Raw genomic sequence first — 72089 nt, 5'->3', positions numbered from 1 at the left:
TAGACTACCGAGACTAAGTGTCGGGGTTCGGAGATTACATGCTAAGTCAGTGTCCTCCACTCCGTTCAGGTTGTAGCACTTTAGCACACTTCTGCTTGGGTTGTTGGGGGCCCCAGCCACCTTTCAGAGATCCATGGACCGTGTCCTGCGTCCACATGGAGCATACGCTGTGGCCTACTTGATGACATAGTCATTCACAGCGACACCTGGGAGGGTCATATGCTGAATGTGGGCACAGTGCTTGAGTCCTCGAGGCGTGCGGGGCTCACCGCCAACCCAAAGAAGTGTGCCGTTGGATGGAGGGAGGTATAGTATCTGGGGTACCACTTGGGTGAAGGCCTGGTCCAACGCTTGATAAAACTGCTGTGGTCACTAACACGCTGGCAACTATAACTGTCTTTACCCGACTTTTCGGAGCTAACAATCCCCTTGTCTGATTTAACTTGAAAGGGTGCTCCAGTTCCTGTCCAGTGGTCTGAGAAGTGCCAAAATATATTTGCGAAGGTAATGTAGCTCTCTGTAGGAATCCAGTGTTGATTAGCCCTAACTTCTCTCTCCCTTTCTATATGCAGACCGACACATTGGAGAGAGAACTGGGCGTGGTCTTGTCCCAGGAGGCCTGGCCTGGAGGGCGCCTGGCCGGTGAAAGGGGCTGGTCAGCAGATCAGGATCTAAAGAAAAGTCATTCCTCCTGTGCCCAGACTGATTATAATTATTGTCTCTGTATGTCGGCCCTGTGATAGACTGGTGACCTGTTCAGGGTGTACCCCGCTTCTCGCCCAATGACAGCTGGGATTGGCTCCAGCCCCCCCGCGACCCCACGAGGATAAGCGGTATAGATAATGGATGAATGGATGGATGGAATTTATCCTTGTGGCCAGCAAGCCTTTCTGTTATTTCTTCAATTAAATCTGATGCCATTTTGCAACCCAGTGCTGGAAAGACTAGGTCTCCCTCTCAAACCCATTCTGGTGGGCAGAGACTCCCACAATGACTTATTCTGTATATACTGTACAGGTACTCTTCACTTAATGACCGAGTTCCGTTCCTACAACCAGATCGTTAAGCGAATTGGTTGATAAGCGAGTACCAGTGTTATTTCACAATAAGGGGGCGTGATGATTGCGAAGGCCAGTGTAGTGAGTACTGACAGACGAGAAGAAACAAGTAACGAGAAACGAGACTGAGAGTGAGAACGGTGATGCGGGATGAGATGCTTGACGCTGAGATGCAGCGTACAATACCGACTGGCCGGAGAGCCGGTCGTAAGTCCAAACAGTCGTTAAACAGGTGCAAATGAGGAATACCTGTAAATATGTGTGTGTGTGTGTGTGTGTGTGTGTGTGTGTGTGTGTGTGTCTGTTTGTGTGTGCGTGTGTGTGTGTGTCTGTGTGTGTGTGTGTCTTTTTCAATTCTTCAATGACGATTAAACGCATAGGCACTCACTCCTCTCTATCACAGCTACTGAAGTCAACTTGAAAGATGAATGCTGATGCAACAAGGCAGTCACACACACACACACACACACACACACACACACACACGCACACACACACACACACACACGCACACACGCACAGGGAATGATGAATAGAAGAGATAAGGCATTCTGTGAAGCAGTCAGGTTTGACCTCCTGCTCCGCTGAGAAATGCTAACACCTCCCTTGTAAACAAGCATTCCTCTATTTATACCCCAAGGGGGAAAAAACCCTCTCTCTCTCTCTCTCTCTCTCTCCTTCCATCTCTCCATCTCTCTGAACCTATGAAGCTACACCTGCTTTAACTGAGTTAAGAGATGAAGGTATTGACAAAGAAGCGCAGGAGACTCAAACATCTGGGATGTATGATATACTCTATATATGATCAGCCACAACATTTAAACCACCTGTCTTATATTGTTTAGGTCCCCCTCGTGCAACCAAAACAGCTCTGACCCGTCAAGGCATGGACTCCACAAAACCTCTGATGGTGTCCTGTGGTATCTGGTACCAAGACGTTTGCAGCAGATCCTTTATGTCCTCTATGTTGCAAGGTGGGACCCCATGGATTGGGCTTGTTGTTCTGGCACATCCCACAGATGCTTGATCAGATTGAGATCTGGGCAATTTGGAGGCCAAGTCAACTCCTTGAACTATTTGCCCTGTTCCTTAATCCATTCCATCATTGTTGCAGTGTGGCAGGGCACATTATCCTGCTGAAAGAGGCCACTGCACTCAGGTAATACCGTTACCATGAAGAGGTGTAGTTGTTCTGTAACAATGTTTATGTAGGTGGTAGGCATCAAAGTAATATCCTCATGTTTCCCAGCAGAACATCCCCCAGAGCATCACACTGCATCCACTGGCTTTTCTTCTTCCAATAGTGCATTTTGGTGCTATCGCTTACCCAGGTAAACAACGCACACACACCCGGCCATCCACATGATGCAAAAGAAAACGTAATTATTCAGACCAGGCCACCATCTTCCACTGCTCCATGGTTGAGTTTTGATGCTCAAGTGCCCATTTCAGGCACTTTCATCTGTGGACAGGGGTCAGCATGGACACTCTGACTGGTCTGCGGCTACACAGCCCTATACACAGCAAGCTGCAATGCACTGTGTGTTCTGACACCTGTCTATCATAGCCAGCATTACATTTTTCAGCAATTTGTGCTCCAGTAGCTCTTCTGTGGAATCATAACAGACAGGCTAGCCTTCGCTCCCCACCTGCATCAATGAGCCTTGGGCGCCCATGACCCAGTCATCGGTTCACCGGTTGACCTTCCTTGGACCACTTTTGGTAGGTACCAACCACTGCATATCGGGAACACCCCACAACACCTTTCGTTTTGGAGATGCTCTCACCCAGTCATCTAGCCATCAGAATTTGGCCCTTGTGAAATTCACTCAGATCCTTATGCTTGCCCATTGTTCCTGCTTCCAACACATCAACGTCAAGAACTGACTTTACCGTTGCTGCCTAATATATCTCATCGCTTGAAAAGTGACACTGTGATGAGATGATCAATGTAATTCACTTCAACTGTCAGTAGTTGTAATGTTGTGGCTGAACAGTGTGTGTGTGTGTGTGTGTGTGTGTGTGTGTGTGTGTGTGAGTGTGTGTGTGTGTGTGTGATACAGACAAACTGTTCAAGGAGAGAGAGAGAGAGAGAGAAGGAGAGAGAGAGAGTGAGAGAGAGAGAGAGAGAGAGTGATGTGCCACTGCTTATTCAGGAGATCAGGGTCGAGGCAATTTGACAAATAGCAGACACTTTAAGAACAGACGTGTGGTACAGGACCGTCCGTCCAGGATTTACTCACTCCAGGTGTTGTTGCCCAGATGGATTCTGGGATATCGCAATGGGGGGGTCGATTCAGTTGGCTAAAGGCCAATTCATGGTCGCATGTCAAAACACTGGTATCTCCACTCCATTCGTAGTAGTGATTACTGCTGTCACTAACGTTTGCCTCTGGAAAAAAAAATAGTGTGTAAAAGAAAAAAACGGCCCCTAGGGCTGTGATAAGCCCACTTGCCTTGGGCCCAGTACAGATTTCCGCCACAAAATTTCCTTGTATGTGCAATGGAATTTGAATAATTCATGCTTCCATTGGATCATATGGATATTGATATTGATTCTACTTCCATGTGCTTATCGCATACCTTATTCTTGGGGCCCTAGCAGCCTTCTCTGAGCTGAACCGTATATACAGCAGCATGATGTCCTTTTTCCACAGTGTTCCTTGTCCGTAGGCTGCCTTGGTTAAGCTATGAAACTCTCTAAAGGAGCCTCAATAAATACTCACCACACCTCACCACAAATAATTCTGAATTTTCATGACAATTTGGCAACAAGGTTGGCATGCTATCTCCAGCTCTAGTGAATCCTAGCGTTTTCAGATAGATTAACCGTCTATGGGGGTTCAGATCGGACACAAATCGCTGTATCTTCAAGTTCCATCAAAGAATAAACCCTGCCTACTTTTCTGGCGTTGTACTGCAGTCAGAATCATGGAAAGCTCACTGCAGAGGAAATACGGGTGTAGTGTCATGGAACCTCCAGTACTTTAGGACCAGGGGTGTTAATCTCATTGTAGTCAATTTTTTGTTTTGTTTGTTTGGTTTATCCAAATCATCCAATTATAATTACAGAATGCGATCTTTTGAATAAACATAATGATTTATGTATTTATTTCGATTTTTTTTCTTTTTCCCCAGATCATCCAATTATAAGAACTGAATGTGAACTGAATGCACTAATTCTGAAATAGGCTGTGGTATTCAAGCGATGATTGATTGATATTAATGGGTCCAAAGTGTGGCAAGAAAAATTTCCCACACCATTACACCACCGCCACCAGCCTGGGCTGTTGACACAAGGCAGTTTGGGTCCATGGATTCATGCTGTTGCCACCAAATTCTGACTCTTCCATCTGTGTACCTCAGGAGATATCGAGATTCATCAGACCAGGCTACATTTGCCCAGTTTTGGTGAGTCTGTGCCCAGTGCAGCCTCAGCTTTCTGTTCATGGCTGACAGGAGTGGAACCAGACGTGGTCTTCTGCTTTTGTAGCTTATCCGCCCCAAGGTTCAACGTGTTTTGCATTCTGAGATGTTTTTCTGTTCACCGCAACTATACAGAATGGTTTACCGGAGTTACCGTTGTATTTCTGTCAGCTCGACCAGTCTGGCCATTCTCAGTTGACCTCTCTCATCAAGAAGGTGTTTCGGTCCGCAGAGCTGCCGCTCACTGGATGTTTTCTGTTTTTCGCACAATTCTGAGTAAACTCTAGAGCATGGGTCTCAGATTTTTGTGGCCCCCTACCTGACATCAAAGTTTAGTGTTAGTGCGGCCCGCGAGTTTTACTCACGCGCACCATTTTGCCAAGTCGTTGCGCGAGTCGTCGCCCTGGGCGTTTTATATATTTTTTATCACTTATGGGCTACCGTAGCTCAGGCTCGTGACAGCTTCCGGTGGTGTTTGTTGACAAGTTAGCCAATGCAAATCAGCAACGTTAGTCCCTTGGTTGAAACGTGATTCTGGAGTGACACCAAGTGGAAGGAAAATATATGCTGTCACCCAGTGTAAGGTACAGAGGACTTAGAGGACTGATTACTCAACAAGAGTAATCAGTGACCTAAAAAAGACAGCAGAGTGTTGCAATAGGAAAGGGAAAATAATTACATGAATAGCAAATAGCATGAGATGGGCAGCAAGAACAAAAGCCAAATGGTGGTTAGAACCTGAATATTATAAAGAAGAAGTTCTAGATTATTATTACAAGAGAAATAAAGAGAAGGAAAAAGACAAAAAAGATATAAAACATGAGACAATGCACTTGATTTTAAGAATTAAGACAGGTGGAGTAACATGGACATATCTGTGTGAAAAGCTCTTCTCCACCATGAACTTTAATGAGTCAGGGTACAGGTCCAAACTTACTGATGAGCATCTTCAAGCCATACTGAGGGTTTCAATTGCTTCCTCCCTCAAGCCAAATGTGGCTCAGCTGTGTAAGAGGAAGTGCTGCCGGGTCTCTGGCAGCAAGGAGTTGGTAAGAGAAGCCTATGTTCTGAAGAACCGTTCATGTTCGGAACCGTTATTAATAAAGATTGAGAAGATTGGATCAGTTGTACTTTTTTTTGGAATACTTGATGCGGCCCAGCCTCACCCAGACTCTACCTCCAGCAGCCCCCGGGTACTGTAAGTTGAGTTTGAGACCCCTGCTCTAGAGACTGTTGTGTGTGAAAATCCCAGGAGATCAGCAGTTTCAGAAATACTCAAACCGGCCCATCTGGCACCAACAATCATGCCACAGTGGAAAACACTGAGATCAAATTATTTTCCCCCCATTCTGATGGTTGATGTGAACATTAACTGAAGCTGCTGACCCCTATCTGTATGATTTCACGGTTGCCACAGGATTGGCTGATTAGATGATTGCATAAATAAGTAGGTGTACAGGTGTTCCTAATAAACTGCACAGTGAGTGTATGTATATGTGCTTTTTTTTGTGGGGGGGGTTCCAAATCTCTGTCTAATTCACTGTGTGAATTATTTTTCAAATGTGAAAATTTTAATGGAAAAAAATTGTGTATGTGTGTGTGTGTGTGTGTGTGTATGTGTGTATATATATATATATATATATATATATATATATATATGTGTGTGTGTGTGTGTGTGTGTGTGTGTGTGTGTGTGTGTGTATTTACACCTAGTATTAATAACGGAATGTGAATATTTAAATGAAATAATGGTTTATTTCAATTTTTTTTCTTTTCACCGAAACAATGGCACAGGACCATAGCTTTGACAGCCTTGATTCAAACATCATTGGCTTTCTGCAAACACACAAAAAGGGTAAAAGCAAAGACATTCTGTCTCGTCTTTGTTTTCCTTTCTCTCCAACTGTTCCCCCGTTGCACTATTTCTCTCTGAGCTGAAGCTCATCGTCTTATAGCCTCAGAGCCGCTGGGGCACAATGCAGCTCACGAGTCGTTGTCACGGTGATGTTCAACATCTTTCCGGTTTAATGTAAAGAAGCGCCAATCAATCCAAATTATTGATTTATTTCCTTTATTTTATTTTCTATTCTTTTTTGTTTTTTATTTTCTATTCTTTTTTGTTTTTTATTTTTTGTTTAGGTTTTGTTCAGGCCATTAGAACGTCCTCCCCTCCACTGAATTGGTTCACATATCACCGGTAGACTGACATCCATTTCAGTCTCACATTTTATGCTTTTTGTTCAATGTACTGACAGGACAGGATGTTCCATGACTGTTTTTTTTTCTGAAATTTATTTCACAGTATACTGCTTACTTCAGAGAACAGAATACTCCTACGTATACTCCTAATAATCATGATCAGGGGTGGAAAAAGTGCTAAAAATCCTTATTTTAGTGAGAGTACCAATATTGCACAAGATCATTTTCAAGTCAACAAAGAGTATAAATTAAACTTAAAATTAAGCTTCAAAAAAATACTCAAGTAATTACTTAGTGTGTCACTTTTTAAGGCTGAGTATTTGGGCGAAAAGCATCTTTATTTAGTTGTCATCGGCTCTAACCAATTTGTAAAGAAACCTTATAAAAAATTTTTTTGAGGTTTGCTTTGAGACTTTACGGATTAACGTTAAAATACTTAGCAAAGTACATCAGAAATATGTGAAATATCCTCCATTTATCGATAATTTAGTAACAACCTACATTGTGACATTTTGACCGTTTTGGACCTTTTGTATTTAAGTCCCAAGAATGTTTTTGAGATTCTTTAGATTCAATTTACAGTCAATCAAAAGTGGAGAAAGCAAGTAAAACTCCACACACCATTGCCACCTCATAGCTACCGGTGAAAGTGAGGTGTAGTATATGGACTTCTATATCAAGGTAAGGATACAATTATTTGTTGGACATGTACTCAAGTAAAAGTGTAAGTACTGAATTGTATTTTGACTCAGGGGAATAGCCACCCAAACACATTAATGATAGTTGTTCTAACTAGTTACTTTTCCAAGACATATGCATATACTTTTAGAGCTATATGCATAACACACTTGTATTTTTCAAAAAGCAGAAAATCACTTATTTTACATGTAGTTCTTGGTATTACATCTTCGCTTAGGGGATGTTCTCCGACTGAATTCAGAGGGTATTGATTCAATTAAAGGGATGGGGTTCCACTAGTGTCTCCGCTGCACCTGTGTACTCTACCAAACCGAATCTGCATACCATAGGAAAACAAACCTCCCTGAAGACTGCCAGCACAACACTCTGCCAATTAAAACCACATTAGCCTAATCGCCCGCTAAAGCTAGCCACCGATTCCTGCTTACCTCAGACGTTTTCCCAAGCTGGTCCCTCAGAGGATAAGGGAGCATAAGCAACGTACGCTTGTGGTGTTTTATATTCACTTTTGGTTTCTTCCTTTCAGACTTTGGTCTCCTATTCCTAGTGAAACATATTTTGATTAGTTGCCTTACTTGCCTAGTGCTGTTTAGGGTCGCTGGTACAATTTCAGCCAGAGCTGTCAGGGAACAACACACACAATGTATTTACACCTGCGTTTCATGTCGCGATGAGAAGTTTGGCTCGTTCAAAATTCAAAGATTTGGCTCCCTACGAGCGAACAAGTGAATGAGTGAAAAATATTTGTTTAATTTTCTCTTTGTTCATTTGATTCAGTCATGTAACAAGTCAGAATAAATGCCTTGACCTTTTTCACATTAATTTATTCCTCATTTTCATCCAGTTCATCCTTATTTTCTGTTTGTGAGTTGAAGTTTCGAGAGTCGAGTCTAAGTGAATACCTGGTGTCTTGCTACAGAAAAAACTCTTTTGCTAGAATGACTCTCGTCTCCTGAGTTATTTAAACAATTTGTACACTATGAGCGAATTGTTCACAAGACTTGCATCACTAGTTTGGTGGGTCCCACACCGTCATGGGATAGCAGAATATCCCTTATTGAATAACACTTATTGAACCCTCCTTAACATCCATCTCCAATTACACTTATACTACCCTTTATGCATGTTCGAGAGAATATGTGGAAAATTCTATGTTGTAATCCCTGATCAGCCACAACATCAAAACAACTGACAGGTGAAGTGAATAACATTGATGATCTCGTTCCAATGGCACCTGTCAAGGGGTGGGATATATTAGGCAACAAGTGAACAGTCAGTTCTTGAAGTTGATGTGTTTGAAGCAGGAAAAATGGACAAGTGTCAGGATCTGAGCGACTTTATCAAGGGACAAATTGTGATGGCTAGACGACTGGGTCAGAGCATCTTCAAAACGACAGGTCTTTTGGGGTGTTCCTAGTATGCAGTGGTTAGTACCTGGGTGAACAGGGGGACAGGGTCATGGCCGCTGATGGGCTCATTGATGTGCATGGGGAGCAAGGCCAGCCCGTCTGGTCCGATCCCACAGAAGAGCTACTAGAGCACAAATTCCTGAAAAATGTAATGCTGGCTATGATAGAAAGGTGTCAGAACACACAGAGCATCGCAGCTTGGTGGGCATGGGGCTGCCGCAGACCAGTCAGAGTGCCCATGCTGTCCCCTGTCCACCCCGCCTACAATGGGCACATGAGCATCAGAACTGGACGATGGAGCAATGGAAGAAGATGATGAATGAATGATGTGATGAATAACGTTTTACTATTCTAGGGTTCTGAAGCTTCAGAATCTGTGGGCCGTGCTGGAACAACAAGCCCGATGGGGCTCCGGGCTTTTGGAGGCATGGGGGGGAGCTACACAATATTATTGGTTATTAGTGGAAATTTTAATGTTGTGGCTGTGTTTTGTCAGAGCAGGCAATAGGCTTTTATATTATTAAAATGCACCAGTGAGAGCAATAACACACACTGATCACAAAATGTGTGCACAGGCTCACATAATAATATGATAGTCTTGATTAAATGTGGTCACTCAATGTACATTTGAGCAAGAGAGATCAGTGGACACATAGACGGTTAATGGACAGGTGGCAATGTGTCGTAACATCTGGATGTCATAATTACGCTGTTGTAATATATTACGTGTGGGGAAATCAAACAAAGGACTCCATGTTTTCTGGAGCTCCCCGACTAGCACTCTTTCATTCACCATTTGTAAAAGAAAATCCTAGCAGTCTTTTTCCACCTGTCTCCTCCACCTCAAAGCGATTCTGCACACCTTAACAAAAGAATCTCACTCAGCCAATTAAAAGCACATTAGCCTAATCAACCGCTGAAACTGCTCATCCGTTATTGCTCACTTTGTACATTTTATTGCCCCGTTCCGTGTGCCGGAGGAGAACCGCTCCGCCTTGCTGCCAATCAGCCCCGCAAGTCATTAGCATGCTCGTGTTAGTGCACTCGCATTAGCGCGTATTGAGCCATGTGGAAACGTGTGGACAAATCTGGTTGCGTGTGCCAATAACTGTGGGTTAGTACAGGTGGGATACAGTGGTTGGACAAAATAACTGTAAATCCAGTAACTGAATAGCTAAAATCATACTGTACATTTAACTGCAACGGTGATTCATATTACAATTATTAGCATTTAGCAGTATATGTCAGCTGTAAAATAGACACATAGCGTTTGGATATTTGAGTTTTCAAAGCAACAAGCATACAAGGAAGCCAACTTTCCAAATGGGCCAAATGGCTGGTGCCTGAATTGCGGATGCATTGGTCACAAAAACTGTACAATCACTTCATGTGTCCAGGGAAACACTCTCAATAATCCTGACAGCATACATATAGTAAGTGTATTGCAAGCTCAGCTCCAGCAAAAGACATCACCCCGTGCGTAAATGCTATAAGAGTACAGCATCGATATGACCAGAGAACTGAATCAGCACTGTTGTGGCTAAGTCGCAACAATAACTACCTGCTATGAGCTTCAGAAAGCTGAAATTTTACAAAGACACCTAGCCTGATGTAAGGTGCGGAAAATCTGGATCCCTGAGCAGTTGAAAAAAGGATAGTTAGATAGGGATCCATAAAAGTATAGGCAACCAACTTGTTGAGGTTAGGTTGTTGGGTCTCATATGAGGGCCAAGGACCACGAGTCAATTTTTAAAATTTGAATTCAAGAGTGATTTAAGGATGCAGTCATCTGTCTACAATGTCCTCCCCATCACTTGAGCTGAACCTTTGAACCATTATGGAAAGTTATATATTTGGTTTATGGAAAGTTGGGGGTTGAAGACTGTGAAGTAGATGTCTACCTCCTGCATCACTCAAAGAACTTTCGGCTTATCTTCTGGAAGAATTAGGAAATACCCCACTATAGACAGTTCAGCATGAGCCTAATCAGTTTATTTATTTTTTAATTTTTTTTTGCACTATACTTCATAACTTTACTCAATATGTAAGTGATTAACTTCAAACTTCAACAAATATAGACTGCAACCCATCCATTTATGTTACGACCTCATATACTGTATCAAGGGGTTGCTTCGGAGATAGCAATAATAGGTATTCTGGGTTCTTTTTGTACCCCATTTCCCATCTGGTAATCACCTCACATCTGACATAATATTCTACTGCTGCAGTTATTTAAATTCCTCAACATGCTTTCGAATCCCTCGATTGTTTGATGTGTGGGTACCGGTTGAACTTTTGATTTGAAGTAACAATATCAAAGGTTTCATATAAACAGGATGGTTCTTTTGATCTGTTGCGAAAAGGCTGAACAGTAACGGAAAAGAAAACATCAATAAAGAGGAAAAAAGTGTATTCAGGAAGTAATGTGACAGGGTACACTGAGACCTGAAGTAACTTAATTGCTGAAATAAGTGATACTCCCATAACAAACACCCCACAGCCTATATTGTGCTACGGAATAGTTTTTGACACATGGTACGTTATTTCCTGCTTCGTATTTTAGTCAGTTCATTCATTCACCCACTGTAAATAATTAATAATCATTATTTCATGTCATCAATCATTTATTTTATGTTATATTTTGCATATGCGGTTGCATATGCTGCTTGCATGTTACACACATAATGCAAATATAGTAAATACTGTTAATTACTGTTTAATTACTGTTCAATTACAGATCCCCTAGAGCAGGGGTGGGCAAACTACGGCCCGCTGGCCATATCCGGCCCGCAGCGTTGTTTAATCCGGCCCGCGAGACATTTACATGAACAACAATCCTCTAATATATTTAAATTTGTAGTATTCATTTCACTGTTGTTTTCCTGTAATTCATAATTGTACCACCAGATGGTGCATTGCTGGGCCTTCTCTGATGTTTATACAGTGTATGTATGTATATATATATATATATATATATATATATATATATATATATATATATATATATATATATATATATATATATATACATGTATATCCAAATCCAGTGTCCATAAAGCATCCTTCCAAAGTTCCCTAAAATATGCATCGTAACGTTGTAGTCTCAAAGTGAGAAGGAGGCAGAACAAATGTAAAGAATTTTTTTTTACACTTGAATGGGCATGCCAGATTAGATAACCATACGTCGGTGCCATTTAGACAAAAGCTTGAAATGTTATGTTATTTTTCCAAAAATAGACGGTGGCGTCTGTGATATTGATATATCTTTGCGTCGACCGCTCTGCAAACCCAAACTAAAGGGTTGCTAAACAATCATCATATTCATCAGTGCAGATGGGAATACATTAGCAGTTATGTTATAGTTAAGATGAAGGAATGTTTCAGAGGAGTTGTTTGGGGTACTCCTCGAGACGGACTGTTTTTTACCCAGAAATATTTGGTGGCAGGCTTCACTTTCAAAGCAATACAGATGACAATCACAGACTATTTAACCTCAAAACAAAGGGAGAAATGCCTACATTGCCACACATTACTCCATGAGCAAAGGATGGATAGCCTTTGGAAAATGGATGGTTTTGATCCGGTGCAGGGAAGGGGGATATTGAGGGATACTCCAACAAATTGAGTTTTGGACCCTCTTAAATGTGGCAACCTCTTAAACTAAAAGTCACAGAGAGATGAGATTATGATGAGATTCATAAAATATAAGGAAATTTGTCTGGTCCATGAAGTCCAACCAACTATCCATTATTTGGTATGCTATCACAAAAGGCCTCCAGCCAAAAGTGTATCCACACCATGGATTTTTCTTGAAGACTGTTGATCAAGACGCCATTGACAATTTCTTGAACTCCTCTCCAGTCCATATAAAGGAATAACATATCATTATATTTATAGAGGGCTGAAGACTTGGAGGAACCGCTTTAATCAATTGTATCATGTAATTAAAGTTGATTGATTGTAATGATTGCAAAAGACCATGAAATTAGTACGACCCTACGATTTGAAAGTTCATAAACTCCATATGAAGGTTAATGTTAATGGCTAACCCTATTACGTATACCACTACTAAGTCACTGTTTTGTGAAGTGGTCGATTTAAATATTACAACAACCATTTCCTTTATGTCTCCAATCTCTTGAAGCAAAGCAATGCGAGAGTGGCGGTGATGCCTTAGATTATCTACAATGGCTAAATCAATTGGGCTGAAGGTGGAAAGGAAAAAGCTAGCCTAGCAACAAGGGAAACCCAAGACTTTAATCCGCTTACGAAGCTAAAACTGTGTAAGATGAAATGGATCAAATTGACCTTGTTCCACTGAGCACCACCCCCCATTGGCTACATGACCAGGTACGACCACGGGCGTACGTCATCAAAGTCACTTACGATCCCTTAATGGCCGATGCCATTTTATCAACGTTCACTCTCTGGAGCCGGGGAGTCAAATCTGTTCTTCTGTTCTTCTATTCCAACCTTAAAGTTAATCGCTCATTCATCCAGCTTTGGAACACTTGTGTACAGGTGTTTAATGGGCCGTGAAAATGTTTTTTGTTGCATTCTATGGTTAGTATTGACACTATTAGCGGCGGTGCATTTTCTCTGACTTTTGCTTAAAGATTTTCTGCCAATAAGCCAGGCTGTTGTGTTTCCATTAGGAGCTTTTCAGGAACTTTTTGGTAATTCACAACTCCAGTCGAACTAACTTTTCTGCCCTTCTATTTAAAATTCAATACATTTTCGCTTTAGGTTATTTGGGAGATTTTTCTTGCACATCGTAAGTGTTAAAGGTTAAGGGAAGTGCCTTCATTCTATCATTTGAATGTGAGCCACTGTGGTCATTTCAGATAATTTCCTTTGCATCTTCTGGTGTTTTTTGATTATTATGCATTTTTTGCTGAGAAAGTCTACCTCCCGATCCCCAGGATTCAAATTTTCTCCATCAACCCCTAAGTGCCGAACATTCATTACATTTTTGGGAATTAAGGTCAGATCATATAATTCTTTTTTTCTGTTAAGCTGCATTTTTTGGGATATGAGGTAAAATGTTGACTTATGAATATCCATGCAGGAAGTTCCAGAATCCTAGGATATGAAATAAAAAAATAATAATAATAATAATAATTAATTCAATAAAATACCAGACGCACAAGTCCATACGTAAACTGAAACACAAAGGCAGAATCATAATCTAGAAAACCTGATCTCTACTGATGTCCCTGCATTGCTTTGGTAATTTTCTATACTAAATAACACCTGCCTCAGGTGGGGAACATGGCATCAGGGTTCAGAGAGCCTTTATATCTCAATAAAAAAATAGGTTAAAATATAGATTCCAGTTTCTGAGTACAATACTGCATCCAAATTCAGTTTCATACTCAACTTCATTCACTGACACGATGGCAACAGATGAGTGAATACGCAAAGTAAACATACAAAAAAACACAAATAAGGTGGAATTGCCTCTCAGGGAGACCCCTGTAAACATATCCGCTGAAGTACACACAGGAGTACACATCACAGGGGCTTGTGGGTAAAGGCCAGACGTGGAGGTATCAACAAAAAGGGATCTCATGTGAATGTTCTCAGATATAGAACCATCGCAGCTTCAATTCATCAACTTATTTCCTCTTATTCTTATCTTTATTTTCCAATTCTCTGAGGTTTACGTTTTACATTTTCAATACAAATAAGAAACTCAGGAAACAAAATAAATAGAAATCTCTCTTTACGAGTTTATATTATACTGTGGTGTGGGGATGGTGTGGTTTGAGCAGCCACACCTGACCTGGATCTAGGTCATTGGGATCAGAGTGGTTGTATACCTGTTGTTTGTTGGTTGGTCTAACGAGCAACAGGTAAAAGTCCCATCCGCCACATACACTCAGGAGAGGAGCCTGTGTCATGACATGTCTATCTGCTGTGGGCTAATTCCAACTGACCAACTCTCCACAATAAACTGGTGTCTACAACCCCGTGTTCTGTGTCTCTGTGCGGGAAGTCCCTGAACACGCCACTTGGGTGGTGCCTGGTAGGAGAAACTACCACACTGGCACCTGAACAGGGACTATTAGGCACAGAGAAGGGATACAGAATGGCCGTCTGAAGATGCCCTGGAACCACCAGCGTGTCAACGGGCAGCCCCAGCACCAACCATCTCCTGACTGGCAGCAGCAGTACCCAGGGTGTCCTGGAGCTAGATCCTCTGCCTAGCAGCCACCGCCGGGGCCATCCAGCAGCCCAACAGCCAGGCCAACCCTCCAAGCAGCCCTTGCAAAGGGCAAATGGCAAACTACACATTCTCCCACACATCCAGACCATCTGGCCGTGGTGGTGGGACTGGCCTGCTTATTTCCAACACATGGAAATTTAATCCACTGCTGCCTGAGACATGAACATCCACTTGGACAGCACGAGCTCGGCTGACTTCCTGTCTTTGGTTTGCTCATTTGACCTAAGACAGGTCCCGACTCCACCGACTCACAAGGCTGGCAAAGAGCTTGATCTCATTCTTGCTCGGAGCTGCACCACGGACAACCTAAGGGTCACCCCTCTTCATCTCTCAGACCACTTCTTCATCCACCTCAATGTCCAGCTACCAAAACAACCCCCCACCTCCCCACCCATGGTTACTATCTGCCGCAATCTCCGCAACCTGTCTCCCACCCACTTCTCCTCTGTGCTCTCCTCTTCTCTTCCGCCTCATGGCACTTTCTCCTCTCTGCAGGTTAATGATGCCACTGATTCTCTCTGCTCCACCTTGAGCTCATGTCTGGATAGCCTGGTCCACTATCCACCAGACCTGCTCGATCAACCCAGTCGCACCCTTGGCTGACTGACACCCTCCGGACAACGCGCACTGACCTCAGAGCAGCCGAGAGGAAATTGCACAAATCCAAAACAATTGAAGATCTTGCAAGCTACCAGACACTGCTATCCTCCTTCTCTTCCAGCATCACTGCTGCCAAGAAGGCCTTCTTCAACGATAGGATCAACGGTGCCACAGACACACGTAAGTTATTGGCAACCTTTAAGTCTCTGCTTTACCCTCCACCACCTCCCCCAGCTACTAAGATTCAAGATTCAAGATTTTTTATTTGTCACATACATATACATACTTCCATACATATATGCAGTGAAATGTAATGCAACGCACCCGGTGATAGCACACAATATGTCCTAGGAAAAAATAAAAAATAAAATAAAATAAAAAGTAGAAAATTCCTTCCTAATAGACAGACTAACTGACTCCTAAAACGTAATACAGTAACCTCACTGCTGACTGCCTTGCCTCCTTTTTTACTAACAAAGTGGCAGCCATCAGCAGCCAATTCACTAAACAACTTACTCACAACCTGTCTTCTCCAGCCCTAGGCTCATTGTTCCCCGGTTTCAACCCCCTCGCTGAAAGTGAGGTATCTAATCTACTAACATGTAGCCGTCCTACTACCTGTCCGCTTGATCCGATCCCATCTAACCTCCTTCAAGCCATATCACCGACTATCATCCCGGCAATCACAAATATGATTAATTCTTCCCTAACTTCCGGCACTTTCCCCTCCGCTTTCAAAGTGGCTCGGGTCGCACCACTGCTCAAAAAACCCTCACTCGATCCCAATCAAGTAGAAAACTATCGGCCGGTCTCTCTCCTCCCATTCCTTTCCAAAACCATAGAGAGGGCGGTCTCTAGACAGGTTACAGAGTACCTGTCAAGAAACAACCTTCTCGATACACTTTAATCTGGCATCAAAAGTGGTCACTCCACCGAAACAGCCCTGTTGTCTGTGACACAGGCCTTAAAAACTGCTAGAGCTGCTGCCAAATCCTCGGTGCTCATTCTGCTAGACTTATCAGCTGCTTTTGACACTGTCAATCATTGCATACTCCTGTCCATACTCTCAAGCGTGGGCATAACGGGAAGTGCAGTTTCCTGGTTCGAATCTTAGCTTACTGGGCGCTCGTTCAGTGTGACATGGCAAGGCCAGCTGTCTGTGCCGCACAACCTCACCACAGGGGTGCCCCAAGGCTCGGTGCTAGGACCCCTCCTCTTTGCCATATACACCACCTCACTTGGCCCGATCATCCGCTCACATGGCTTTTCATATCACTGCTATGCGGATGATACTCAACTCTATCTGTCCTTCCCGCCCGACTACCCCACTGTCTCGACGCGGATCTCGGATTGTCTCGCTGACATATCCACATGGATGAAGGATTATCATCTTCAACTAAATCTGGCAAAAACGGAACTGCTGGTCTTCCCGGCCAAACAAGGTATTTATCACAACATTGATATTAAAATCGACTCTCTATCTCTTGTTCCTACCAAGGCTGCAAGGAATCTAGGTGTCATTATTGATGACCAACTGACATTCCCGGACCATGCTGCCGCCATCTCCCGGTCCTGCCACTTCGCACTATTCAACATCCGAAAAGTCAGGCCGTACCTGACCCAATATGCCACTCAACTGCTGGTACAAACCTTGGTGATGTCCCGTCTCGACTACTGCAACGCTCTCTTAACAGGCTTGCCGGCCTGTGCGGTGAAGCCACTGCAGATGATACAGAATGCGACGGCGCGACTGGTGTTCAACCAGCCAAAGAGGGCACATGTCACTCCGCTGCTCATCGAGCTCCACTGGTTACCTGTAGCCGCTCGCATCAAGTTCAAGTCTCTTATGCTGGCCTACAGAGTGATTGCTGGGAATGCTCCCACCTACTTAAATGCTCTTGTAAGACCACATGTTGTCCTCCTGGTGCGGCGCTCGTCAAATGAGCGTCGCCTGGCTCTGCCGGCCGTACAACCACGGCAATCCAGGCTATTCTCATTTGTAGTTCCATGTTGGTGGAACGAGCTGCCAAAAATGACCAGAGCAGGGACCTCCCTTTCTGTCTTTAAGAAGCACTTGAAGACCCAGCTCTTCAGTGAGTACCTCCTCTCCTAACCTACAATTACTTAGCACTACCTAGCAGTATTTATTGTTACACTTATGTCTCTGTCGCAATGTAGCTTGAATGTTTTTCTCCCTTGTAAATCGCTATGGATAAAAGCGTCTGCTAAATGACCAAATGTAAATGTAAATGTAAATGTAAATGTAAAGGCCAAGTCCAGCCACGCCTTCACCATCCAGTACAGCAGCACGTGGGCAGTCTGTCGTCACCCTGGGGGAAGGAGGCCAGTCGACTGTGCTGCTCCGACGTACCAGGTCCCCTGTATATGTATGACAAATAACCTCTTGGATCTTGAAAGGGGACCAGTTCATTTTTGTTTTTTTTTACATTTGTTGGTTTATGGTACGAAAACCCTGTTTCAGATTCCGGTGTTTTATTATTTTAAGGTATAGGAACCCTCCGTCAGAGTCGGTCGTTTTCAGGTATAGAAACCCTGTTTCTGAGTCTGTTTTAGGCTTTTTTTTTCATTTTTGTTCTCTGCTTGGAGGTTGGGGGGGGGGGGGGGGGGGGCTTCATCCAGGTATTTTCCCTGGCCTCAGTTTGGTGTCGGGGGTATTTGGTGTAGGGATGGGGTGGTTTGAGCAGCCACACCTGACCTGGGTCTAGGTAATTGGGATGAGAGTGGCTGAATACCTGTTGCTCGTTGGTTGGTCTAACAGCAACAGGTAAAAAGCCCCATCCCCACACACACTCAGGAGAGGAGGCTGTGTCGTGACACATGTCTATCTGCTCGGGGGTAATTCCAGTGATCAGTGGCTCCGCTGTGCTGCTCCGTTTGCACAATGCCTAGAACTGGAGCTGGGGGTCCATGTGGTGTTTCTTTTTTTTTTTTTTTTAGCACCTGCCCCTTTCAATGTTTCTGTACTGGACCATAGTGGGGGGGGGGTTCAGAACAGGATAAACTGCACTTACACCGTTTCAATGCTCAATTTTTCCTGACGGATAAAAAATAAATAAAAAAAGAATTATGTCAATCACAACCAATGGAGTCGATCGCCAATAGACGATTTAATCGTGAATATGCCCAAGCCTACGCAGCAGCTATGCTCCGTGTATGAAGATCTGCTCGAAGGTAAATAACTGCCACATGATAGAGACGTCCTCAACACGTGACACACCCACGACAATTACCTCCTCACACATTTTTGTGTGATTGAGCGGTCTCAGTTAGAAATTACCCAGTCTTTATACTCCGGTTCTGGCTGGGAAAAGTCTGGGATCAAATGATGCAAGGGTCAAATGATGCAGACATTTGCCTTCACACATACAGCTTATCCATGTAATATCCAAATAATTTCAGGATTACAATGCATGTGAAAAAGCAGCTGAAGTTATCAAAAAACGAGTCCTTAGAGAAGAAATGTAATAGCTAATATACATTTTATTTTTGTTAAGTTTAAAGTTTAATCTTTTAAGCACACATGAGCACTATGCCTTCTCCAGAGCTATCACGCTGGCAACAAACGCATTTTGTCAATTAGTATACTTCAGTTTATTAATTGACAGGTGTCCAGGAGTGTGTGTGTGTGTGTGTGTGTGTGTGTGTGTGTGTGTGTGTGTGTGTGTGTGTGTGTGTGTGCGTGCGCATCTTGAGTGTATGTTAATGTGTATACACAGGATGCGTGGAGTGTTTGCACCGCCCTAGAGGATTTGTACAGAATGTGTCAAACTGCTGAAAAATCATCTCAAAATACTTGTGGCTTTTAAAGCAATACATGTTACATGAATGCTTCACAAATGTTAACATAGATCACGATACGGGAAGAAAGGGGATGAGTGTTTTGTTTAAAATTGCTGTTTTATTTGCATTTAAATGCAATTAAGGATTGCACTTCTAAATTAATTTCAACATCATTGAAATTAAAATTTACTCTCAATTTTGAGTAACATATGCTGTAACATCACCATCATTTCATTTATTTCAGCAAACCTAAGGTAACCTAAAACTTGAGGACCCAAGTAATTGGGATGAAATAATTATATTTAAAATAATGTATAAATATGTTGTGTCATTACAAGTTTCAAAAAAAACTGGTGGATGTGAATGCATATGATGCTCCTAATTTTCTGTTAATTGCCTTAGCATTTTGTAGTCCAAAATGTTATCTGTCAAATGAAAATCAATAAAAGTCTGTTGTTCAACCATGTTTCCATGAAAACCAACCAAGACAATTCCCAATACCATATGTTGAAAAACCCGAACCAACCTCTAAGTTTGGCCAGCTTGACATCCAATGACCAGAAGCTAACCAGAGGAACTCCTGGAAAGGAAACAAAACATAATTACAACATTTATTGCCACCTGGCAGAGCAGAACTGTATAAAAAAGGATTGTTTGAATCAGCAAATATAATAGCTTGCTCTGTTTTCGAATCATCAACACACCTCCCCTTTATGGGTCAACATGGACAAGGCTGCTTTGCTATGGTAACTGACTGCACAATTTCCCTTTACAATGACATCAATTCAGTTCAGTGCAGAATTTCGCAAAATTAAATGCTAAAACCAAAGTGACACAGGATTCAATAAGTCAAAAAGCAGCATCCCATTTTTAATGTAAGCTGGAAATGCAGGTGTGTATCTGGTATCTCCCCAATGAAACCAAAGACAAGGAAGAAACGCAAAAGATAGAAACCCCTAATTTGTACTTATTTACCGACTAATAAAAATAATTAATGTATGTAATAAAAAAAGGTTTCAAGACAAGCCAAATAAAAACAAAACAAAACACGGTTGGGACAAAGAAGATATTGGGAGGGGTATCCTGAAAATTCTCTATCTCTTCTATTTCTTGAGGACGCAGCATCTGGACTAAAGTCTCCATGACGCTGATTCGAACACAATTTTTTTCAATTAACTCAATGTGTTTCAATATTCAAGGGAGAACTAGGCCAAAGACATTAGCAGAGCTTAATGATAGGGTAAAAACAAGCAAAAGAAACCAAGAAACTCATGTGGAAGGATATGGCAAGCCAGCTATCAAACCAGCCTGGGCAGACATTTGACCCATTTAGAGTAGCCATGAATTGGGCCACACTTATGGGAGTGGAAAGTGGAAGGCGGAGTAGTGAAGTTTTTTTAATGAAATGGAGGAGCTGCTTGAGGGTTACCATGACATTGATTTTCCAGTCCTGTGAACACCAGATGGGCCAGAGAGCTGCAGACCAGGCCCGTTTTAATCTGGAGATCCGGATGGAAATTGGTCCTACCTTTAGGCATAGGAGTGAAACCGTTTCAGCAACTTTCTTAACCTAGGAAACTACTCCTATCTCAATCTGGATTTGGGGGTTGAGGTCTGTCCTTACTTGTGAGGAGTTCCCAGCAGATGTTGATCGTGTTAAGGGACTGACAAGTGTGTATGTTGCGGGTAGGGGAAATGTGTTTGGAAGGGCTCGACAACAATTAACTAATAAAAAGCTATCATTTGGATAGAGATGGAATAATTTTTGTGAGATCTTGGACAATCTACAACAGTATCCTATGCCCTTTATGGCAGAAACAAAGGTTCCATTACAGTCAAGAAATAGTAGAATAATAACAATCACATTTTGATTGCCCTTGCAGGGCTGACAATACTATGAAGGCTCATTCATTTCTCCACAACTCAATGTGAAGTAATTCAAAACCAAATGCATATATGCAAAACCAAATGCAAATTTCTTGGAATTGTAGGCGTCGTAGATGGCACGTGTATTAAGATTATTGCCCCAAGCGAGAGACAGGGATGCATAAGTGAATCCTCCAACAAGGTTCTTGATGTTGGGGCTAAATGACCCAGGTTAATGCAATTTTGGGGAGCATAATTAACAAAATTGCCAAATGGGGATAACTTCACCCTCCTGGCGAACTATTAGACAAATTCTCCTGGGGGGATTCTGAGCAATTACATTCACCCGAGCACTTCTATGTAGGTGAAACAACAAAAAGCGATGATAAAGTTTTTTGGTAGTTGGTACTGCGCATATATATATAAAAAATGTAATCCCAATCTCACTAAGATTGAGATTACTGAGAGATTTTTTTCTCTCACAATTCCCATTTAAATTGTCAAAACTCCCAAAGCAGCAGAAAGTAAATTTCAGAAAAATAATATATTGAATAAGGAAAACAGACTTTTTTCCATCGCAGGTTTGCTGCATTTCATGGAGGATGAAGTGATATTAAATGTGTTCATATTTACATACAGCCACAATATGTGTGGGTTTTCTATTGCATAATCTCTTATTTGCATTCATTGATGCAATATATATGAATACCTCAGTATAAAGACTTAAAAAAAATAAGGGAGGAGCGATAATGTAATGTAATAATGGCCAGACTGTTGTATTATGAGTAGCTATATGAATGCTTCAAGGGTTTCTTTTAAGATCGCAAATGTCTCCCAGCCAGTGTGCAGGGTGTGGAACAGAGTAAAGCTTTTGCCACCTGCCAGACCACGTACAGAAAAAAAAATGCTCCTCCAAGACGCCACCCCCTGGCCAAGCTGCCTGTCATGTCCCTTCCCATCCACCGTACTCCCCCGTAGGCCGCCGGCACTGTGCTCCCAACCATTCACAAACCTTTAGTTAGTTCATACTACGGAGTACATGTGGTATGAGTCTGCGGAACAGAAAATACAAGCCTGTTTTCCCAATAATTTTCACCTGTTCCTACTCCTAGAACCTGGGTTTGTTACTGACCGAGCATTCAAATCAAATAAAACCTTATTTTTAGAGCACCTTTCAGGCAAGTAAATGCAATTTAAAGTGATTTACAAAATGTATTGAGGCACAAGGACTCGCAGGTAAAAATTCAAATAATTTATGGGGTTTGTTTACCCAAAGTAAAATTCATTAAATGAGGGTAAGAAGAGTCATTGTTCAGGCAACCTCGGTACTTCCCACCCTCCGGGAGGGAGCCTCACGCCCATTTTTTTCTCCTCCTCCCCCATGATTCACTTCTTCGCCGTTCCACTGTTCCCTCCCAGATCCACTCTAGTTTAAGCTCCAAGGCATATGGTGCTGTCATCGCATCTAGACGTATTACTCTAGGGATGATTGTTCTACACGATAGAATTAAGAATGGATGGAATGGCTGCATGCTGTTGTAAGGAAGAAAAAAAACACTAAAGCAGAATTGGGAGAGCAGTGAGCAAACATTGGAAGGTGTTCCACTTTTGAGCTACCCAAGGATATTTTGCCTAGCCCAACCGATAAATGTTAAAACCTTTGTCTCAGGTATCTATAACACAATTGGAGCATCTAGTTGAGTTAAATTTGTACAGTCAGACCTACAGGACAATCTGTTTGAAACAGGGTTAGGGCTCGCAGCCACAGATAATATGAAAATACACACTCCTTTCATTTCCCTTGACCTAGGCACTGGCTCCAGAACTAAGTTGGGTCCTGGGTCTGCTAGACCATGGGGTGTCCACTGCTCCTAATGGGTTAAATGCTGAGGACAAATTCTGGTTCATACTCTAATTTTACTTGGCCAATGAAGAGATTATTCTGGGAGACTCGACTTCAAGGAAGAATGGCCTTTTCAGGATATACAGAGGAAAAATAGGGGTACAGTGGGCAAATAATCCATGGAAAAAAAAGCAATGAAGAGAGAGTTCACTGAGAAATTAAAACTATCAATGAGACTCTAGGAATGGTAGTAGGTATATGAAACCACATAGACCCCTGCATCTGCTGGTGACCCACAGTAAAATGTATTAGTTCAAGGAGAGATGTATTAAAATGGGCCGCAGGAAGATAACAGGTCAATAGGTAGGAAAGCCCTTAACAGAAAGAGCTGACGCCCCAGGGGTCCAAAGGAATGGAAGTCAGCAAGCCAATCCATTGATGTGGATTGTCCAAGACTGGATCGGAAAGACACAGAAGCCAGAAATCCTGAGTGCGACCACTAGGGATGAGTTGCAGGCCTAAAGGGAAGAAAAAGATTTGTGCACGCTTCCCAAGACAGTTGGAAGAGAATTGAAACAGAAAACCACTCACACAGACAAAGTGAGAGTCCTTATGGCTTTCGGGAAGAAATTCCATCTCAGTCTCTCTGTCCTCATTGCGTGACTGCGGCGGTGCTTGCCCGACCGCAGCAGCTGGAACTGTGGAGAGATTGAGGTGGAACTATTGTGCAGCCAAGGGGGAACACAATAGGTGACGGACCATTCATGGAAGGTACGAGAGTATAACCGGACCTCGGGGGGTTGAGTTGTTTGGGAATAAAGCTACCAAAAGGATACACGCCGTTTCGTCAATATTAGATAAGCTACAGTATCTACAGAACCTGTGAAGCTTATTACATGGTGTCAGAGTGCTCAGTCCCGTCTCCAGTGAGTGTCGGTGGCGACGTTTGGTGAGAGTAAACACGGACGTTTGCATAATAAGTCCCGGTCGGAAAAGGCTAAGCTAAAGGAGCTAAACTAGCTGTTAGAAACAGTAGTAGCAGAACTAAAAGCTAATAGCTACCCAAGTTGGGGAAACAGTTTGAGACGCAGTGCTGGTGTAGAGAGCAAAGCATCGCGTGTGATCCTGCTTTGAAGATTTTTGATTTTACTTTTTTTGAAAAAAACAAAAAAAACAAAAAAAAAAAAAAAAAAAAAAAAAAAAACGAAGATAATGGATTCCCAGCTCTCCATAAGCCCACCAGAGAATTTTGACTTCTCAGACTTTCCCAGCTGGCCCAACTGGATCCGCGGGCTTGAAAGATTCAGAATTGCTGCAGGATTGGACAAAAAGGATGAAGACTATCAAGTAAATTCCTTAGTCTACACCATGGGTGATAAAGCTGATGACATTCTGGGCACATTGGGCTTAAGTGATGCAGACCAAAAGATATACGGCAGTGTAAAAGAAGCCTTTGATAAATACTTTGTTTGCAAACATAATGTGATTTATGAACGATGCAGATATAACAAAAGAAGCCAAGAGCCAGGTGAATCGGCTGAATCGTTCATTTCTGCAGTTGTCCAACTAGCAGAACACTGCCAATATGGTGCACTGCAGGAAGAACTGACTAGAGACAGGTTAGTGGCAGGCATAAGACAAAAGGGCCTGTCAGAGAGGCTGCAGAGGGACAGTGAGTTAACACTGGCAAAAGCTGTGCTGAAAATAAGACGGCATGAAGAGGTTAAGAAACAGCAGCCCATTGTGCGTGACACAAACAGCCCAGACCAAAGAGAAGTTAATGTGGACATGATGAAATTTAAGAAAAAGTTTCAGAGACACACACAGACAGGGAAAAGCCAAGGCAAGGGTCGGGGTCAAAAGGACAATGAAAAAGGGCAAAAGAGTTGTGGACGGTGTGGCAAAGCACCACCACATTCCCTAAACAACTGTGCTGCAAGGGATGCAGAGTGCCGGAAATGCCACAAGAAAGGCCACTATGCAGCCCTCTGTCAAACAAAGCTAAGCAGTGTGGATGAAATCCAGGAAGAGGATGATGTAGACACTGTTTTCATAGGCAGGGTGTCAGCTGGTGGTCAGTCAAAATCATGGCAGAAGACACTGAGGCTAAATGGTCAACAAACCACATTTAAGCTGGACACAGGAGTGGACATGACAGTCATCCCAGCTAAAGTCTACTCAAAGAGGCAGCATGGCCTGCTCACCGCTGCAACAAAGAGACTGCTAGGACCAGGCAACAGCGCTCTACAAGTGGGTGGTCAGTTCAAGGGAACCTTAAAATACAAAAACAAGACAACTGAACAGCCAGTGTTTGTAATAGAAAGATTAGCTACCCCACTACTTGGTCTGCCAGCAATTGAAGCACTGCAGTTAGCCTACACAGTTGACACTATTCAGACAGTTGACATCAAAAAGCTGTATCCCAAAGTGTTCACAGGCCTAGGATGCCTAAAAGGCATGTACAAAATTAAACTGAAGGAGGATGCCAAGCCCTATGCATTGTCACTGCCCCGTCGTGTGCCTATACCCTTAATAGACAAAGTCAAAGTGGACCTCCAGAGAATGGAGACTCTCGGAGTGATTGCGCCCATCAATGAGCCGACAGAGTGGTGCGCAAGGATTGTTGTGGCACCAAAGCCCAACGGAAATATAAGAATCTGCGTGGACCTGACCCACCTGAATGAATATGTCCGCCGTGAAAGGCTCATTCTGCCGACAGTGGACGAAACCCTCGCCAAGCTGTCAGATGCGAAAGTGTTTACAAAACTCGATGCCACAGCTGGCTTCTGGCAGAGTGTTGGAGAGACTACAGAAGGAAGGGCTGACACTCAATAATGAAAAATGCTAGTTTGCTGTGGACCGTGTCAAGTTCCTAGGTCACATTGTCAGTGCCCAGGGCCTAGAACCAGACCCTAACAAAATTACAGCAATCACACAGAAGCCTGCACCCACAGACGTTGCAGGTGTGAGAAGATATTTGGGCATGGTGAATTATGTTGGGAAATTCTCGCCACGCATTGCTGAGCTCTCACAGCCCATAAGAGAGTTGCTCAAATCTGACAGTGACTGGGGGGAGCATGCAGCAGCGGGCATTCGAGGAGCTCCGTCGGGAGCTGAGCTCAGCCACAGTGCTGGCACAATACTGCCCGAACAGACCGACAAAAGTTGCGGCGGACGCTTCCTCATTTGGACTCGGAGGGGTTCTGTCTCAGAAGCAACCGTCAGGCGAATGGCATCCGGTGTCCTTCTGCTCACGCAGCATGATGGAGTCGGAGCGTAGATACGCACAAATTGAAAAAGAGGCACTGGCGCTGACCTGGGCGTGTGAGTGCTTTTGGTCTTATCTAATAGGGATCGACGTTCTTATTCAAACAGACCACAAGCCCCTCATTTCCCTGCTGGGCAGCAGAGCCCTTGATGACTTGCCCCCTAGAATCCTGAGATTCAGACTGCGACTGCTTCGCTTTACATACAAGATTGAACATGTACCAGGGAAGAACCCGCTAACGGTGGAAGATACACAGCTGGAGAAGGATGTCGGAGCTTATGTCAACCAAGTGATGGAGCACCTACCTGCATCAGAAGGGAGGCTGGCTCAGATCAGAGCTGCCCAAGATGTAGACAGTATCTGCAAAAGACTAAAGAACCTGGTGCAAAATGGATGGCCTACCAGGAAGGCTCTCACACCAGAGCTTCAGCAGTACTGGCAGTATCGCCAGGACCAGTTGATTGCGGATGGACTGCGGATGAAAGGCGAGCGACTGGTAATCCCTGATTCTATGCAAGAGGAGTTGCTGAACAAAATTCATGAAGGTCACCAGGGCATCACAAAGTGTATTGCCAGAGCACAGCAATCCATATGGTGGCCAGGTCTGTCAAAGCAAATTAAGCTGAAAGTGGAACACTGTGCGATATGTGCCAAGGAGGCTCATAACTTTCCAGAACCACTGCTGACGACACCGTTGCCAGACAGGCCATGGCAGTGTGTTGGAGCAGATCTGTTCCAGTGGAATTCAGCTATGTACCTGGTGGTGGTCGACTATTTCTCTCGCTACATAGAAATAGCTAACTTCACTTCCACTAATACAGCCCATGTAACGGAGAAGTTGAAGTCTATCTGAGCACGTCACGGGGTCCCTGAGGTTCTGGTCACGGACAATGGTCCGCAGCTAGCTGCAGCGGAGTTCGCGGACTTTGCCAGAGAGAACGACTTCAAACATGTGACCAGCAGCCCCCGTTATCCTCAAGGTAATTCGGAGGCTGAAAGGGCTGTGCGAACAGTCAAATCTCTCCTAAAGAAGGGAGAGGATCCACACAGAACCCTCATGGCTTACAGAGCCACACCCCTGGCACAAGGTGCATCTCCTGCACAACTACTGATGGGTCGAAACATCAGGACGCCCCTGCCTGTCAGTCAGGACAAGTTGGAGCCAAGGTGGCCTGACCTACAGGCTTTCAAAGAGAAGGATAAGTACCTGAAAGAGAAACAAGCATCCTGTTTCAATAACAGACATCTTGCACAACAGAAACAAGAGCTCAGACAGGACAAAGAGTCTGGGTGAAGAACACCGAGCAGCCTGGAATCATCACAGGTCCAGCCCAGACGCCAAAATCCTACAACATCGAGCTCCCCTCTGGAAGTCTTTGCAGAAACCGATCCCACATCAGGGTCATTCCAGAGACTCCTACTGTTTCTAGATCAGGGCGCATGATCAAAAGACCAGTCAGGATGGACTTGTAATAACCTGTGTCTTAGGTAGAAAGTTGTGGTCAACAGGGCAGAATAATCCCTGCACAGCTTTGGGGACTCAGGCAGTCTACACTGAACCCCTAGATAGGAAGTGAATTTGAGTTTCAATACTATTTGATTTTGTTTTAAAGAAATGTTGGTATTCACTTAAAGGGGGAGATGTGGAGAGATTGAGGTTGAACTATTGTGCAGCCAATGGGGAACACAATAGGTGACGGACCATTCATGGAAGGTACGAGAGTATAACCTGACCTCGGGGGGTTGAGTTGTTTGGGAATAAAGCTACTAAAAGGATACACACAATCTCGTCAATATTAGATAAGCTACGGTATCACCAGAACATGTGAAGCTTATTACAGGAACAGTCCGTTGTTCGGTTGGTGAGGATCCTTCATCATCCTGTGGGCTCTGCTACTACACCTCCTGGTGTATAAGTCCTGCAGGGAGTGGAGGGTAGTTCCAGTGTGTCCTCTGCAGGGCCCGCCTGTCCTGAGCAGTACATTTCCCAAACAAGGCAGTGATGTTGCCTGTCAGGATGCTCTCCACTGCTCCAGAGTAGAAGGACTTGGGGATCCTCACCGAGACTCTCAATTTCATCAGCTGCCTGAGGTGGTAAAGACGCTCCCTCGCCTTTCTCAGCACAGTGTCTGTATACATAGTGCATGTTAAGTTCTCCATGATGTGTTCACCCAGGTACTTGAATCTGCTCACCCTGTCGACAGAAGTCCCATTCATCATCAATGGTGCGTGCATCCTCGCTTGTAATCCTCTCCTAAAGTCCGAAATCAGCTCCTTAGTTTTGCTGACGTTCAGGAGGAGGCTGGAAGGCTATTGTTCTGGCACCAGTTCGACAGGTCAGGCATCTCCTCACGGTAGGCCTTCTCATCATCGTTGATGATTAGGCCTACCACGACGGTGTTGTCAGCAAACTTGATGATGGTTTTGGAGCCGGAACCTGGCCACACAGTCATGTGTGTACAGGGAGTACAGTAAGGGACTGAGGACGCAGCCCTTGGGGGATCCTGTATTCACTATGGTGTTGAAAGCTGAACTGGAATCAATAAATAGCAATTTTACTCAGCCCCTCTTCCAGGCATCCAGGTGCCCACGCATGGTATGTAGTACCTGGAGTACCATCATCCGTGGATCTGTTCCACCGGTAAGGGAACTGCAGGGGGTCAAGTGTCCCTGACGGTGTAACTCAAATTAGCCGGTGAGCTAGCGATGTTGTTGAAAGCCTCAAACTGTGCATGAAAGAAATTCAGTTCATTGGCTAGGGAGGTGTCCACACTTGTGGCTGGGGAAGGGCTGCTCTTGTTGTTAGTAAGAGTCTGCAATCCCTGCCACAAGTGTCTGGTGTCCTGTTGCTCCATCTGTAGCTCCACTGTGTCCCTGTATTTCCGTTTAGCATCATTCACTGCCCTCCGGAGTTTATAGGACACTCCGTTGTAGTTGTCCATGTTGCCGGATACAATACCGTCGTGCGAGCAGCCGTGCGAGCATTCAGACCTCCGTGGATGGATTTATCGACCCACTGTTTCATGGTGGCAGAGCGAAATAACCATAGGCTCTGGCTGAAGAGGAAAGACCCCACTTGCTCTCCTAAACAAGTCGCATTGGCAGATGCAAGGGGGGTGGTTCTGGCACAGCAGAACGCACCGCTGAGCCTACCGGAGGCATCGTGGGCCCAGTCAGCGAAACATTGGTGAAAGTAGGAGCCCGCTTGACAACACTAATGACGTGTCTGCTCAGCCTTCATCAACATCGGAGAAACGTAGGTCAGTGCTTAAGCCTTCCATCACCACCGGGAGCACTGCAGAACAAGAGGTGGCACATTGGATTTTTAACATCATGTCCTGTGTATTTGAAAACATCTCCCTGTTACGCGAATGCAAAAAGATGAGTGTCGCATTTCCCAGGGATCAATAATTAGCCATGGCTGCCAAATTTGGCGTCTTGCGTTAGCACAACGAGTAGTTTGGATCTCTAAAAGTTGCTTTACAAACCCAAAGGATGTCAGAACAGAGTGGCAGTTTAACAGCAATGGTTGAAAGCGACAACTTTAATCTGCAGATTCTGTCACCAGAAAGAATGTTTTCACCAATATGATGACTGCAGTTGAGTTCTATAGTACTTGTGCCCACCACCACCTCAGGAATCTGTCAGTTTTGGAATCCCTTTGAACTTTAGTTGAACTTCTTCTCTCAATTTTTTTTATCTCATCCATTTCGATTTTTTTCTCTTCCTCTCCTTCTAAATTAATAAATAAATTACAGGACTATGTTTTAAATATTCCAAAGATCACAACAACTAAACACAAATAATGTTCATGTTTGACAGTCAGGAACCTGTCAAGGCCTTGTGTCTGTTCACCTTTTGTTCGGCATTTGGGAAACTGTTACTCATTCTATGGTCTTTCTGTTCTATCTTTGAACATTAGCATCTTCATTATATAGTATCATTTCAATATGGGAAATTTACTGTCATGTGTCCCCAACCTTCCATGCTATTTTATTTGTTTTATTTCTTTCATTTAACAAAATTTCCTCTATCATCTTTGCTCTCTATTTCCTGATCTCTTTTTGTCAGCTTTTGGGAAATAACAAATTTGTTCCAATGTGTTTCAAACGGTGTGTATCTATAGTGCTGAAATTGTGACTGTTCTTCACCAAAGAGACACTGAATGTTAATCAGTCAGTCCTCAATACATTTTACACCTGATTGAGTCCGTACTGACCTTCAATTTAACAGCTCAGTGTGGTTCTTCCAACAAAATATGGAAGATTAAGCAGGAGAGGATGATACTGCAGAGCAATAAGGTCGACGGAAAACAGAAAATGGCCAGCTTCACGAGATGCGCACAATGCAGAAAGGAAGAACGCGTTATGGATCCTCCATCACTTCCCTTAAATAAGCGCTTCGAGATGTTGAGGGTTGAAGATATTCCTAAACTGCTTTGTATCAAAATGTGTGAGGTTGCTCAATTCCCAATGTCTTCCTTGCATGAAGTTCCACTTCGGTCAAAATAAAGTTATTGTATTGTATAAGTCCACCCCGGTTCAGCCCCCCCTAGTTGACATCTTGATCTAGCTTTACTAGAATGCTTTAAAGAGTGACTAAATATGCAAAATAGGCTGACAACAAAAACAACACAAACAAACCCCAATGCCTCGTCACTTAATTGCACTATCTATTGAAATTAATTAATCCATAAACATTACCAAATCTGAATGCATTTTAGAGGAAAGAACAACAAAACAAGCACATAATTGCACAGTCTTAACTGCACATCGTCATGCTTTTGTTCATTCTCTCTCTCTCTCTTTCTCTGATCCAGTGCTCCTCATAAGGATGAAGGTATCAGCTGCTCTGACCTTTTAGTTCAAATTATCCATGGCACAACAGGCAGGCAGGTGTCTCATCTCTCTCACTCTCTCTCGCGCTGTCTCTCTCTCTCTCTCTATCTACAATTATTATTGTGCTTCTGCCAACCTGTCTGTACATTCATTCTTGCTCTATCTCTGTATCTCTCAAAGCAGCATTGACTGAAATCCTATGAGTATACTCGCCCCAGGGGGTGTTGTCACAGTGCAGACAGTGCAGACATGAAGGTAACGTGAGTGACTCATTTTTAGGCTCCATTTATTTGTAATGACTGTGATATACAGTATGTAGGTCTGTTTTTTGTTTAACTGGGAAACAAGAAAGACATCTCAATCCATCTCCAGCACTTCTGTGCCGTAGTTGTCATGGTAGTCTACCAAATCCAACTGGTTGGCTCATTGCCACAAGCACATGCAAATTTGAACTTAAACTTTACTGCCTATTGCGTAACTATGAATAACTAGGGCATTTTCCCTGCTGTCATTCATCAAATTGCATATCAAATACAGAAATTAAATACAACTGAATATAGGTAAAAAAAAAAAATTCTAAACAAAAAAGTTCAGCAGTAATCTACTGTACCTGATGCATCTACTTTGTCAGCCGGCCTGACTGATTTATCCTATTGAGCCAAGCAGCGACAGACTGTCCCCTAGACAGACAGTAATAGATGGATAAAAGGGAAATGTTTCCTGTATTGTCGGTTGCCAGCACATTATCTCTCAGCCTGCCCTGAGAAAGCAGAATAAGCCCAGGATCATCAGCAGAAGGGGAAATACTGGTGAGCGATATTGTTTCATCTGCCCTATTCAGATGGTGCTGTAAATTACCACCTATCCTAGTTTGGAAAATATCTGGTATAATCTCACTTTTCACGAGTCATGAGGTGCTTCTGGGTGTTTCCTAGTTATCTCCTTTACGTACCGCTTCAAGATTCCTTCAAGCTGGAACAGCCCCAAATAGTTACCATGCTGGCTGGGCAGCCCCTGGGATGTGAGCAGCCGCTGGAGCATCGACCTTGTGCGTTATCTCGCCAATCCCATGGGTCTCGGATGGCAGGTAGTAAATGTGAGGAAATTCAGCTGTGTCTCGACTTTGTGGCCGTTAATGCCATTGATGGGCTCTGCTCCCATCACCGGGTTCCCCCAAGTCCCCAATCTCTGACTCTCTACCTCACTATGATCTCAATACTAGCCTCAATATTCGGGCCTAATGCCTACATATCATTCCACCACTTCGCCAACCCTACAACTGCAATGTAGACCTGTTGAATGATACGTTCCTCCGAGCAGGAGGATCTGATTACTATTGGAACCTGAGATTCTATCGCTGCTGTATTTATCCAGCCATCATTGTGTCAGGCTGGAGCACTTTTGGCAATTTTGACTGCCTTCAGGGAGCCACCATCCTCTCTAAATAAGATCTAAGCAATTCCCATAATTTGATTCATATAAGAAAAAGTGATGAGCCAGGGACTGCATCCAGCACCCCTAATGGGCATCACAAATATCTGGTTATGTCATTCAGGCTACTAATACTCTTTCTGTGTTCCAGGCCTTGGTTAATGGTTGCTTGAGGGAGATTTTAAATTAATTTGAATTGGTATACCAGGACCACATTTTAATTTCCTCTTATCCCATAAAAAGCATGTCCAGCTCACGCCTTGGTTTCTAACTGTGTTAAGAGAAGCGTAAGTTTCCCAAATATACTCTCACATCAGGGTGTTTCTGTGGCCCTCGAACCGACAATATTTTCACGGTTTTCTCCTTTTCTATATACTTATGTATTCTGATCTTTAGATGGATGGCATCTCTTCTAGACACTCTCCACTCCAGTTTTGGTGGTCTCTAGAGAGGGACATTGCTTTCCAAAAGCTGAAACAATGGAACTATGGGCCAGGCCACAACCCATCATTCCTAGTGGCTGCATTATGAAATCCTATGGTTGAAGCCTGCTTCAAATTCACCTTCACCTTTTTAGCTCATTGTTGGTCAGCCCCTCTACACCATCTGTTGTCAATTAAAGGTTCATGATAAAGGACCCCCATGGAAGGGGTCTACAATATCTTAGAGACTGGGATGGATATGGTCCAGAAGATCCCTGTGTCCCACTCCTCGGTTGTATGGACCTGCTTCTGCGTCTTCTTCGTCTCTGTCCCATATCTACTGGTCTCTTCGTTGTGGGTCATCACCATATTACTCCCTGTTGTCTTTCAGGCCCTGACCATGTCTCCCACATGCCAGTGTTTCCTGTCTTCCCAGCTGTGTATAATGGTGACACCTTGTGCATTTAAGCCTTGCCTTTTGTCTAGTCTTTGCTTGTTTGTTATCATGCCTATGTCTGCTTTCTTGTCTCCCGAGAACTTTACACCTGTGTGTACTTTAAACTTAATTCCAGTGTAGACCTTTTATTCCTGCACTACTTCTGTTGAGTTTCCTTTTTACTCATGTATCCTCACCAATTCCTCAGCCTCCATGGCCTCACTCTGTTGGCAAGAAACACTGAAACAGTTCATCATCCTGGCACTGAGAGAAATATCTCATAAAATATTGTATAATGTTTGAAAAAAGAAAACAGCCCAAACTCATCGACGGATCAGCGTTTCCTTTAAAACAGTTTCATGTGATTCCACATAAAACAAAGGGCAGTCATTCTTTCGTAACAGCTGAAGGGGTGTTTTGTTGAAAGCACCATGTCGTGTTACTGATTACCGCAGTCTTTTACACGTGAGTTGAAAATCAAAGTGTTGAGTGATCATACATCGTGGCTCACTCAGTGATCTGCACCCTTCACCTTTCTTTCTTTCTTCTTTCTTCTCCTGAATTCTCAAGTAGTTGCTCCCTTTTTCATCTTTATCACCCTCTCACTTTGTCTGCTTACCAACTCTCGGTATATTTTCTTTCTTTCCTGACTAGCTCTGTTACCCCCCCCCCCCTTTTTTCTTTTCTTTTCCTTACTTTGCTCAGTGGAATCACACCACGCTGTCTGTGAACACATGTCGGAAATCACATGGAAACAACAGCCTTAAGCAAAGACAACACTAAAGTAAAGTTAGAAAAGAACAATCCCCCCCCGGCAACCCCCCCCCCCCCCCCCCGGAATGAAACGGCTCCATTTCTAATTCAGTGTCTCTTTGATGGGCCTAGACATACTTCTCCTTAATAAAAGGTAATGCTTGGTTGGATGCCCACGCAGTAAGAGTGGATGGCGGATGAGTTGATGGAGGGGTTGTTACCACAATATGAAACCTGACAGCAAGCTGGAGACATTTTTCTAGCTTTTGAAGTGCAATCCTGTCAAACGATAAGGGGAATGAGAATGAGAGGGTTCCAGAACATTGGAACAACAGGGGCACCGCCTGGAACTTGGAACGACAAAACATTGTATCCTCTAGTGGAACCACAGGCAAGATGCCACACCACCTGACCATGTTCACCTGATACAAAACCTCTCCTCATGATTTGACGACTATTTCTTACCTAAGGGTTTAAAGCTCCCAAAGATGCATAGGAGCTGGCTGCATATCATATCATATCATATCATGTATATATGTATATTCACATTTTTAAATGAACCATTGCTTATACCCTTGGTTCCAAAACAACTTTCATGTATTTCCCCTCTGAGACCTAAAACAACCAAGTGACTACCTCCAACCCCACCCTTACATCATTTTCTTGCCCCCCCTTTGTTTGATTGTTGAGTGGGAGTGGCAACCTATCAAGGAGTGGAATTTCTTATGAGCTGACACTTTGTTGTTGACTATTTTCACCAGTAGTTGACACACACAGTGTCATTTCTAGTTCGAAATGGTGATGTTTGGTAAATTTGTACGAGATGGTTACATTAAGGGTCAAGGTTAGAAATGGTTATGTTTTGGATGTGAGGTTAGAAATGGTTGTGTGGAGGCTTACAATACAGATAAAGTTTAGGTTTAATGTTCATTTGGTTAAGGTATGATTAAGATTCTAGGAGGCATTATACAAACCATCTGGTAGCTATACCTGGCAGAATACCCAACGTACTACAAAATAGCCATGACCATGACCATGATGGCTGTGATGAAATGCTCTTTGAGTGATCCATAAGCTGCCAGTTTTACCTCCCCAAAATTGGTCTTTGTCGTCAGGGAAGGAAAAGAGCAAAGAGTTGACCTTTTTTTTCAGCTGGACAGCTAGGCCACCAGAGACAAGTGTTTGACACTTGCGTGTAACTGCCGAAGATCACAATGTGGCAGTTTCGCCAACCACACACCGCCCAAGTGACATTTTCAGGGACTTCTGGCACGGAGACACAGACGACAGGGTTGTAGACACATCAGTTTATTGTAGAGAGTGGCCTGGATGGAATTAGCCCGGGAGCAGATAGACATGTGTCGTGACAAGGGCTCCTCTGCTGAGTGTGTGTGGGGATGGAGGTTTTACCTGTTGCTCGTTAGACCAACCAACAAGCAACAGGTTTGCAGCCACTCTGATGCTGGGCCCCTAATTACCTAGACCCAGGTCAGGTGTGGCCGCTCAAACCACAACATCACCACACCAAACACACACATGTTTTCGTTTACACTATACTGATATCTGTTCTATTTCAAATTACAACACAAAATTAGGCATGGTCATTAACATTTAAAAAATAGACATACATATTCAATTATCAAAACAACATTTCGTAACTTTTAATTCGAAAGGGGTGCGGCTAAAATGAGACACATGATGGCCAATTAGAGGGAGAGTTTCAGTGTCATCATTTTGTACAGTTCTCTGACCGATATACAGGTATTTCGATTTTACAAAACATGTCGAGTATGAGACCGCCGGAAAAGTGTGTTACGCTGCATGACACTACATCACTTCCTTGATGTTTGGCTCCAGCAATGACGTTATTTTTTTGCCTGGTAAAACTTTTATATATAGAAAAAAAAGATTGATCATAAACTTGCCGGCCATAATGCTCATACAAAACATAGCCGCCTCACGTCCCTGACTCCGCAGATGAGACGGGCAAGTGGTATGCCCGGCACCCACACCTTGACCGGCATGCACCGGCCCTCACTTTCATTGTGCCACAGGGTTTGTTTCACCCTCTGACTCGTGCATGCAAGCCGATCTGCCAGGCCAATGGCCGATGCCCACACCCTCCCTTTCCTCTCTCCCTGTGTCTTCCCCGGAGCGGGCTCCGGGAAGCGCCGACGTCCATGCAAAGGCCACTGTAACCTAGGTGTACATTTTATTTGCCTTAGGATTCTAGGCTGTTATTGAAACGTGACGGATAAGGTTCAAATTTGTCCGGTAAAATACTTTTTTTTGGACACCAGACCGCTTTTCATGACAGTGGTGTAAAGAGAAATTGCAGGGGCGCCAAAACCCAAATACCAAAAGTTACATAGTGCTGCTTTACGTTACAGTCAAGGCTCAAAGCACGAACAATCTGGTAGCTATAGCGAGTGGCAAACCCAAAGCATTACTCCTTTGTAGGCCAACCAGAGCATGGCAGTAAATGAGTACAGGGAAGGTGAGGTCAGAGGAAAGTGTGACTACTGTTGAAGTGAACCAGGGGATGGGTGCATTCGCTCATTGCATCGTCACATCCACTTTTTTTTACCTTCCTTCTTTCTTTCTTTCTTTCTTTCTTTCTTTTCTTTTCCTTTCTTTGCTCAGTGGAATCATTCCACACTGTCTGTGCACACACGCCGGAAATCACATGTAAACAACAGCCTTCAGCCGAAGACAACAATAAAGATAAGTTAGAGAAGAACAAAATCAAATGGCTGGGGTCACAAGTTTGGAGTTTCACCTCCCACTCATGAGTCATGAGAGTCTGTCGGCGGGGTGACTTTTAATTAAATTAGATAATTACTTATCCCCGTGTGTGACACAAAGTCAGTATTTGTCCGTTCCAATTTCTTGTAACTCTACGGTTCATCGACGTTATCTTTCTCTCTATCTGTTTCCTTTTCCCTCCATCTCTCTCTCTCTCTCTGTCTTGCAGATTTCTTAATCCTGTCGTCTTTACCTCATCTGATCCCCCCCCGTTTCATCTGCGCACTCCCCCACCGTCTTTTTTCTTGCCGTTATCCTCCTCCCATTGCTTGTTTTGAATCAGTATTAGTCAGTGTATCTCCTCCTTCTTACCCCCTCTCCTCATCTCTCTTTCTCATGCGCCCAATTCTCGATACTGCTCAGTTGTTGCCTTCTTCTCCTGTCTCCTTCTTCCTCCAGCATCTCACCCCCCTCCTCACCCGCCCCAATTTATCTCTTGTTCTCTTTGGTTGATTGCATCCAATTACCACTCTATTTTTAGGTTGATGACTACGTCCAGAGGACAGTTTTTTTTCTTTCTTTTTTTTGCCACCAAAATGACGCCAAATGTCACAAAAGAGGGAAGGAGTCTGGTAAAAGTCATTTGATCCAGCTGGTAATAGAAACCCCTCAAGTTTTTTTTCTTTATATAAATGATTTTATGTTTATTATTATTACTATTATCATTATTAGTATGAATTCTTGAATAATAATAATAATAATAATAATAATAATAATAATAACAACAACAACAACAACAACAAAAACAACATTAAAAATAGTTGAATTATTGTTGTTATCTATAAATACATTTTTTGTTTTTCTAATTATTTATTTTATCTTTTTTGTTTATATTTTGTTTTTCTTGCTTGATTTTGGTCAAAGAAGAGTGAGTAGTATAGTAACGGTGTGTGTGTGTGTGTGTGTGTGTGTGTGTCAGTGCCTGTGTCAAAAGGGTAAAATTAAATCCATATTTGAACAATATTATCTAAGAAATGCATGCAGGAACAAACATATTGAAACATTAACAACATACAGTATAATATAGATTATATACTGTGTTCTATTTTTATCAAGCTTGTCTTGAGAAAGCTTGTCTTCAACCCATGTCTAATCTAACCCATGAAGAAAAATCAAAATACAGGTACACCTCAAAGGTCCTCGCTTATGGACCAATTCACTTAACAACCTGGTCCTCGGAACGGAAGTCTGTCATTAAATGAGGAGTACCTGTATAGGACTTTTGATGCTTTTGATGCACTTTTAATATTGTCCACTTTTTGAGGAACCAGGAGAAAAACTGAAGGTCCTGGAAATATTCAAACTCCTGAATTTGCAAACGATGTGCATGTTTTAAGTATGCCTATGTTTGCTGTACACCTCGCCTGGGGTGATGAGCACTAAAGCAGGGACTTCAAACTCAGTTGATGCATAATACATGAAGACCATGTTGAATGGAGTGAGAAATAACTGATATTCAGGAGAAGAGACCACACGCAACCACACCTGCTACCAATCAACACATGCTTATTGTTTTATAACAATGATACTTTTAAAGAAAGTGGCACTTTGCAGATCGTGCACATGGAAACCTATCACCAGACAACAACAATTCCTAGAATGCAAATGGTGAGGTCCTGACAGCCATTTGCATTCTTGGAATTGTTGTTTTTTGGGAGCACCCTGCCGCCCGCTGCCTCCCGCTGCTAGTACCTCACCTACAACGGCTCCCTAGGGATCAAGCTGGCTGACAAAAATTCCCATTCTAAAATTCCCATTTCTAACGTTTCCGCCCTTGTCATGACACACACTACAGCGCCGTAGGCCTCCGTTTCAATAGGAGGCTCAGGTCATATCTCCCCCCCTGTACCTGCTCCCTCTATGTCCAATTTTTCTAATCTCTTCATCTCCCTCTTTTAATAATATAAAAATAATATATAAACAACGAATGCAAGTTAAAAAAATTTGAAATTATGACATTGGTCTTTGGAAAAATAGACAATTATACGATTAAAACAATATCATTGTGAAGCCCACGGCCTCCCAGCGCTGCTAGAGGCCGCTCTTGCTGCTCCTCCCTCCGGCCAATTCGCACACCTGGGACCCATTACCTTTATCATCTACTGCAGTATTTATTCTCCAGCTCCCCCATTCACTCATTGCCAGATCGTTTGCAAACCTACCTGTGTTTATATCTCTCCTGGCCCCTTCCTTGTCCATAGTTCATAGTCTGTTTCCAAGTTTCTCATCGTGTCCTAACCTGCCTGCCTTTCCTCCTCGCTCAAGTCATCCCCTCCTGCTCTGTCCAGCCCGGTTCTCCGCCTCCCCACTGGAACCCCCTGGATCCCTCTGTCAGAGTCCTCACCGGTCCCGTCCTGTCTCATCAAGTCTGCCATCTCACCCAAACTGTACTCCGAGCACTCCCTTCACACTGACGCGGCTTCATCTGCTTTTCCGCCATGGTCTGTCAGAACATACCTTCCAGATCTTAATCGCTGGTTCGCTACGCTTACCACAGATACATCCCCATCAACCTCCAGGAAAAGCCCACTTAAACCCCAACCATTATGAGGAGTCTTTTGGGGGTGGGCATGGCTGAGGCTTGACGTCCTGAAGACTCCTTTCCCTATCCAGAGTCAACATTCCCAGTGATCCTTCTTTCTTCCAGTTCGCCAGTCATGCATCACTCTTTTATCATCATCACCATCACTATCATCATCATCACATTATCTTCATTCCATAAATCCATATTTCTTGTTTCTCATCTTCAATAAAGCTACAACTCAATCTTTTCATTGTGGTGTGGTCTCTAACTCGTGAAAGTAAATCCAAGAGTTGTCTGTCATAATTAAAAATATTTGTATCAAGTGAAGCAAAGCTTTTGTGAAAGGACCTTCCTCAGGCAAAATAATTAGGTGCTCTTTTTGTTCTTTTATAGAGTTGCTGGTCAAGGTAGTCAACAGATTGTTTGGATAGACTCAAGAGGCTCTACACATTGAAATAAGACTTTCAAGACAATCTTAATTATTTGAAGAACACAATGTTTTATGGACTGTTGATCAGACTACAGGATATTATTTTTGCTGTTTTAAGAATTCCCATTCAGTAAAATATTGGCAGATCAGGTACTTTACGAAAAAAAAAATATTTTCATTTATTTTTATTTTTTTTGCAGTGGTGCACTAGAAAAATAATACTTTATATAAAATTAAATATATTAAAAAAAGAATCAAATCTGAGCGAGACTCACTAAGGTTGTGTGGTTGCACGTGATTGATCACCTGTCTGGACCTGTCTAAAAAAACGTTTGTTCCCGTTTTATTTGAACTGTGAAATTAACAATGTGCACGCTCTTCGTGCTTGAACGCATGTTCATGCATCACCAGGACGTATCATGCATATATCGGCACAAGCCACCTGTCCTTAAAGCTCCGAGGCCAGCGAGGGAGAGTCCCCATCGAGTTGACACCTGTCTGCCTGTCAGCGTCCGTCTGCATGAACCGCCCTGTTCTCCGCTGGATGACTTCCGGCGTCCAGGAATTGGACACGAACTCCAATGGTTAAAAGTTTTGCTCCATTTGGAGATTTTACTCTTGACATATGTCTCAGCAAAAAAAAAATTTCAGCCATCTTCAGCCATTTAAAAAATGTGTTTGTAACGAACGAGTGGTCAGCGAGTTTGAACCAATGACACACATTCAAACCACTCCCATTGGTGAAGGGGAGACAGAATACTTCCATGGCACGAGTAGTGATAAATAGTTTGGCTCTTTTTGGAGATTCAGCTATTTACGAGTGAAAAATATATTTGCTAAATTTTCAGACTCTTCCTTCGTTGGTGTTACAGTCGGTGTAATGAGGGTCAGAAGAGTCTGTTCGGCAATGAGTGAATGGAATTAACACAAGAATCCTTTAATTCTGGCAAAATCACTCATTTAGGAGGAATGCAAAGAGTAAATCAGTCACATAAGTGACAGTTACCCACCAGTTTTCATTTATTCCAAACAAACAACTCTTCAGTCATTTAAAACATTTGTTCGCAATGAATGAATTGTTTGTAAGTCTTGCATCACTGACACATACACCCACACACACACACACACACACACACACACACACACACACACACACACACACACACACACACACACAAACACACAGACACACACACACAGACACACACACACACACACACACACCACCCGGGAGGCCGGAGGGGAGTCGGAGAAGAACTCCGTAGCTTGAGAGAACGATGGGGGAGCTTCACGTTGGACATAGGCAGTTCTTTTGAAGGTGAAATCCATGGCAATAGCAGCAAGGGCTTTTTGGCAGGAGGCGGCCATAATGAATGGAAGAGAATGAAACCTGGAAGCTGGAAGTAGTCCAGCGGCAGCTGCTTTTCAGACAGTTTCAAAGGAGGGAGGCGGTGGTACTTTGATCCTGGATCAGGGGTTCTCTGCCGCTGGGTCACAGTCTCATTACAGGGGATTCAAGAAGTGAGCTTTAGTAAAGTGCAAGTTCCTTTTGGTATCTGTCCCCTTGTATGAGTGACCAAACCTCCCCCTCAAGGTGGTTGAGGTTGTTGGAGGTAGAGTAGAGGTGGAGTAGAGTTAGAGTGGCGAGAGGTCTGCTCTACCTCCTTCTACTCTAGCTCCTACCTTCTACATTTAATCTACCTCTATTCTACTCTCCCTCTACACAATCTTACCTCCTTCCTCTACTCTACTCTACCTTTACTCTAACCCTACTCTATGTCTATTATCCCTCTACTCTACTATACCTCTCCGCTGAAATCATGGATTCCCTCATCAGATCCCTTTGCGTAGATGTAGAGTAGAGTAAAGGGAGACTCTACTCTACATCTACGCAAAGGGACCTGATGAGGGAATTCATGATTTCAGTTAATATATTGACAAAATTATATGATATTTGAATGTGTAATTTGTCCTTCTGAAGATGTAATACAATATTTCATCGTCTCCACTATTTGACCTTTAATTGTTTGTTTTCATCTGCGTCAATAAGATACAGTATCTGCCATTCCCCGTAAGGCTGTTACCACTGTTTAGGGTTTGGTTCCTCCTTACACGGCACATCGAACTGCCAGATCAACGTTCAAGATCAAGAACAGACAAAATTACAATTAAAAATCCATTCTTCACACAGGAACGGTTGCCTCGTCTTGCAAACTATTTGAGCCGTTCAGTGCGTTCCTTTGTCAGATATTTTGGAAGATATTTTTGAAAAATGTGTGTGCGTGTGTGTGCGCATCTGGCTCAGAGTGTGACAGTCTGAGTGATGTGCCTCCAGTGGCGTGATGCATCACTTGCAGACAGCAAGATTTGACTTACTTGAGTGTGTGTAGAAATGTGTGTGTGTGTGTGTGTGTGTGTGTGTGTGTGTGTGTGTGTGTGTGTGTGTGTGTGTGTGTGACATTTCTCTACGCCCTTCACGACACACACAAATTGCATATTGAAGTGTGCTCCGGTGGGATGTATGGACATACACACCGACACACGTACACGTGACGTGGATACAGTCCAGTCTCCAAATGCTTAAATCACAGATCAGATTGTTAACGTCAGTCTGTGTGGACAATGTGTCCTGCATTTTAGATGACACCCTTCTGATCTGCAACGATGTAGGTACACATTCACTTGTTGCCGCCGCCGATAGGCAATTCAGAAGATCACAGACCCCTTGGCCGTTGATTTACATCAACGTCAAAGCAAAGAAATGGGACAGTCAGTCACTGGCTACGAGTGTATCGCTGCTTGTGTGACTGTTGTTTTGTACTGCGCTGCTGGGATATTTTGTGCATGTTTACTGTAAGGGCAGGCATAAGAGGGGGGCGAAAGACTATTACATATATCTATATGTTTTTTTGTCATAAGCACATTTTAATGTATCAGTTATCATTGCTTTGGCTACGCTTTAGCCTAAAGTGCTGTTCACATGTTCAAAAATAAACCAGCAGTTTCCATATATTTCTAGCTTTATGTATTTCAGCGAGAACCGGCAAAGAATTCTGTGCAATGATGCCGCAACTACGTCTGTTACCATGTTGTTACTGGTTTAAGTTTTGGCGGAACATAAACTAGCAGCATTTGCTTATGATCTGCTATCAGTGCAAGTTGTAATGTTTTGGATGACGAAAATCGGGTATGCAATCACCACAATACACATTTCCAGAATAATATAATATAATCCCATTTTTTAATCCCAAAGATTTGCATGGTAAGTGCTCGAAGTGGCCCACAGGATTCGTTCATTATGCAGATATCCTAGATTTCGGATCTAATTTTATTCATGTGATGCAGCCTCCCTAAATACACACCCTTAGCAAGGCAACCAAGGTGATTTAAAAGTCTACAGATCATGTACTCACCTACATCTCTAATTCCAAGTGTCTAAATCTTAAGTGTCCACAGTGCAGCCGGACAAAGAGATGGCTTCACACTAAAACCTCGAGGAGTCTGCACTCAGTGAAGGCTTCACACCATAACTTCAATCAACCTCAAACTTGTGATATATTGTTTTTACAAGTGCAAGGCACGGGCAAGTCCTGCACGGCAATGATTTTCAAGACCCTCTCCCACTCCCACCCACACCCAGGACATGCAATACTGTACCTGCCGCGCCACCCGCACATATGGCCAATTAGTTCTGCAACCCGACCCTACCCGTCAACACAAGATCTACGACCCGACCCGAAACCGCATATCGGAGAAGCTGTTTAAATAATTGGGTTAGGCTTAACCAAGAACGTTTAAAGTGACCATTTTGGGCCATTTCATACATGTGAAATGAAGATAATATATTTTGAAGCGAAGGAAATTCAGGAAATACAATTTAAAATTTGTTTGCTTACGCACCTGATTGAAGCGGCTCAAATATTCCAGAGCCGACACACAAAGCAGAGCGAATGTTTTTTTTTCAGTAACAGTTCCACCTCGTCGTCAGTTGAAGCAACATCTCTGGTCTTACTTTTCCCTATTGCTGTTGTTCCTCCGTAGTGCTTTTTGCAACCAAGCAACCAACCGCAGAGTCGACAATATGCTTCCTTTTGACACCAGCACGCACATGCCCACTGTCAGTGTCTTCACCCCTCAAGGGTGAAGGCAACCCAGTGTAGCCAATGTCATAATCAAGTTGTTCATGAATTCAAATTCAGTTTTCAGTAACGAGGATAAGACCCATCACTAAAATAGCCATTTTATCGCTAAATACTCAAGAACTAAAGAACACGCCAGATGCACTCAGCGCGGAGCCGGAGCAGCGGTGCTAGTGGTGGTTGTGGGGATGGGGTGGGGGAGGGTAGAGTTTGATTGACAAGAGCTGCACACTTGGTAAAGCGAGTTCAATCATCCTTTGGAGTTTTGACGCCTGACGCCCGGGGCTTTGAGGCGAGGCACACGTGTATGTGTGTGCACAATTATAAATACTACACACACACACACACACACACACACACACACACACACACACACACACACACACACACACACACACACACACACACACACACACACACACACACACACACACACACACACACACACACAGAAATAAACACCAAAACAACAAGTAGGCGTTTTTGGTTTAAGTTTTCTTTTGTTCAAATCCCTATTGTTCAGCCTCCGTTGCTTGCCGGCTTCTTGTGAACCTCTTTGTTCGTCAACATTTGAGTTTGAATGCAGTGTGTGTGTGTGCTTGTGTGTGTGTGTGCGTGTGCGTGTGCGTGTGCGTGTGTGTTTGTGTGTATTTTTTTGGCTTTGCAAGGATTTCTTTAGTAACATTTTTTGATGGGTTCATATTTTTGGTAACAGCATTTGTCTTATCCTGCTATCAATATCTTTGCTCATATGAATGGTATATAAGTAACCCCCCTAATATTGTTGTGATAAAAAACAGTCACTATTTTTTTTTTTTAACCTGTGCTGTCAACATGCTGGGCATACAACACAGAGTGTTTGTATGCTATTGCACCTAGGACAGAGTTAGTCTGCAAGTGGAGTTCAAGTTCTCAACCTGCAATGCAACTCTTTATTAATTCTGAATTCATCAAGAACTGCTGCAATAACTCTGTCCTGTGGATGACCTGTAGAATGACAAGAGCACAGATTTTGGTCATAGAGAACCACCACCAACCCCCCTCTTTGGAGAACTATTTACCATGTTTGGGTCAATAAACAACTGATAAATACTCCATTAGTGGGAGAATCACCACGGGTGAGACAAATAAACATAGAAACAAATAACATTTACACAAAAACATAAACATTGGACGACAACATGTACTGAAAATCCGAGTTAATCAGGTCCAGGAAAACTGGAAATACAACTGGTCACGTGGCCTCTTCCTGTCATAGTTATGGCAGTAAATGAGGGAGGAAAGGAGAGGAATGCAACCAGGAGGGTGCTGGGGTGCACTCCAAGCAGGTGTGGTGGTGTGTGTGTGTGTGTGTGTGTCCACGGGTGAGAGTACATGACTTATCCCCATTGGTACTAGTGTAGAAGGTCGGTATTATGTTGCGGTGCCTTCAAGCAGCGGAAAAGGCCCCAAAGCCCCCCCCGAACTCCGCAGCCCTGTGGACTAAAGAATAAAATAAAAACATAAAATTGTGAACTAACAGCGAAAAAGATTTGGTGGCTCGTGAATTTTCGAAGGGTATAGCATGCTTCACACCGAATCCGTATACGCACTCGACAGTCAGATTCTCCACCGTCAGTTATCCTGCGTTTTACGTTGCACAATACTGTATGTCGGAGAAAATGGGAGGGCTCCTTTTTTCCAGTAGAACAGCTAATACTGTCCTCAGGTAGACATTCACCATGTTCCATGAATGAGACTTAAAAAAAAAAAAAAAAATTTACACAATTCACTTTATAAAAATAGATTTACTGATAGAAGATATGGTGACATCCATCGTTAACAATAACTAATAATGTTATTATTTTATTTATTTTAAGACCTATTCTATATATTTTTTTCAACCTGTGCTGTCAGCATGCTGGGCATACAACACAGAGTATTTTTTGCCATTGCATTCAGGACAGAGTTAGTCTGCAAGTGGAGTTGAAGTTCTCAACCTGCAATGCAACTCTTTATTTATTCTTAAATCATCAAGAACTGCTGCAATAACTCTGTCCTGTGGATGACCTGTATGATTACAAGAGCACAGTTTTTGGTTATGGAGAGCCATCACCAACCCCGCTCTTTGGAGAACTATTTATCATGTTTGGGTCTATACACAACTGATCACTACTCCAAGAGGGGGAGGATCACCACAGTGAGACAAATAAACATAGAAACAAACAACATTTACACAAAAACATGAACATTAACACATTAATTCTTTAATCATCAAGAACTGCTGCAATAACTCTGTCCTGTGGATGACCTGTAGAATGACAAGAGCACAAATTCTAATAAAAAAAACTTGTCTCTCATAACTTCCGGTCTTAGTGTTGGACCAAAACTTCTCGCAAGAGTTGTAAAATGTCAACGAGTGGCCTCCCAGATACTCGATGGCAACATTGAAATTCACAGCTTTTTGTGTGCTGAATCAGACTCTCCATCGGAATGACGAATGAATGGACTTCCTGTTTGCTCTAGAATGCAGTGCATTCAGTCCTTAGCAGAGCCATTCAAAATTTTAGACTTTCTAAGACATTCGAATGGCACAGTTTATCAAAATGTCAATGACACATTCCTTAGCATGGCATTCAAGACTCAAGACACTCTTTGTGACTCAGTCGCAAAGCCCTGAAGCCCCGCCCCCTGCTGACCCGCTGTTCGCTGCTTATTGAAGGATATTAATTTTACATGCGTCGCATGTCCAAATTGCACCAAATTCGAGACTGGATGTCCTTGGGTAAATCCAGCAATACACCTGCCAAGTGTGAAGCAGATCAGTTGAATGGTCGTCGAGACAATCACAGGACAAACTACAGAGATTCCTGCCATTATAGTTAGACAATATCTGCATCTGTATAATTATGACACAGGGGGTCTTGCTACCTCCTGGTTTCTATTTTTCCTATTTTCATATCTACAGTACACTTCACTTTTAAGTGACTTTTTTCAGATACAGGCAACGGAATCATTAATATTTATTTGTTTATTCTTTAATTATTGCATTTGTTGTTGCAGAATGTAATGGCAGCCAGTGAGATTTGTTCCTTCAGGGCACACCGAAACCCCCCTGATAACGGAGAAGAAGGATATTAATTTACATTCACATGTCCGGTATTCGCAGCACCCTGCAGGCAGACTGCTGATGAGTAACAAAAACACTGAAGAATGAAATGCTTGACTGAATCTTATTCCCAATGCAATGTCAGAAAACTGGAGTCTTCTGACTTTTGTCCGTCCCAGAATCTTAGTGTCCATATGGAAGGTAAGTAAGATATTTTGGCTGTGAAATTACCTGAAACCTCTTGTTTGGTCTCCAATGTTCTTCTTTTAATCAAATTTCAAATCAAACATTTTTTTCTTTTTTCCTGCCTTTGTAACTTTGTAACATTATATGCTATGACAAAATAATTTTTAATTCTATCCTAACCTATTTATTCATTATACAACTATAATTGGGTGATGGTCGTATGTGTGTTTAGATTTGCATTGCACGCCATTCCTCCGATCACCTCCAAACTTTGCCAAAACACTGTTCAGAGGTATTGCCTTTATTTTCTGGCCTTTATGCCTTTTTTGTTTTTTGTTAGCATTACTAATTCATGATGTGGAATGTGGGACTGAAGTCACAGCAAAACCTTCCCCGGAACTACTTGAGAGTGTACTATTTCCGACATTAAACCAAAGAAGAAGGAAGAAGAACAACTATTGTCAAAACATGCTCCACACTCAATGCAGAAATTCCTGAAATGCCCAGCACCCATCAGTCTCAGCAAATCGTGATGGCAAGTGCATAAAATTGTCTCGAGTTGGCGAACGACTGGATGAGTCAGGTAATAATTCTGAAGCTGACTACTGAACCAAATCTTTTTTTTCACACGCCACTATGTTTGCGCCCCTCCCGCCTCCTCTCTCCTCTATGGACCCGAACCGAGACACGTGTGTGTGTGTGAAAGAATGAGGGAGAGAAAGAGAGAGAGAGCTTTGTTCAAGATTCAAGATTCAAGATTTTTATTTGTCACATACATATACATACTTCCATACATATATGCAGTTAAATGTAATGCAACGCACCCGGTGATAGCACACAATAAGTCCTAGGAAAAAGTACAAAAATAAAATAAAATAAAAAGTAGAAAATTCCTTTCTAATAGACCGACTAACTGACTCCTAAAACGTAATACAGTAAGTTGAATACTTATAGAATAAGATAAAAAATATATAGAATAAAATACAATAAAAAATAAATTGAAATAAAATGGAATAGGTTGAAGGAATATGCCTATGTATATACAGATATGTGCATTTAAAGTGGCATGTGAATTAAAGTGGCATGTGAATGTGAATAGTGTGAGGTAGTGTTTGGGATAATACAGCACAGTATACAACAGTACGGCGCAGCAACACGGCATCACGAACAACCCTGAACAGTGATACAGTATGCGGTACAGTATGCTACATACAGTACAGTAGGTAGTGGAGCCTAGTGCATGGCTCAGTTAGGACCCCTGGTGAGGTCAGCGTTGACAGTTCTTATGGCTTGAGGGAAGAAACTCCGTCTCAGTCTCTCTGTTCTCGCTGCGTGACTGCGGAGGCGCTTGCCTGACCGCAGCAGCTGAAACAGTCCGTTGTTGGGGTGATGAGGATCCTTCATGATCCTACGGGCTCTGCTACTACACCTCCTGGTGTATAACTCCTGCAAGGGGGGGAGGGTAGTTCCAGTGGTACGTTCAGCTGAACGCACCACCCTCTGCAGGGCCCGCCTGTCCTGGGCAGTACAGTTCCCAAACCAGGCAGTGATGTTGCCTGTCAGGATGCTCTCCACTGCTCCAGAGTAGAAGGACTTGAGGATCCTCACCGATACCCGGAATTTCCTCAGCTGCCTGAGGTGGTAGAGACGCTGCCTCGCCTTTCTCACCAGAGTGTCTGTGTGAACAGTCCATGTTAAGTCCTCTGTGAGTCCACGCCTAAAGTCCACAATCAGCTCCTTGGTTTTGCTGACGTTCAGGTGTAGGCTGTTGTCCTGGCACCAGAGTGACAGGTCAGCCACCTCCTCGCGGTAGGCCTTCTCATCGCAGTCGGTGATCAGGCCCACGACCACGGTGTCGTCAGCAAACTTGATGATGGTGTTGGAGCTGGACCTGGCCACACAGTCATGTGTGTACAGGGAGTACAGTAGGGGGCTGAGGACGCAGCCCTGGGGGGATCCTGTATTCAGGGTGAGGGAGCTTGACATGTACTTCCCCACCTTGACCACCTGGGGGCGGCCTGTGAGGAAGTCCAGGATCCAGGTGCACAGCGGAGCATTCAATCCTAGCTCCATCAGCTTGACAGCCAGTCTGTTGGGGACTATGGTGTTGAAAGCTGAACTATAATCGATGAACAGCATTCTCACATAGGCCCCCTTCTGGCCATCCAGGTGCGTGAGCGTGGTGTGCAGTACCTGAGAGACCGCGTCATCCGTGGATCTGTTCTGCCGGTACGCGAACTGCAACGGGTCCAAGGTGCGGGGGAGGGAGGCGCAGATGTAATCCTTAATCAGCCTCTCGAAACACTTCATGACCACCGAGGTGAGGGCCACCATCTTTCTAATGACATACGTGTTCATACTAGAATGAAGTAGCCAGGTTGCTGGCTATAATAACTGTACAGAAGACATTACATTTCAAAATACAGTATATTATTTACTTTTCAGCTGAGTGCCGTGAGGACAATTGATGGAGAATGAGGCTGACCAGGTCATTGAAGCCACCTGAGAGCACAGGTAAATAAAATACTCATGCTTCCTAATTTACCCTTTCATTCATGATCTCCACTACAGTCATACTTTAAAATTTAGTAACTGTGTTAAAAAATCACATTTGGCATATTAGTCTAAACGTTTTTTAAATGTACCATTCTCAATTTATTGACATCATTTGTCCATGGCGACCACTGTAGTCCCAACATTCACATAAGATATTTTTCAAATGGGCCCATTGGTTATGTGACTCTAATTTCAAGCAATTATCTGACTGTTTGACAGAAGAACAAAAACAACTCAGCGGTCCAGGCAGTTCTCGGAAACATTAGCCGATATAATGGCTAGGTGTCTTTGGCCTCTAAGAAAGTCACTGGCAAGATGATGGAATTCAAAACACATGGACCAAGGCCCTTCAAGATAAGCAGCCAGATGTACCACATGACATCCTCCGCAGTCTTTCCTGACAAAAAATTCTCTCCGATTTGTGTCTTCAATCAAGACAATGAGCTTAAGAACAGACTTTATCAGGCAAAGAGTGATGGACACTTCAATGTTGATTCAGGAACAGTTGAAGACAGTGAATCCTTTAGTAAGGTCCTTAAGTAGTGGAACAGAAATCTTCCTGTGGCCATGGGTCCACTTCTCTGGGTTGTAAGGATGAGGCAGAGAGCGGTTTGTAATGGAAAGTTACTAAACTAACCTGATGCCCCCAACCCCATATCTGATTCACTAACAGCAAGAACATTTTGTACTGCTGGTCACAGTGAAACTGTTGTAACCGCCTTGTGACCAAAAGAAGAAGTTGACTTTCACTCCTGACTTATCATGCTTCACCAGATGGTCTAGATGGGAACCCTGGCTACACCCTCTTCTAACTGCTGACGTGAACCATGCAACGTTCCCTCTTTGAATTAACGAATTAACGGTCCATGTGACGTAGTTGATATAAACTTTGTTCGAGGGAGATGCCATTTGCTATTCTGTGTGAATTGTACACTGCTCCCCGCTGATTGATCTTCTATACAATAAACTTAGACTAAGTGACTAAGTTGTTTTTTTCTGTTTCACCTGAACTCATCTCACCCCATGCATTAACCACCCCCTGAGTGGTTGGCTTTTCCATGACAATTCTTAGGCATCACGAACAGGATCTCTAATTCCAGATATCTGACCCGATCTCCTTTACAGGTTGTGCCGTACAGCCATGGTCTAACACCAGGGAAGCCTAAACCTGTGACTGTACTCGGGGTACTAAATCAATTGATTAAACTAGCAAAAATAATCAATACAGGGAAGCGCTGCAACTATTGAACAGTAAACGGAGAGTATGGGAATGTCTAGGTCAAAATTTAAGGGCCCCTCAGAATGGACAGGTCCGGGAAAAGAAGGCGTGTTCAGGCAGGCCAGTGGAATGATAACTCCCCAAGGGGGGATTCGAGGAGCTAACCTGGACTCTCCCTATGAACAACAATTGAAGTGTTGTTTCATGGATGGACTAAAACCTGAAATCAGCTGAACGGCTAAAGCCACCTGCATCACGTACGAAATAGACCAGCTGGACAGTGTGTGTGCGCACACCAGACACGGCGAAAAACAACTGAAGGAGAAGGAGAGAACCGATGGGAAGCAAAACGGGACTGGTTGGAACAGCTCCAAATGGCCCAGCTGCAATACCCTCTGGGGAAAGGCAGAGGACGAGACATGGACAGAAAATAGAGGGACAAGCGAGACCGAGGACCTGTGAGTGGCCAAGGACAGTGACAGGGTAAGAGACGACACTTGCTATGTTACAACTGCAGAAAGTCTGGGCATTTTGCCTGGGACTACAAAGAACCAAAGAAGAAGCATGACAGAGGCGATGGTGGGTGTGGATGACGGGACAGAGAGCACAGCAGTGAAGAAGAATGTTGATGGAGCAATGGGCACGACCAGTCACCACCATCCAGGTAGAGCTACACCAACCACACTTCCGGCACCACACAGACCCCATAAAATTAAAATGAAAAGAATAATGCCTTGTGTGTGTGTATTTTTCCTATGATAACTGCAGCCACCAAGCTGCCCGTAATTACACTCTTGGTAAAGGAACAAAAGTTAAAGTTTTTGGGAGATTCCAGGGCAGGGCATTCTGTCATATGGCTGTTTGAACTGATGCCCATCCCGGCCCTGAACGGGCAAACTATTTGCACCATCGGTGCTGGAGGGACCAAGACTGTGCAGACTTTCACCGTCCCTATTCTCATGGAGGACGGGGAGGGATATAGTCAGCGGTTTGCCCTATAAATCTGTGTGGTCGAGACTTAATGTGTGCATTAGGTATTTTGGTTGTATGTAACGGGGTAGAGGTACATGTGGTGAGGGACGTGAACCCCTCTTATCAGATGGCCAAATTCAGCTCGGGGTACCCCTTGGGATTTAGAAATGTATAGTCCAAGTTCAGTTATGACAGAGTTTTTATGACATGCCCATAGGGTATGTCCGGTAGGAGATGCCATGCCTGCAGAAGATTTCCCTGTGACATGTTTTAATTGCCAAAGCAGACCCCGAGATGGAGCGTAAATGGTTTAAGAAAGGGAAAGAGACAACCCTGGCTTGGGCTAAATATCTCTATTGGGATGAGACCCGGGTAACAGCAAGTGTAGGATTGGATGATGACGAGTTCAAGTTTTTAGATTGTACCAGGAAGTATGCCCCACGTGTCGTTACGAAAAGACCCTGCTCAGGTTTGAAACGATCTGGGGAGGTGGACGGATTGGCTACATGGACTGGGGAATTGGGAGGCCACGACCCTGGGAGGATCCCTGTGATCCCCCAGGGGCAGGCCCTACCAAGAACCTATGAACTGGGTATTCCTCGCCTGCTGAGCTGTACAGCCGGCGCCAAGTAAATTAGATTTGGGCTCCGCCACGGGGCCCCTACAGTGCATGTTGAAAGCTGCTCAAGAGGTGATTCTGGCTTCAGTGCTAGAGACCTGTGGGCTCAGGACAAACACAATGTGGGCCTCGTGGCTTGAGCTTCCCCACTGCAACTACATCCAAAATCTTCATACAGGCCATTCAAACCACAGTACACTTTAAAAAGGGAGGCTGAGATTGGCATTAAACCCCTTTTTGAGTTACTGTTCGAAAGAGAAACTGTGTGTACTTCCCAATGTAACACACCCATACTCCCAGTCCGCAAGGCGGTGTATTGACGATTTGTACACGACCTAAGGGGGGTAAATGATGATGTTCATTACCGTGCCCCGGTGGTCCCTAATCCCACTACCATACTTGCCCAAGTACCCAGCGACGCGAAGGTGTTTACTGTGATTGGTTTGGCATACATGTTCTTGAGTATACCGGTGGAGTCCCCTGGAATATTTAGTGCGGTATTTGATGAAAACCTTGATGGTTTCACAATCAAACCCATCAGTACGCTAATCCAATATGTTTACGATTTATTAATATGCTCCCCTAACAATGACATACATATCTTGCAAAGTAAGCAATTCAAATTACAAATAGCCTGTTCAGAAGTGATCTATTTCGACTATGTCCTCTCAGAAAACGAGAACAAAATAGGCCCAGAGAGGGTAGAGGTGATTCTAAAAATACCTCGCCCTCGCACTCAGAAACAGTTAATGTCATTTTTAAGGTGCACTGGTTACTGCAGGAGCTGGATAACTGACTATGCACGACTGACACAGCCCCTTCAGGAAATAACCCACAGTCATGACCTGAGGGGCCAGGATGAGTAGAAAGGACTGATGACACAGACGTGGCGTTTGAGGACCTGAAAAGGGCCCTCAGCATGGCCTGCCCAACCCTACACTATGATTGTGTAGCAGTCCTTATGCAACCCCATTGACACAAATTAAAGCCTGTGGCTAATTACTCTGAATGAATGGATGAAGTAGCATGGGCACTTCCTGTCTGCATATGTTTCTGTAGCTACCACAGCAGCAGCGGTTACAGAATCTGCTAGCCTTGTGGCCTACAGCCCTCTGCAGCTACTAGTTCTACATGCGGTAGCAAACTTACAAATTCAGCAAAAATCATCCCATTGGATCCGGGCCAGACAGCTTTACTATTCTTAAATATTTTTACTCCCTCATATCACCCTTGAACGGTACACTTCTGGTCTTAAATCCAGCAACCCTCCTGCCTACAGAGGAGGATGGAGAACCATATGACTGTGTGGCGGTGATATCCGAACAGACAATTGGCCCGAATGGACTTACTGGAAACACCCCTCCCTAACAATGATCATCTCTGGTGTGTGGATGGCTCAGCCTCCTGAAATCCAGACACGGGGAAGGTGAAAGTAGGCTATGCAATAGTCCATAATAAAGGGCTGGTAGAATCAAACCCACTCCCACCTCACTTCTCTGCTCAACAGGCAGAACTGTATGCCCTGGCACGAGCCTGCACAATGGCGGCAGGACATTCTCTTACTGTCTACACCGACAGCTAATGCACTTTTTTGGTTGTTCACGACTTCAGTACCCTATAGAAGCTAAAGAAATTTTTTAAATCAGACGGTACCCCAATACTAAACAAAGAACAGGTCAAAGCTCTCCTGGAAGCCATTGGTTTGCCGACCCAATTGGCCATACGCAAATGTGCGCCGCACACCAGGACATCTCATCCGATTGAGAGGGAGTGACCGAGCAGACAAAGTGGCAAAACATGCCACATGGAAAAAGTAACCACACACACTGAAGGCGCCAGCTGTTGAAACTACTCCCTCATGGGAAAACCTCAAAGAATTCCAACAGAACACAGGAAAACAAGTGCGAGCCAAATGGAAGAAAAATGGTGCACTGGTAAACGGGATATGGGAGGCGCAAAATGGTAAGCCCTCCCTCCCAAAATGTTTATACCCTTATTATGCAAAATTGACACATGGAAAGGGCTTTGTATACAAGCGGGGAATGGTGAGTGAAATTCAGACGCGATGGCACATTACAGGAGGGGGATTTACAAATTACTCTCCAAATTGTTGTAAAGACTGTTTAATATGTACCACTTACAACGTTGTTTGCAGCCAACGAGCGGCGCCGCCTGCAACACCGGTCTTGGTTGTACAATTTGACCACCTAATGATGGACTTCGTCAGGAGTATGGAGGAGGAGTATGCATTGGTGGTTCAGTGGTAGAATTCTCGCCTGCCACGCGGAAGGCCCGGGTTCGATTCCCGGCCAATGCAACGTCCTTTATGTCTCTGTGGCGCAATCGGTTAACCGAAAGGTTGGTGGTTCGAGCCCACCCAGGGACGGCGCGTTTCCCCGTGCGCGTCCACGTATGCTGCCCACTGCTCCTGGCTGTGCCCCCGGAGGAAGGACAAGCCAGGATGGGTCAAAAGCAGAGGAACCATTTCACCAGCCACCATCAAAGCGTGTGTGTGTGTGTGCGAGCGAGCAAGCATGTGTTGTAGTGTGGTGTGTTGCGTGACGAATAAAGACTGTATCTGTTTCTATTCCCGACGTCCGGCAGCATTAGCTAAAACACTGATTACGGAGATCATTCCCAGGTGAGGGATTCCCCATTAAATCTCCTCAGGTTATTATGGCCCACATTTCGTAAATGGGGCCCTCAAACAATTGGTGGCCTACCTACATTTAAATCTCAAAACACGCTGCACCTACAAACCTCAGAGCGGAGGAATGGTAGAACACGCTAATGGTACGTTAAAAAACAAACTGACTAAGGTTTGGGCTGGGTGACGTGTCTGTCATTAGTGCTAACCGCTATACACAGACACACATACCCCTCCACAGGATTATCACCATATGAGATCCTGCAATGATTACTGTTGAGAAGTAATCAGTAAGAAGGTTACTGTCGTTACCTTCTGACTGTGCTTAGACAAACCCACCTGAAGGTCAAAGCTGCTCTACCATCCCCTGGAGGGACCACTCCACGACTTCCAACCCGGAGATTGGTCAAGGACATCCGAAGGAAAAGGTAGAGCGCCCCGAGGTGGCGAGGATCATACCAGATCCAGCTACTCACAGCATCGGCAGTGAAGGTCGCGGAAGGGGCCACCTGGATCCACGCCAGCCACTGTCAGAGGGCCCCGGAACCCCCGGAGGAGGAGGAGAAGAGCCAGCCAAGGCCAAGAGCTCACAGGGGGAGAAAAATGTAACCTTTACCCTGATGTCACTGAAGTCTTTATTGTGGGGCCAAGTGAACAGACGGAAATTGTACATAAATCCTACTGATGCTCCTTAACAGAGAGAGACTACGGGAATCAATGAACTCCACCCTATGTATCACCCAGCCGACTATCCCTTGGTCTTGCCACATGGAGATGCTGGCTTCAGCATCGACAAATCCGTCAGGAAGTTTCATGGAGACTCAGCCATACAGAATGTGACTCTTCAAGAGTTATTCAGATTCCATCTACAACAGAGAACCAACTCCTTTAACACTCTACTGAAGGCACGGAGACTTGCTCACAAGATTTTCTGTGATCATTACAGTGAGAGAGAAGCAGCAGGGATGAGGTTCTACAGGAGTAAATGTGACCCACCACAGATTTTAGGTACTTTTGGTGCCATTGGACTTCATTTGAAAGTGGAGAATCAGAGCTTCAAAATAAACGTCTCGGTAAGTGACTAAATATGCTAAATATGTTTTGTGTTTCATGGTTTCATAGAATGTCCCGCAAAGAATTGTCTTTTCTGTTTCTCCTTTTCTCATGTCACTGCAACAAGGCTAAACTAACACTTTATCTGTGGTGTTTGGCAGCACTACAGTGTGTTGCATTCTGTGGCAGGACTACAGCGTGTTCCATTATCAAGAAATGTTATTGTTCCGCCCCCAGAAGCCCCTCCCCCAGTCTGTGTTGAGACATCAGGGCGCTGTGATGATAGTATGACATCAGAGCAGGCATAGGCAGACAGAGACACACACAGTCAATCTGATCACGTCCCAGGATTACCATCTCTTCCATCAACCTCGGCATTGCCCTTGAGAAAGCATAATCTGTGAGTTCATATGCATACAATGACAATGTATTGTTATCTACATCTGCATAGAGGATGGTCGTTTATCTGCATTTTTCTGTATTCTTCCACAGTTTTACACCCCTTTCATTAAGTGAGATCACGTGTCAGGGTACTTATTTGAAGAGTGTTTAGCTCGCTGTATAGCCAAGTATGGCTTCACATGGTGAGGGCAGAAGAGTAAAAAGATTCGCTTCACCTCAAGGCATTGCTGAAAGCAAAGATGTCAGTACACCCATTGCAGTGACTGCAATGGCGCATCGGCGCCCAGAGCTTGGCAGTCCGAAGGCCCTCGAGACATTGGCTCGGCACCGCCCATACCACCTCCTAGAGCTTGGCCATACGGAGGCCCCCAGGAGGCATTGCCACCCGGGGCCTCCCACCGGTACCAGCAGCCGACGGTAACATCCACATGGCCCGCTGTGACCTCATCTCGTCAGGACTGAGAATGTTTAGTAACCACCTAGAGGATTATCTATCCTGGAAGGGGAGCTTCTGCAACGCCACAGCAGGATTGAAAATCAAACCCAGCGAGGAGGTTGACCTGCTCACCAGGTGGCTTTCTGGGGAGGCACAAGAGTATGACGAGAGGGTCATGGCGGTCCACGTCAACGATCCAACTGCCGGCCGATACAGAGGATGGCAGCGGTTGGACGAAGTTTACGACGCGCCAGAGGTCATAGAGCGGGTATTGTTCTTCTTCTTCTTTCGTATCATATGTCCAGTTCACTATCGCGTAGCCATTTCATTGTTTACAGGTCCAGTTCGAAGAGGCCAGCTTCAGACGGTAGACTGTGGTAGTCACATCCATTGATAATGTGGTCTGCTGTTTGCTCAGGTTACCCATATTCGCAGGCAGCACTGTCAGAGACACCCCATTTTTTCATGGAGAACTTGAAGGGAGCCACACCTGTTCGCAGCCAGTTTAGTGTTGTCCATTGTCGACGTGGCAGTTCTTCACCTTTGACTCCTCCACCTGAGTCCCAGATGTGGCAGTGGAGTCACGTGGGCTCAGCAGTCTCCCACTCTACCTTCCAGGACGAGGCGAGCCATGCCCTTCTTGACTGTCCCTCTGGAGCCGCTTGCAGTAACCTCTGTGCTGCCAGGTTGTAAGGCTGATGTGAGACCAGTCTGCTTGGGGGCGCATTATGCATCTTGGCCCTTCTTGCCAGAGTGTAGGTGGCGGCTTCCCTTCTAAAGGCGGCAGGGGTGATCCCTGCTAGGACAGAGAGCTGGCTGACTGGCGTGGACTTTCGGCAGCCTGCCACAGTTCGGAGTGGGTTGTTTATTGCTACATCCACCTTCCTTGCGTGTGGACTCCGTCCCCAAACAGGTGTGCAGTACTTTGCTGCAAAGAAGACCAGGGCCTGCGTTGCTATCCGTAGCGTCTTCGCGTCAGCCTCCCAGTTTGTACCAGCGAGTCGACGGATGAGCGCTGCCCGTGATGTTACCTTGGCCTTGACTTCTTCTAGGTGTTGTTTGAAGCCCAGCGTACGGTCCGTCTTAACACCTAGGTACTTGGGAGCTGGCTGGAATGTTAGTCGCTTGTTGTCGACAAACACGTCCAGTTCTCTTTTTGACTCCTTGTTGTTGAGGTGGAAGACTGCGGACACCGTCTTGCCTATACTGAGCTGAAGTCATCACTCCCTCAGGTATGTGGCTAGGCTGCCCATGTCTCGGTTGAGCCCGTCCTCAGTCATGACGGTGTTCGGAGCAAGATAGCCAGGTCGTCCGCGTTGCCGTACTTCCTTGACTCAGTCACTGGAAGGTCCTGGATGTAGATGTTAAATATTACCGGTACAAGGACTGACCCCTGCGGCACAGCATTCTTTCGTCTTCACAACCTGCTCTGCTGGCCGTCGCTGGTCTCGGATGAAGCTGCGGTTCGCCAGAAGCTCCATGATGACGCACACCATGTGCTTGTCAGGGATCATCTGCAGCAGCTTCAGGTGGAGACCCCGATGCCACACTGTGTCGTAGGTGGCAGTTAAGTCCAGGAGCACCACTCCAGCTTTCTCGTTGGCTTGGACGCTGTCCTCGATGTCTTGGGCGAGTAATGCTACCTGGTCTACCGTTGATTTTCCTTAGCGGAAGCCTGCTTGCTCCTTGGGCAGCTGTGGATCCACCACCGGGTTGATCCTGCTATGGATGAGCCTTTCCATGATCTTGAATGGTATGCAGAGGAGCAAGATTGGTCTGTATGACTTTGGGTCGTCAGCGGGCTTGTTCGGCTTTGGTAAGGCAATGATGGTAGCGCAACACCAGGTCCTTGGGATCTTGCACCTGCGGAGGCATGAGGAGAAGAAGGAGCACCGCCACATGGAAGATGACAGGCTTTGGTGTTTTATGAACTCCGGGTGAATGTTGTCTTGTCCTGGTTACTTTCCCGTCTTCACAGGTTGTCGATCACTAGCTAGTTCTTGTGCCGTCACCTGAGATGTTGGAGTCGATGCTGGCTGCCCTGGAGAGGGAAGACACTTCTCACAGTGTTGTGCACACAAAGTTTTTGTCTGCATTCGAACCTCCTATTTCTGAGGAGATGGGCTGCAATGGCATTTGCAGTTATTGGCCACCTGGAGCGCAGCAACATCCTCCCTGTCAGCTGGTTTATGGTTTGCCAGGCTTTGCGACTGGAGTGTGTCCACCGACTCCACTGTTTCTGTCCACCTCTCTCTGCATACCTCGTTGAGGTTCTGGAGAAGAGCTGTGGCAGACAAATCTATGTCTTCTTGGGTGGTGGCTATTTGGTGGTCCAGGAGTAGGCGGCTGCACTTGTTGTCCCAGCCTGGGATGTACGTCTTGATGAAGCCACGTGGATGTACTTTTTGTTGCACCTGCAAGGATCTTTCAGTATGCTGCATACACTGCATCCACTTCATCAGAGTCCGGGTCCAGGAGGCGAGCAGTCCCTCTCTTTGTCTCGGTGGTGAAGGAGTCCCAGTTGGCCTTACGGAAGTTCTTGCATTTAACAGGCTTCCCAGCTACTGGCTGCACCAGCGACGACATTGATGACTGATGGTCTGTGGTAGGAGCGTGGAAACCTGTCGATGACTCGTCTCTCTGGCATCAGGTCGAAGCTACGGCAGACGGTGAAGGCCAAGTCCAGGTTGTTGTATGAGTGGAAGCTTGGAGGTGAGTTTGGGTCGTAGAGCAGTGTAGCCTCTGCGTTGGAAGCCCGGTCGACGAGCACCTCGCCGTCTTGGGTGGTGTAGTTGTAAGCCCAATCTCTGTGTGTTGGCAGTTGAAGTCACCTGCATAGATGGTTGGTGCATGAAACAGCAGAAGCGATGTCGTCGTCAGTGCTGTTGATGGAGGCTTATACTGTAGATGTTTACCACGGTTGTTTTGTCTATCCTTGTGGCCAGCCCCTCGATTTCAGAGCCGGGTGTCTATTGCCTTGTTGGTGACCAACTGATGTCTGTCTTAACGATGGTTGCAAGACCATGTGGTTTGCTGTTTATTGAACCAGCGAGAAGGAACCCAAGCAGCTTCAGGTGGTCGTCAGCTATCTTGTGTGTCTCTTGGAGGAGCACCACTGATACCTTGCTTGCATCGGTGAGCGTGCGGATGACATCAAGTTTGGCGAGTTTTAGGCCCTCGACATTGAGTTGAAGCACTGATAGTTGTCTATCGGTATAATGTCTCGTTGGCGTCATTAGTTTCCCAGGTTGTGGGCCTGGTACTTGCAGGGAAGGCCGATTGGAGGCTGACGTATTCTTCCCCCCGCGGGCATTGTTTGCAAAGCTAGACAACTTCCCGGCGATCCATGAGAAGGACTTCAAACAGCTGAGGTCTCTCGTGGACCTGCTCCACAAAGTGGACTCGATTAAGCACAAAGGGTACCTGACTGGCCTCAGCTACCTCGATTCGGCCCATTCCCAAGAAACTCCCATATGCCCTCCAAGAGGCATGGACGTTTGAGGGCATGGACTACAAACAGATGCACGGTGTATCTCACCTGCCGTTTGTGTTCTTTGTTGAGTTTGTGGAAAGTCAAGCGTCAGCGCACTTGGATCCGGGTGTCCCCCTCTGGGATCCGGAAGAGACCTGAGACAGGAAGACATGTGTCACCGTAAAAAAAACTGAGGTCTTGGCAATTGAGGCTGCACTGTATGTTGCAGCACTACAGTGTGTTGCATTGTGTGGCAGCACTACAGCTTGTTGCATTGTGTGGCAGCACCACCATGTGTGGAATTGTGTAGCAGCATGACTGTGTTGTGTTGCAGCACTGCAGTGTGTTGTGTAGCAGCACTACAGTGTGTTGCATTGTGTGGCAGTACTACAATATGTTGTATAGCAGCACTACAGTGTGTTGCATTGTGTGGCAGTACTACAATATGTTGTATAGCAGATCTACAGTGTGTTGCATTGTGTGGCAGCACTACATTGTGTTGTGTAGCAGCACTACAGTGTGTGGCTTTGTGTGGCAGCGCTACACTGTGTTGTGTAAAAGCGTTACAGTGTGTTGCATTGTGTAGCAGCACTACAGTGTGTTGCATTGTGTAGCAGCACTAAAGTGTGTTGAGTTGTGCGGCAGCGCTACACTGTGTTGTGTAAAAGTGTTACAGTGTCTTATCTTGTAGCAGCATTACAATGTGTGTAGTTGCAGTACTGTAGTGTGTTGTGTGGCAGCACTACAGTGTGTTGTGTAGCATTGCAGTTTGTTATGTTGCAGCACTACAGTGTGTAGCATTGTGTTGCAGCACTACAGTGTGTTTTCTAGCAGCACTACAGTGTGTTGCATTGTGTAGCAGCACTACAGTGTGTTGCATTGTGTAGCAGCACTACAGTGTGTTGAGTTGTGCGGCAGCACTCGAGTGTGTGCATGTGTGAAACCTTTTTTCAGATACTACATGATTGTTCATTGATTTATTGATGGAGAACTTGCACGTAACATAGTTCAATACTTATGTATATGTGCCCTCCACTGCAATATGGCCACCATAGGTGACAGAGGTACTTTGGGTACTCACCGCCCAGTGTGCTCTAAATTGCCCTGCGACTTGACCTCAAACCATTTGCCTGTTTAAGCATGGACATAACACCTGCCCTGCCAGAATCTGTGAAAGCGGCTAATTAACAGTGCCCCCGTGGAAACGCCGGGGAGGTTAAAACAAACCCCCCCCATCCCAACACACACACACACACACACACACACACACACACACACACACACACACACACACACACACACACACACACACACACACACACACACACACACACACACACACACACACCAACAGTCCCCGCTGCCCCCGGAGAATCAGAATGTATTTAACTAACAATGTGACCCCGGTCCGCCGGCCATAAGGTTTTCAAAGCCGCTAGAGTTGTCACCTGTCAGGGGAGTGTGCCCTCACACTACGCCGGCATCTGTTCAGCCGGCGCCCACGCACACACACACATAATCGCTCTGCCTTGCTCGCTCGCCCAGCACCTGTCCTTTCATGTCCGCAGCGCTAAAGTCCTCGGCCTCTAAACTGCCGGCGCAGATGGGAAGCGACTGTTTTCTGCGCTCCCCTCCCATGTACACGCTTAGCCCCCGGGCACCTCGCGACTGCATTAGCATATAATTTACCTCCCCTTTCTTTATTAACTCAACCTGTTGGGGTTTTTTTTTTCCTGCACCTAGATTGCCTTCGTTAATGCGTAGAGGGACAAGAGGAGGAGTCCATAACTGTTTGACATTTCAACGAGCAAAAGTGACTGTGACGCACTTAGTTGAAAGTTGTTGTCTTTTTTCTTAATTTATGAAAAGGATATGTAAAGACGTTTTCCTGTCTTTAAAGTTGCTGCGAAATTGCTAAAAGGAAGGCGGGGGTGGCTGAAGGTTGGCTGCGTGACTATTTTCCCGTGCGAGTCACTTTGAAAGTTTGTGTTGCCGGTTGTTTCTTCTTTCTCTTCTTTTTGACTTCTATTCATTATTGGCGCAGCCGCGACGGCCGACATAGAATGAAATCAGTCCTGGATTTTATGCTGAATCACAACCCCACCGTCCCTCAGTACTTCTCCTTTAGATATCCATAATATTTTACATTGACCTTTCTAGGTGAAATGACTCAAAGTTTTTATTTGACCAGACAATAAACAATTGATCTGTTATTGAGATATTGCAATTAATTTAATGCTAGACACTATTTAGTACTCTCTACTTTCACTCTTGAATTTATCTCAAATCTTAAACCATTAGTTGGCTTAAAAATGTATATATGTATATTCCATATAATACTGTATAATATACCTATAGATAATGTGATATCCTGCCATATAACATTTGCTTTTTGCAACCAATGATTTATGGTAAAATCATTGGTTGCAAATAAAAATAAAAATACATCGGCAAGCTGTATCAATGTATTGGTGTCTGGCAAAAATATACAGTACAGGTATTCCTCACTTAACGACCTGTTTAACCACCGTTGAGACTTACGACCAGCTCTCTGACCAGTCTGTATTGTACTCTGCGTACCATGGCATCTCAGCGTCAAGCATCTCATCACACATCACCCTTTATATACCGTATACAGTATATACACGATATTCACTATTTATACTATATACACTATATACACTATATATACTATATATGGTGGCACGGTGGCGCAGTGCATTGCACTGCTGCCTCACAGCAAGAAGGTCCTGGGTTCAATTCCCGCCTGGGGCGCTGTTGGCACCGTGCTCCGGTGGGTTATCTCCCAAATGGGAGCCTTTCTGTGTGGAGTTTGCATGTTCTCCCCGTGCTCACATGGGGTTTCCTCCACCTCACGTCAGTAAGGACCCCCACCAAAAACATGCACCCATCATCGTCTGACCAGCGATGGACACTCATCACCTGGTCCCCGGGCGCGTCCACATACAGTGGGGCAAAAAAGTATTTAGTCAGTCACCAATTGTACAAGTTCTCCCACTTAAAAAGAAGAGAGAGGCCTGTAATTTTCATCATAGGTTCACTTCGACTATGAGAGACAGAATGGGGGGAAAGAATCCAGGAAATCACATTGTAGGATTTTTAATGAATTAATTGGTAAATTCCTCGGTAAAATAAGTATTTGGTCACCTACAAACAGGCAAGATTTCTGGCTTTCACAGACCTGTAACTTTTTCTTTAAGAGGCTCCTCTGTCCTCCACTCGTTACCTGTAATTAATGACACCTGTTTGAAGTCGTAATCAGTATAAAAGACACCTGTCCACAACCTCAAACAGTCACACTCCAAACTCCACTATGGCCAAGACCAAAGAGCTGTCAAAGGACACCAGAAACAAAATTGTAGACCTGCACCAGGCTGGGAAGACTGAATCTGCAACAGGAAAGCAGCTTGTTGTGAAGAAATCAACTGTGGGAGCAATTATTAGAAAATGGAAGACATACAAGACCACTGATAATCTCCCTCGATCTGGGGCTCCACGCAAGATCTCACCCCGTGGGGTCAAAATGATCACAAGAACGGTGAGCAAACATCCCAGAACCACACGGGGGGACCTAGTGAATGACCTGCAGAGAGCTGGGACCAAAGTAACAAAGGCTACCATCAGAAACCCACTACGCCGCCAGGGACTCAAATCCTGCAGTGCCAGACGTGTCCCCCTGCTTAAGCCAGTACATGTCCAGGCCCGTCTGAAGTTTGCTAGAGAGCATTTGGATGATCCAGAAGAGGATTGGGAGAATGTCATATGGTCAGATGAAACCAAAATAGAACTTTTTGGTAAAAACTCAACTTGTCGTGTTTGGAGGAGAAAGAAAGCTGAGTTGCATCCAAAGAACACCATACCTACTGTGAAGCATGGGGGTGGAAACATCATGCTTTGGGGCTGTTTTTCTGTAAAGGGACCAGGACGACTGATCCTTGTAAAGGAAAGAATGAATGGGGCCATGCACCGTGAGATTTTGAGTGAAAACCTCCTTCCATCAGCAAGGGCATTGAAGATGAAACGTGGCTGGGTCTTTCAGCATGACAATGATCCCAAACACACCGCCCGGGCAACGAAGGAGTGGCTTCGTAAGAAGCATTTCAAGGTCCTGGAGTGGCCTAGCCAGTCTCCAGATCTCAACCCCATAGAAAATCTTTGGAGGGAGTTGAAAGTCTGTGTTGCCCAGCGACAGCCCCAAAACATCACTGCTCTAGAGGAGATCTGCATGGAGGAATGGGCCAAAATACCAGCAACAGTGTGTGAAAACCTTGTGAAGACTTACAGAAAACATTTGACCTCTGTCATTGCAAACAAAGGGTATATAACAAAGTATTGAGATGAACTTTTGTTATTGACCAAATACTTATTTTCCACCATAATTTGCAAATAAATTCTTTAAAAATCAGACAATGTGATTTTCTGGATTTTTTTTCTCATTTTGTCTCTCATAGTTGAGGTGCACCTATGATGAAAATAACAGGCCTCTCTCATCTTTTTAAGTGGGAGAACTTGCACAATTGGTGGCTGACTAAATACTTTTTTGCCCCACTGTATGCTGCCCACTGCTCCTGGCTGTGGCCCCGGAGGAAGGACAAGCCAGGATTAAATGTAGTGTGGTGTGCTGTGTGACGAATAAAGATTGTTCTTCACTGTTTACATTTCATGTTCTCAGTGTCAGTCTCATTCCTGCAGTCTGTCACAATGTGTGTTCACAATGGCCACGCCCCCTTACTGTGACATAACTCGCTTATCAACTACATGTACCTGTATAGGACTTTATCCTAAATGTCTCAGATAATATATGATCTGTATGAAATGTTTAAAAAGACATACCCACCTATCATTTATTATGAACATTCTAAAATTCTCCCTCATTACACTTCATTCTCTCTCTTTGCTTAGGGTTACACCTTCTGCTTTCTTATTTATTGTTCTTCTACAAACAGGTGAAGAGTGTATATATGCAAATAAGTCTGTAGGAGGTATATATGTTAGAATTCACACATGAACAATTGACATGTCAAGTCATGTTAATTTATAGAGCATTCATAAGGGTTAACGAAAGTTAGCTGTCCAGGAAGTAACAAATACAAAGGACACATAACAGACTTGAAAAACAGAGAAGACATTCGGGTAAAAAGAACACAGAACACAGCACAAAACAAAGCAAGGCATTATAAACAAAGCACGGCAACACAATGTCAAAGTTGATTAATCCCTGTGAAAAGCCAGAGAGTAAAAGTATGTTTTCACCCGTGATTTAAAAGCGTCAATAGAGGGGGCGGATCTGATCTGGAACAAGCGCGCTCACCCTTCAGCTTTAGCCAAGCCCGTGGAACCGTTAAAAGCATCAGGTCTGCTGCTTGCGGGCGCTACGATATATTTCCAAACTCATCTCCAGAGCTAATTAGGAGAAGTACTGTGCACTCACCTGTGGACACACACACACATACAGGTGGAGTCATGACAGGCACACACACCCCACAAGCAGCTACTTCGAACACACCTCCAAACACCCTCCTGGTTACATCCCTCTCCTTTCAAGATTCAAGATTTTTTATTTGTCACCTACATATACACACTTTCATACATATATGCAGTGAAATGTAAAGCAACGCACCCGGTGATAGCACACAATATGTCCTAGGAAAAAATTAAAAATAAAATAAAAAGTAGAAAATTCCTTTCTAATAGACCGACTAACTGACTCCTAAAATGTAATACAGTAAGTGGAATACTTATAGAATAAGATAAAAATATATAGAATAAAATACAATAAAAATAACCTTTCCTCCCTCATTTACCTCCATAGCTATCACAGGAAAAGGCCACGTGCTGAATTGCTGTTGCAGCTGTTGCAGACTTAATTATCTTGTGTCGATACATGTTGTCATGTGATGTTCTGATCTATGTTCATGGTTTTTCATGATGATTCTCCCCCTCTTGGTGTAGTAATGATGAATAGTTGTTTATAGACAAAAACATGCTAAGATAGTTTTCCAAAGAGGGGGATTGGTGGTGGTTCTGTGAAAGAAAGAACTGCTCTTGTCATCCTACAGGTCGTCCACAGGACAGAGTTATTGCAGCAGTTCTTGATGATTAAAGAATGAATATAGAGTTGCACTGCAGCTTGAGAACTTGAACTCCACTTGCAGACTATCTAGATGCAATGTAATACAAATACTCTGTGTTGTTTGCATAAGTAAAAATAAAAGCATCAGTAAAAGTCAGTAAAATATTTATTTGTTAATCTGGATGTAGTCCTTCTTCTCTGCAACGTAATGGTTACAAATGTGTGTGTGTGTGTGTGTGTGTGTGTGTGTGTGTGTGTGTGTGTGTGTGTCTCAAGTTTGGGAGTGTATCTGGGCTCTCTCCAAGTGTGTTGTGTGAAAGGCCAAACATCTCTCTTAGTTTCAAAATGCCAATCGTGTGTGTTGTCAAGTAGCCATTTTTTGGTGTTGACGTGTGTGCGCTGAAACAAAGCAAGGTCACCTTTGGGCGCCAAACAATAGAAGCAGCACGAAAGGTTCCATGAACAGATTGGGACTGGCAAGGCGTCACATTTACCCACTTCCCCACCAAATTAATGCAAATGTATAGCGCTGATGAAAAACAGTGAGAAGCATTTGTAGAGAAGCATTTAAAATAGTTTTTAAAATTACCTCTCTGCCTTGAACATTTTAACTTTGGCCAACACATTTTAATTAATTTAATTAATTTATTTTGTGAGGATCCTTCTGTTTTTTTTTTTTACATTTTATTTATTCTGAAGAATTTCTCTGCTTTTTGCTTTGTTATCTATTTGCTGTTATATATTTTTATTTTTTATTATGCTATCTCATGTGTAGTATATATTTTGCTATTTAAATTTTTCTTGATTGAACTTTGTATTTTTATTTTTACAATTTAGTGTAAATAGTGTCCTCGGCAGTGTCATTTTTTTTTTTACTGTGCGCTCATATCGTTCGATATTTTTGAATCCTGTCTTGTGATAATTGGGAAAAGGAAATGCACAGGTACATTATGTCTTGATATGCAATCATGGAAAGATTAAATTCATGTTTCCGCCGTCACTATCACAGCAGAATCCGGCCAATTCTGTAAGTCATTTCTTACATTTTTATCTGGAGCCAAGACTGATCTGTTAGGATTTTTAAATAGACTTTTCCTCCAAGTATTTTTCGTTGTCTTTGTTTTCTCTCTCTCTCTCTCTCTCTCTCTCTCTCTCTCTCTCTCTCTCTCTCTCTCCCAGAACACCATTTTATTTGCGTTAAAAACCATTGAAAACCATTTCATATGCACTTACGCATTTTTCATCCCTCACGGGATTCCACAGTGAGAGACGAAGAAACACCCCGAAAAGATCTGAGCGGTGAGCGGTGTCAGGTAACACAAGGTAAAATATGGGCACCGGCTTAGGGGCTGGCGAAAAGCAAACAGATGGAAAGTCTCGATTGTGCGCAACCTCATAAAATACCAATTAGAGAGCCGTTCCCCTGAACAGACATGGACTTGACGGAGCGGGATGGAGGAGAGAGATGGAGGGATTAGTTCAGTTCAGGTCAGTTTCGTTTATTGTCATTCAAACGTGTCAAAGACATGAAGGAACGGAATTCGTAACCCAGGCACAGCAGTGTACAGAATAAATAACATTTGGTCAGTTGTTTGATTAGTGGGATCGGAAGGTAGAAAGAGAGATGGACAGAGATGCAGATAAATAGATAGATGGATAGATAGATAGATAGATAGATAGATAGACAGACAGACAGACAGACAGATATCAATAACGTTTGGGCTAGGTAGGTAGGTATGTTGTAAGTAGAAAGGGAGCTCGGTAGATTGGTTGAGTTGGTTGGTGGATAGGTAGATACTGTATGTAGATATAAAGATATTCGTGCTCTAGGTAGATAATCATGAGGCAAGCCCTCAGAGTCACTCACTCAGCTCTGTCATGCGGTGGAAAGTATGGATTTGCTTATGCTGAGCCGATGTGACTGGTCAGTATTATTGAACTTCACCGCAGGCGGTGTTGTTGTGGTCCTTTTTGGACACGGAGGGAGAGAAAAACGAGAGAGAGTAACCGGCGCGAAACACGATACTTAACTTGGCAGCCCGGGCGTTCGCTGTAGCCACTGCTGCTGCTTCTGCAGGGGGTTTCAGAGTCGACTGCTGGAAACTCATCTGCAGCTGAATAATGAATCACAACCCCTCTCATACCCATGGGAAATGTTTGGGCCCTCCTTTTAGTATGAACCGAACGCCATTTTAGCTGTGAGAAGGAGAGGCAGTGCACCTGCCAAACTGAAAAGCTTCCACAAAACAAGGTATAAGAGATAAGACAACAGATAACACATCATTGATCCCCAGGCGGGAAACTCAGGATGATGTGTACAGCAGCAGAACTTGATAGAACAACATGTCAAAAAGAGATAAAGATAAAAATTTTATGAAACAAAAAGTATATACAGAATACATAATATGCATATATAAACATATAGTAAACATGAAACATACTTAGTTAAGTGCTACATACACAAGTAAATAATACATATCAAAAAAATATAATGAAAGTACTGATAGCGGGAGGTATGTTGAAATATGATATAGTATTTATACAGTATATATATATATATATATGCGCCAAGATAGCAGTATAGTAGTTACAATAATAATAATAGTATTACTACTCATACTCATTACATTGCATTAGGTCATTTAGAAGAAGCTTTTCTCCATTGGGACTTACAATAAACACATTTATCGTAATGGTCACAGACAGGCAGCTAAAACGAGTTAGTTAACTAGTTACTATTTTATTAAATTTGTTATCATATAATTACTATTAATACTAATTATAGTAATACCACTACAATTAATGCTCATAATAATAATAATAATAATAATAATAATAATAATAATAATGTTTCTCGTTCTTATTACTATTATAACAATTATGATTTACAAACCTTAAAACAATGAGGAAATAATATATTTACCCATCCCAATGTAAAAAACACAAAGCCTCTTCTCCCTCAACCTTCTTATTAAAGCCTGGACTATGGAACAGAAAAAGGTTAAGTCTTGTCCCAGGTTGTTCACTTGCTCCCAGGGACATAATGTGTCGAAAAGCAACAGCCCTAGCCAAGCCCTCCAGACCAACAACGTGTCTGGAGCTGTATTTTTTCAAAAACACTGAAACAGCAGAGATATATGTTTTGAAGCCGAGAGACATCACTCCAAGCCGCTGGTCTCCCAGAAAAGAGAGCTTGGAGCTTTGGGCAGTTCTGTCACGCCAAGATGTGGGCTGCTGGCAAATCAAACCAGCTTGAGTCCATGTGCGAGCAGATAAAACCACACAGGGTAGACAGGAGGTGATTCTCACCGCCGTCATGTTTGGACACAATCCTAGAATCCCGGCAGGGTTCTCACGGCCAAGAAGGAAACCTACAGAGAAAAATGTCCATGTTGCCATTTAGTTTTTGTTCTCTGGAAGATGGTATCAGTTAGAAAGACTTGAATTGTCCTTCATAGTTTCCGTGTCTATTCTGTAGCCTTCTTCAGCAGAAGTGACCTAAAGATGATTATACTCTTGTCTTGCCAGAAACAGCATGGGAAATGTTGCCAGGCAGGTTTCGAAAAGGCCAAAAATTCAAGGATCTGATAGTAAAAGCCCTGCCAGGTTTCTGCTCCCCAAATGCGCTGATCCAGCTCATTCCACTAATTGGTTGGACCTCGAGGTTCATGCTTATTGGCAAATCCCTATGGTTGACTTTCTAAACCCAGATTTTCCAACTCTGTTGAAGGGTATTAACGCTGGAGGTAAGCTGTGAGGTAATACATTTTTACCACTTTTTCTGTCCAAAACCTGCAACGAACAGATCTACCGGTTCGACTCAAAGGAGGAACGTTTTGAGTCGAACGGAACTTTTGCGCTTTTGTAAAACCATACGTTGTTGGTTTTATGTCTGGGTCGTACTTAATTAGGTGTGAGCACAACGCATTAGGGACTGTGGAGATTTGTCTTCATACACTGTTGAAAATGCAGATATTTGTAAGTCATGGCAAGCCTGCGTAAGGCAATAAGTGTTTTTGGATGAGTTTACACGACTTATTCCGAGCCATTACCAGAGCTAATAACATCTTGTTCAGTGGGCAAGTCAGGACGGTGCGACTCAAGCCCTCTTTCGAAACACCACCATCCATTGTCCTGACCCAGACTCTCCTTAATGAATGCAGCCGCGGTCGCGGTAATGCAGGTAATGGGATGAATATGTCTTTGAGGTGCGGATTCACGCGCATAAAAGTCAATGAGAGCAGATTTAAATGCAGACCCGTCGTGGTGAGATATCGCTCTGGGCCAATAAAAGGCTGCGCTGCGCTGCCTCCGCCACCACTGCCAGAGCCCACGATGGACATGTCGGCTTGGCTCGCCACACACGCAGTAACTGGAAATGCGCTTTCTTCCTCTTCAAACCACGCACGCTGTTGCAACGCACACCGAGCAGAGGTACAAAGTCGTTCCGAAAGCATGCAATTTTCCCCGCAGCGCACTCCACTTATGGGGGAAGAGGGGGCCTCGGTAGAGTAAAAAATTGCACTCTAGGATTTGGAGTCGACCGTGGGGATTTGCTAATTTGCTTCAACCAAGACGAGTTATATCAGCTGGAGCAAAAATGTGGCGGGATTTTAACTTTCTGAACTTGCAGTTTTCTGGACGCAAGCGGACAAACTGGAAATTCATACCAGCTTCCCCTTGTTCGACTGTATATATCAGCCTCCCCTTGGATGCATTGCACTCAAGTGAATAACATTTCGCATTAAATACTAATGTGCTGAAATGCATTAGTGTTGCCATATGTACGTAAGTTTAACATGAGCAATTACATCTCACCGGAGGTTCTCTCATTTCTCTGGCCTTAAGAGAGCCGTTGAAGTTAAGTAATATAGCCTGGAATGTCAGAGGCTGGAGGGGTAACATATTTCAAGAGTGAGTTTTTTAGTCAACAGTTCAGCATTTTTAATGCCACTGCAGCAGAATACGGGCTGCGTCTCCGACTCCCCGTCTCTCTCCCCAGCCTTCTGTTCTATTAAATATATGGATTTTTTAAGGCAGCTGCCGGAGAATTGATGTGGCGGGTTGAAATTATTCCGCTCCGCTGCCAAAAAGATATGACTGCCGGCGGTTGGCATGGCCCCCGCCAGCGAGAATCCACGGCGAGTCCTGACCCCGGACGGGCCCCAC

Source organism: Zeus faber (genome assembly GCF_960531495.2).
Source record: "Zeus faber genome assembly, chromosome: 10".
Taxonomy (NCBI): domain Eukaryota; kingdom Metazoa; phylum Chordata; class Actinopteri; order Zeiformes; family Zeidae; genus Zeus; species Zeus faber.
Note: the sequence above shows the minus strand (reverse complement) of the source record.